The sequence below is a fragment of the Vitis riparia genome, chromosome 11 (genome assembly GCF_004353265.1).
Source record: "Vitis riparia cultivar Riparia Gloire de Montpellier isolate 1030 chromosome 11, EGFV_Vit.rip_1.0, whole genome shotgun sequence".
Classification (NCBI taxonomy): domain Eukaryota; kingdom Viridiplantae; phylum Streptophyta; class Magnoliopsida; order Vitales; family Vitaceae; genus Vitis; species Vitis riparia.
Window position 1 is genome coordinate 15868096 of NC_048441.1, and position 60948 is coordinate 15929043.

At 34.2% G+C, this 60948-nt stretch overlaps 4 protein-coding genes across 9 annotated transcripts in view; 2 read left to right on the forward strand and 2 right to left on the reverse strand.

Moving 5' to 3' along the window:
• LOC117925237 (probable inactive receptor kinase At2g26730) overlaps positions 1–2461 on the reverse strand; it is a 2985-nt gene extending 524 nt beyond the window's left edge. The window contains exons 1-2 of the mRNA XM_034844191.1: positions 1020–2461; positions 1–465 (exon numbers count right to left, since the gene is read on the reverse strand). The exon at positions 1–465 is cut by the window's left edge and continues 524 nt beyond it. Coding sequence (XP_034700082.1) covers positions 1–465; positions 1020–2316 — 1762 coding nt within the window. The 5' untranslated portion in view covers positions 2317–2461. The remainder of the gene's footprint in view (positions 466–1019) is intronic.
• Positions 2462–21463: 19002 nt separating this feature from the next.
• LOC117924799 (sodium/pyruvate cotransporter BASS2, chloroplastic) lies at positions 21464–29173 on the forward strand. Its single transcript, XM_034843510.1, has 14 exons — positions 21464–21493; positions 21578–21872; positions 22115–22229; positions 23205–23328; positions 23483–23524; positions 23610–23723; positions 23830–23892; positions 25202–25329; positions 26258–26339; positions 26879–26930; positions 27070–27167; positions 27293–27451; positions 28610–28699; positions 28803–29173. Exons 1-14 carry the CDS (start codon positions 21464–21466, stop codon positions 28878–28880), a joined length of 1470 nt encoding a protein of 489 aa, XP_034699401.1. The 3' UTR covers positions 28881–29173.
• Positions 29174–31286: 2113 nt separating this feature from the next.
• Positions 31287–46318, forward strand: LOC117925087 (transcriptional corepressor LEUNIG-like). 6 transcript variants are annotated; one of them, XR_004652940.1, is made up of 19 exons: positions 31287–31435; positions 32667–32764; positions 33147–33256; positions 34144–34479; positions 34558–34643; positions 34747–34831; positions 34930–35005; positions 36301–36350; positions 37952–38251; positions 38383–38565; positions 39012–39257; positions 40042–40159; positions 40243–40352; positions 40493–40642; positions 43432–43587; positions 43713–43829; positions 45256–45462; positions 45804–45997; positions 46068–46318. XR_004652940.1 is itself a non-coding variant. In XM_034843923.1 (18 exons), exons 1-18 carry the CDS (start codon positions 31404–31406, stop codon positions 45945–45947), a joined length of 2604 nt encoding a protein of 867 aa, XP_034699814.1. In that variant the 5' UTR covers positions 31287–31403; the 3' UTR covers positions 45948–46318. The 6 variants fall into 6 exon arrangements, 5 of the variants coding, with proteins under 5 accessions (XP_034699814.1, XP_034699816.1, XP_034699815.1 ...); XM_034843923.1 differs by having other exon boundaries at positions 45804–46318; XM_034843925.1 differs by having other exon boundaries at positions 34561–34643; positions 45804–46318.
• Positions 46319–48423: 2105 nt separating this feature from the next.
• LOC117925085 (ABC transporter G family member 32) lies at positions 48424–60288 on the reverse strand. The gene is made up of 24 exons (XM_034843920.1): positions 59802–60288; positions 58793–58913; positions 58581–58669; positions 58410–58494; positions 56404–56563; positions 56243–56319; positions 56084–56137; positions 55461–55551; positions 55082–55383; positions 54725–55006; positions 54011–54327; positions 53763–53923; positions 53580–53683; positions 52876–53035; positions 52642–52764; positions 52437–52531; positions 52020–52352; positions 51656–51946; positions 51197–51280; positions 50955–51088; positions 50624–50851; positions 49664–49835; positions 49312–49566; positions 48424–48944 (listed from the first exon to the last, which is right to left on the reverse strand). The coding sequence occupies exons 1-24, from the start codon at positions 60074–60076 to the stop codon at positions 48672–48674; spliced, it is 4266 nt and encodes a 1421-aa protein (XP_034699811.1). The 5' UTR covers positions 60077–60288; the 3' UTR covers positions 48424–48671.
• Between the last annotated feature and the right edge of the window lie 660 nt (positions 60289–60948).

Genomic DNA, 60948 nt, shown 5'->3' on the forward strand with positions numbered 1-60948 from the left:
GCAGCTGCACCATCTCCTCCTCGATGTTGTGGTATCGCATCAACTCCACATCGAATACCTCAGCAGTCCATTCCTCACGGACCACCGACTGGACCCACCTTGGAAGATCAATCCCCTCCTCCCCCAACGACGCTTGATTTGGTGCCTTCCCCGTCAATAGCTCCAACAGCAACACGCCGAAACTGTATACGTCCGACTTGAACGTGACCTTTCGGGTTTCCATTACCTCGGGCGCCCGATATCCCGCGACCCGATTGGGCGGCGTGGAGTTTCCAAAGAGCGGGTTGAGCCCGAAATCGGAAACGCAAGCATCGTGGTCCGGGCGGAGCAGGATGTTGGAGGACTTGATGTTGCCATGGACCACCTTTCCCGACACGTGTAGGTGGGCTATCCCCCTTGCGGCGCTGAGCGCTATTCTCATCCGGTTGTCCCAGTCAAGTGGCGTACGGCCCGATCCTCTACTGCCTGCAAAAACAACCACCGGCTGTTGCGGTCACCTGTCCCCAATTTTCATCACAGTAAAAAGGAAAAGGTTTCTCATCCCCAAGGAAAGGGCACAGAAGGGTAAAATGGGAAAGCAAAAAACATAAGGGATTATGGTTTTATCGGTTTTGGAAACATGAAATATACTTTACAATCATTATAAAAGATGGAAGCAAAAGCATGTCGGTGGCGAATCATGGTGGTTTGTGGCCATGTTGGTGGCATTTACGTAAATACCAACAACAGTATCAAACCTTGCGCCATGATGCGCACTCTTGCCACTTGCGAACGCTGCAAGTAAGAGAGGTATACCATCTTCTGCACATCATGCGCAGGTTAGAATTTAGAATATAGAATTTTAGGACCGATTTTATGCCGCCTTTTTAAATGTCCATAATACCCTCACGATATTAATTATTAAAAAAACTAGGATTTTAAAACAAAAATAAAAATAAAAAATTTAGTGAATTTCCATAGCCGCAAGAAGTGGAGCTTCAGTCCTGGAAGAGTGAAGGAGAAGAAACTAGAAACTGTACCGTGCAGAAGGGCAGACAAACTGCCGGCAGCCATGAAGTCGTAGACTAGTAATTTCTCATCCTTGGAGAAGTAAAAAGCTCTGAGAGGAACCACATTTTCGTGCTTAATCTTCCCTAGAACGTCAATTTGCATTTCGAACTCCTTCTTCGTGACTGTAACATCTTTCAATCTCTTCACAACCACCGTAGTACCTTCCTCCAACACTGCCTTGTACGAAGTCCCTACGCTTCCTTTGCCCAACACCTCTGCTGAAGCCCTCAGCAAATCTTCCAAATCAAAGCTGTAGACGCCGCCCTCGAAGAAAACCAACTTGTTTCTGTCTGCTTCAGCTGACCCGCCGGTGATGTCGTCCTTGGAAGAGGAGGTGGCGGTCTCAGCCACTATGGATCGGCTTGTTTCGGGCTTTGGTGGCTTCGGGGGCTGCCGGCGCTGGCGCCTGCGCAGGCAGAGGAGGAGGAAGAGTAAGAGGAGACAGAGAATTAGAGCGGACCCAACTGAGATTGCGATTATAGCTGCTGTCGAGAGCTTTTTCGACTTTTTCTGAACTGGGTTAGATGGAACAATTGAGGGAGATGGTGTTGGAGAGGGGAAAAATGGGTTGCATGACGGCAACGGTCCGCCGCAGAGAGCTAGGTTTCCGGCGAATGAAGAAGACCCGAACTTGTATAATGTCTGGGGGATTGAACCATTGAGCCTGTTGTTGGAAACATTGAAATTATCCAATCCATCAGAGTTTATGCTGGGTATACTGCCAGAAAAGCCATTGTTCTGCAAGAACAGTCCAGTCAATTGGTTCAAATTGTTGAGGGAAAATGGAAGCTCTCCGGTGAAGTTGTTGGACGAAAGATCCAACCGACCCAACCGAGTTAACTGAGTAATACTCCCCGGAAACCCGCCGGAAAAACGATTATCCTGAAGGTAAAGGCTGCGCAACAACGTCAAGTTTGCAAAATCTCGGGGGATATCACCGGAGAGACGATTCGACCTAAGACTGAGCACCCGAAGCTGACTTAAACGGCCGATAGTATTCTCTGGGATCTGACCCACAAGCCCCACGCCTGGAAGACGAAGAGTGTAGACATTAGAGTGATTAGCATCACACCCCACCCCGACCCAATTGCAGGCGGAGTCTGAAGCGTTCCATTGGATGCGATTCTCATGAGGAATCTGAGAGAGAAAAGCAAGGAGGGTTTGCTTGTCCTGAGTCGGCTCGCTACTCACTCGTCCACTCAGTAACACCACCCAAGCCAACAACACAGTAAGAAAAACAAACCCAGCGTCAGAACCCACTGCCATTGTTGTTTCCTCAAACCCAAATAATAAAACCAACAATTTGTTTTTTCTATCCACCGCTCCCCAACGGCGGTTTGTGGCGGCGAGAGGTTTTCCGGCGACACCTCATGAAAGAGAGAGAAAAAAAAAAGGGGGGGGGGGGGGGGAGAGCACAGTGCGGGAATTGTGAGTCAGGGGAACGACTTGGCTTTGTAAGGTATCACGAGGTCACAAAAGTAAGAGGCCAGAAAAAAAGAAAAAGGAAAAAAAAAAAGCTGAAAACACAGAAGCAGCTTCGCTGGCACCAGTAAAAACGTTTTTTTTTTATTAATCTTACCGTAAATCAAAATTAACGTTTTTCAACACACTCCCACGCGCTCTCGATACCCCTCCGACGCATGCGATTCATTGATCATTGATTAGCCACGCGCCACCCGCTGAGTAGGCTCCGATTGAGTGTCTTTTGTGTGTACAAAAACAACTTACAAGTTACAACTTACAACTTACAACTAAAAACCTTATCCCGTGCACAGGAAAGGGACGGTGGCCCATCCTCATCCTACGGGCCAAATCACCCATACCATTCACATCGTTGAGTGAAACGCGTCGTTTTGACGAGGTCTGTATTCTGTACGGCCCAAAAACCTTACATTTGGCCAAAACAAGCACAGCTGGAAGAGTAATGTGATTTGATTTATTTATTACTAATCACTCATGGAGCCAGCAATAGAGAGAAGAATGTCTAGTTTCTATATTTAATTCTTTTTTTTATTTTGATTTATTCCATTTTATTTCCAATTTTCTGTTTTCTAAAAGCATTACTCGGGGAAATGTCAAAAGCGTATTATCCAAAACCCTGTGAAAAGTCAAAAGGAAAAGAAAACAAAAGTAGATTTTTTAAATTTAATTTTGCTTCTGTAAAGTAATAGAATTTAGTTTGAATATTATTGACAAGACCAGTAGCTACCTTCAGAGCATCCTGGCATATATACCGCCTTTTCCCTACCGTGTATAATTTTGACCAGTCCACTACCTATCATACTCGACACGTTGGCTACATGTTTTCCAATAATTTCCTGGCTGCATGTACCTATCAAATTTATAATTTTGATAAAAATATATATATATATAGGAGGTAATATAGATAGTTAAAGGGTATAAATAATAAAATTAAAATATAAAAAATGGGATTATGTATAAAAAGAAAGATTAAGATATAAAATAATGAGATAAAAATCTAATTATGTACATGATTGATCATATTTTTTTATATATAGATTTATTTGATGTGATTGATCATATATTTTTATATATAGATTTATTTGATATGATATTTTATATCGAGATAAGAAAAAATTTCTTTTACCTTATATATGTATAAGTTCCTTTTAAATTTATAATTTTATTTTAATACCATAATAATCAAGGTTTAGAGTGCAAGTGAAAGGGTATGTTTGAGTTTGTAATAGGATGATAATAAGGCATGTTATGGACAATTTGCCCCTATTCTAATTTTACCTTTTTTTATTCAAAATAATTATCATTTTCATCCCATTAAAAAATTAAATAAGATAGGTTTGGAGCGAGATAGTTTGCTCTCATTCTAACCTTATCTCATTTATTTAAAATAATTATCAATCCATTTCTATTGCATTAAAAAAATTAACCAAAGTGGGGTCAATGTGGGTATGAGAAATTCTCGTATCCGAGGTCATTTAACTTCTTAACTTTTTTAGTTTTTTATAATTTTTTAATTATATTAGAATAAATATATTTCATAAATAATAAAAGTATTATAACTTATTTTATTAAAAAATATTTATTATTATTATTATATATTAAAAACATATATTTTAAATTAATTTAATTTTATATATAATCATGACAAAACATGATGAGATAAGACAATACTCACACCTCGAACCCATTCAACTGCCCATTTTCAAACCCACAAATATAGAAAAAATTCACCATCATCTCTGATCTCTAATCATATGAGATAGAAACACCATTTTCTATAAAAGGTTATTAAGCTCAAAGCCCTATCAAAAAAGAAAAAAGAAACTTCTATAGTTTGAAATTTTAACATGAAATAAGTTATATTTGTGAACTAAAATTCTTTCCACTTAATTTTGGGTTTTCTTTCCCTCTTGAAAACGAAGGTGCCGAAAGTGAACATGAAGACATGAGAGATGGGTAAGAGCGTGGCATTCATGGAAGTAGAACCGAGTTGAAGAGAGCCCAAAATTGGAAAAGATGAGAAAGTCGAATAGAAGGGTAATTGATTTGAGTTGCATTGGAAGGGGTGGGAACGCAGAGCAGTTGGGCGTGGATGTGGAATTTGGGCAGCATCCGTACGTGTTAGAAATGTCAATTTTTCGAAGTTTCCTTCCCTAATTTGTGTTGCATAAGCTTGTGGATGTGGGTGTACACTTTTGTTTTGCCATTGAGCATAACAGATTCGTAGTGCTTGAGCAACACGAAAACAAATTTGAAAGAGGTTTTGTTTTGTGGCAGCATGGATGGAATCTCTGAGATGACGTTTTATGGCGTGTTTGCGTGTGCCTTCAAATATGAATAGGAATGGCAACAGGCGGGTCACCCATCCTAGCCTCGTCCCGTTTATTAAAAACAATTCTCATATTTACCCGTCCGTTTAGCTTTTTTTTTTTAAAAAAAAAAAAATTACTTTTAAATTTTTTAATTACATTTAAATAAATATATTTTATAAATAATAAAATTATTATATTTTTTTAACTTATTTTATTAAAATTTTTTATTATTAACAATATATTAAAAATAATAAAATTAAATTTTAAATTAAATTAATTTTATATGTAATCGAAAGATTCGAAACGGAGCGGGATGAGGCAATACCCGAACCCGCCCCATCTCATACCCGTCCTAAACCCGTTTATTAAATTTAAACCCTATCCCATTAGGGGCGAGGTGGGTACCCGAAAAAACCCGTCTCGTTGCCATCCCTAAATATGAGTAGAAATTAGAAATTCATATTTAATTAAATTACCAAAAATATTTCCCTTCGACCACATAAAATAATGAAAATATTTGAACTCATGTCTTTTATCATTTGATCGAATAAAAAAATTAAAATATTTAACTTTTTTTTATTTAGTTAAAAGTAATTTATTGATGTCAACCAATATAACTAAGAATGCATTTGAGATTGATTATAAAAAATAAATAAAAAATTAACATTTTTAACGCTTAAATGATGAAAATTTTCAAATATTAAAAATATTAAAAACGTTTTTTAAAATCACTGTCAAACGGGTTTTAAATTAAGAGCTCATTTGGTAGTGATTATAGAAAACGTTTTTAATATTTCTAATATTTGAAAAAATTTATCATTTAAGTGTTAAAAATATTAAAAATGTTTTTTAAAATCACTCCTAAATGCGTTATAAATTTATTAATGACAAGTTTATTTTAGTTATATTGATTAATATTAATAAATTACTTTTAATAAATAAAAAAAATTAAATATTTTAACTTTTTCTATTTACCTAAAAACTAAATACCACCTAATACGTGTAGAACTAACTCATCATGCAACTAAGTAATTAGTATCTTTCTTTTATTCCCTTTCTTTCAACTTTTTACTATTACAAGTGGGTAAAAGATATAAAAATGAGATAAACATCATGTATTAATGATAACAAATATATGAATAATTGCAAGTTGATTGATGGGAAAAAAAATTTCAAGTACAAGGTAAAGACATTGATAATTTGATATACAAATTTAATAATAATAATAATAATAATAATAATAATGTTTGAAATAAAAGGAATACAAGCATCTATTTTTAAATTACAATATCAACAAATGAAATTTATGTAAATAATAATACAATTCATGACCAATTTCATATTCATTTCATAATACACGTTTACATCTCTAAAATATCGTATCATATTTAAAATATATTTAACAGTGATTTTAGAAAGTATTTCTAATATTTTCAATACTTAAAAAATAAAATTTTAAAGAATTAAATATATTTTCTAAAATTACTACTAAACACATTTTTAGTGTAATTAAAAACTACTCATAAATAGAAAGTAAAAAATAGCGAAATTTTTTGACAAAACTAATAAAAGAAATTAAAATAACATCATTATAAACACTAATAAAAATAAGGAATACGCAAAGGCTTCATAACCCATTGAAGCTTAAAATTTTGAAGGAGCGAGAAGGACTAGTCCGTCTTATAAGGATCGTTCATAATAATAGAGGATGCGTTAACATAATTGTAGTTTACTTGACTTATTAATTGTAGTTTTTTTATATAAGTAAGCCATATCGTGCATAATATGTTATTAATGCATGCCTTATAATCCAACTTAATTGAAACCTATAAATGTATTGTTAATGCTTGCTTTATAAGTATAGTCCAAGAAACTATACATTTTCTGGAAATTCCTCCAATAGTTGGATTATAGGGCATGCATTATTGAAAAATGAGGTGAAAACCAATATGTTTTGTTAAAAACATTATTAAAATTCTAACCATTCTTTCGTATTTCTTGATTTTATAAAATCAACCGATAGCTACTACATGTATTCTCCCCTACTACAAAAACTTCCTCAAGCTTGGCCAACCAATTCTTTTGTATTTCTTGATTTTATAAAATCCTCATTTTTTAGCTCAAGAATATGAGGGGAAAACGACTAAACAAATGCCTTGAAATTATATAAAAAAAAAAAATTATTACACAAAAAAATTGCACTAGTTTTCTCATCATCCAATTTTTGAATATATTAAGTTAATTTAAAGAATAAGTTAATTTCACTCATCTTCCTTCAAGATTTGGTTAAATACACTTAACTTTTATTAGTTTAAAATTTTATCAAATAAAAGTGAAGATAATTGAAAATAACAAATAAAAATAATAAAAAAGATATTTGATGAAATTTCAAACCTATAAGAGCTGGATGTAATTGATTGATGGACGAGTTTGATGAAATTAACATTTTAAATAATTGATTGATGGATGAGTTTTAATTGGTCTTTGAATTGTTAGGTGCCTTAGAAAATGTTTTCATACATACCAAACATAGTGCACCTCAACCTCACAGTTTTGAGATCCTAAAGTCAATCTCAAAGAAATCCTTCTTTTGATGTCCTCTTTAGCTCATATCTTTGAGTTGCATAACTTTTTTCTTGAATTATCCAAGATGATCTTCTTTCATATCATACTTTAAATTAAATGTTAAAGCAAAACTTTATTTTATCATCATCAAAACTTAGGTTTAGTTAAATTGTAGACTAACATTATCTCTTTTTTTTTTTTTTTTTGGTTGTTGTGATGATAAAACCAAGATTGTTAAAATAGTTCAGTAATCATCTTAGAAAGGGATTGAATAGGATGATGATTACTTTTTGTAAATTTTAAATTTAGAGAATCCAAATAACAATTATATGCAGTTATATAACAAATATATGGAAAAGTAATTTGTGTATAAACATAAGCTTTTAAGTTAAAGAGTTCTTGAAACATATGCTTTTTTTTTAGTCTTTTTTTTTTAAACTTTGACATGATAGATCAAGTGACTTATATCATCCTTATCAACTTTTTTTTTTCTTTTTTCATATTAACTTTTTCTCATATTCTCTTATAAAACATTTTTATTTTTATTTTTTTTCACTCTTTTATCTTTTCATAGGTATTCATTTTAATTATTTATGAAAAAATTAAACACAAAATAATAATATATCATAAATCATTAATGGAAACAAATTTAATATAAACATAAATTCATAATAAACAAATTTAGAAATTTAGGATATAATATTTTTTATATTCATATTAAATAAAATATTTATTTATTTATAAATCTTATCACATATAGATTGAATAAAAATATCTTTGTTATGTTATTTTATAGTTTATATTATTTTAAATTTTTATGTGAAAAATAGAGTCAATCATCATAATTTTAGTTTTTTGTTTATGGTTCTAATTTTTTGCTTAATTAAAATGTTTAATTTATTTTATTTATATAAAAATATTTTTTTAGAAAAAAATTATATTTTATATTTTATATTTTATATTAATTTTTTCTTATATTTATTAGAAATTATAATTTTTGCAAACTGAAGTTATGCACCTTTCTAGTGCACAAAACAAAAATAGTGCACCCTCCTGGAATATTAAGTTGATGCATCTCAAAGTAATGTGTAACTTAAGTTGCACATCTAAGAACTCTTGATTGCTCACCTTAGAAGTTGTGCACTTCTAATATCATTTATTACATGCTTAACATCAATTATAATAAAGAAATAACGTAAAATGCATGAGTATTATTGTATTTAATCTAACCCTTGGAAATAAGGTACGTTCCACTTTTATTTAAGAAAATATTACTGATATATAGGAAAAGTATTGCCGATATCGATAAGATGTACCGCATGTAATGAAGTATATACCACCCTTCTTTGGGTTATGGATGAGGTTAATATTGTCCATTACATGCTCATGAACATTGACCATAAAAGTGAAAATAACATGAAATATGTGAATATTATTGTATTTAAACATCATCTGTCTAACCCTTGGAAATAAGGTATCACTTTTGTTTAAGAAAGCATCACTATACAAATAAAGTATCATTGATATCTACATGATGTACCACATGCAATAAAGATGTGTTACCCTTTTTTAGGTTAGGGATAAGGTTAGTGTCGTCCATTATGTGCTCAACATCAACCTTAATAAAGAAATAAAGTGACATGCATAAGCATTATTAAGTTTAAACATTGTGCATATAACCCTTACAAATGAGGTATCACTTTTATTTTAGAAAATATCATTAATGTATAGAGGAAGTATCATTAATGTCTACAAAATATACGATATGCAAAGAAAAATGTACTATCATTCTTTGGGTTAGGGATGTGATTAGTACCGTCCATTATATGCTCAATGTCAACCGTAATAAAAAAAAAAACATGAAATGCATAAGTATTATTGTATTTAAATACTATGCATCTTATACTTACAAATGGAGTACTAGTTTTATAAAAGACGTACTACATGTGATGAAGGATGTATTGTCCTTATTGGGACATGAGTGATATTAAGCTTGATTTATGTCCCAATATGGGTGGTACATCATTCATTACATATGGTACATCTCATAATGATACTACTAGATCTTTAGTTAAAACCGATATTTATTTGGATATGGGTTATTTTTATTGAAGGTGTGCTTCTTTGGTTGGAACAGGATGACAATTTAAGTGAACTTAGAGTTGCACAACTAAAGTAAGGGATGCATAATTTGATGCTCAATTTGAATAATGCACAACTAAGAGTCCTTGAGTGCACAATTTAAGTTATACATTGCTTTGAAGTATGCCAACTTAGTGATTTAGGAGGATGCATTATTTTTACCTAATGTTCTTGAAAGATGCACAACTTAAATTTATAAAAATTTTAATTCTTGATAAAATTAGAAGAAAATTAATATAAAATATTAAGTACATTTTTGTATGAACAAATATATTTTATAGTTTATATAAATAAAAAATTAAAAGTTTTAACCAAGCAAAAAATTAGAATCATGATCACTGACTCTTTTTTCTACATGAAAATTTAATATTTTAAAATAAAATAAATAATAAAATAACATGATAAAGATATTTTACATATTTAATCTATATGTAATAAGATTTATAAAATAAATAAACATTTTATTTAACATGAATATAGAAAATCTTATATCTTAAACCTATAAATTTGATCATTATATATTCATGTTTGTTTTCAATAATTATTTATTATATTTTATTATTTTGTGTTTAAAATATTCATAAATAACTAAAATTGATAAATATGAAAAGATTGAAAAAAAATAAAATTTAAAAAGTTTCATAAGAAAACATGTAGTTGACATATTTTAAATTTTTTTTTATATATAAAAAAAGGAGGGGGTTTACTACCCCCAACTTGAAAAAAAAATTATAGATAATATTAAAAAAAAAAAAAAAAAAAAAAAAAAAACAGTAATATGTGGTCACCTCATGTATATTCTTATTTTTTTCCTATCTTCTCTCTTTAATTAGTTGGACGACTGGTACACTGTTGAAAAATCTTACAACCCCATCTCTTTCCAACTAGTCAGACCTCCTTCATTTGTTCTAAAAAAAAAAAGAAAGTGACATTAAGTGGGCCTTTTTTTTTTTTTTTTTTTCATTTTTTTCTCCTGAAAACTTCTTCTACGGGGCTTCAGAAGCCCCTTTCCGAGCCTGACTTGCCAATCGCCCTCCAAACATTAAATTCTACGTCGGCCGTTACTTGGAGATAACACGGAGAAAAAGGAAAAAAAAAAGTTAGACATGCATAATACGAGCCACTAGTTATGTTATATTTGGGGTGGTTGATTGGTCGATGTTAGGTGAGAAAATTTATGTCGTAGTCTTCAAATTGTCGTTAGATTACGTTCGAGTTCATACGAAGAAACTTTTTCTCCAACTTGTGCTTCTTAAAACTCATGAGTTAAAAGTTACAATTTTTATTTTTATTTTTTATTTTTAATGGTATGTGATTGCATATTTTCCCTCCTGTTTTTCCTAAACAAATGCCGTACAAGTTCGATTTTCATCCATAGGATCAAAAAGAAGAAAGTAATACAACTGAAGGAGAAACACTATAAAAATGGTGTGCCGGCGGCCCATACCATATCTGGACGGAGTCTGAGGAATTATAACCGGCAGCTCTATGCTTCCCATCATGTCTCCACTCTCTCTACAGACTCTAGCCACATGCCCGTCTATGATGTGCTTCGCTTTTCCTTTTGGCCCCACCCTTCACATTTTTTTCTTCCCATTTTACCCCAACAAAAAAAATAATAATAATAATTAACTGCTAATTTCTTCGTAAATCTGTATACCAATTTTTAAAACATGACAAAATATAATTGAAGAGGTCCCCGCTCAATCATTCATCAGACTCATAGATGAACACATGATGCTGATGGAGTACAACACGCTCCAGAATTGGGTATAATTGTCTGGCATCACCAGCCCTATCTTCTTAATTTTTCTTTTCTATAATTACAATGGTGTGCCTTTTGGGCTTGATTATTTTATGTGGGCCCAGTTGCATAGCTTTGGTTGCCCACGCCTACACGGCGAATGTGATGTGCTTGCGAGGTCAATGTAGTGTTTATTTTTTAATTGAATTTTTTTATTTAATTAAAAATAACTTATATCAATCAACGTAGTTAAATCAAATATATTGATAATAATTTATTTTAATTATGTTAATTAATGTCAACAGATCACTAATTTGGGTCTGATATTAAAAAATAAAATTCTTTGATGAAAAAAATATAATTTTTTTTTTAAATAAAAAACCTACTTTGAACAATATAACTTATTTTATGTGTAAAATTAGTCAATTTGACCCAAATTTCTAGCTAGAGGCCTGCAATGAATTTAATTTAAGGGGAAGAATTGGAAGGTCATGTCAGTCAACTTACAAAATTTGTTGGGTCTTGGTGGGCATGCTAATTTTTGTCTTCATCCCCCAAGTTAGGAAAATGGATTGTTTTTATGTTGAAATATTTGATGGAGTTTTACCAGAAATCAAATGGCTGTTCATCTACATCTAATAATTTATTGAAACAGTTGAAAGAAGGTTTATCATTCGGCTTCTTCTTCCAACCATTAATCAAATGACTTGTTCAATAAATTGGGGCAACATATTACCATATAATATTCTCGTGAAATCCAACATGCATGTTAAAAAAAAATAACGAGTTAAAAATGCTTTAAAATTTTATTCTTTTTGTTAACAAAAACTTTAATACAAATAAAGTTAATTCAAGAATATAAAGATAAAACAATCATAGAAAATACATAAAGTTTTAATGTGATTCGATCAATCATGTCTATATCTATAATAAAAGATAAACTTTTGGAATATTATACAAGATAAAACCAGATATAACTATTAAATTCTTAAAACATCTCATATTTCCTCATTTGTTATATTCATACTTTATCATGAATTTATGATTCCATCGGATCTCGTTCTCCCTCACATCTTTATTCGTTTTATATAATTTCTAACACATCTTTATCTTAGACTTTTTCTCTTATAATTTATAAATGTTTTTAATTATTTTTCTTATTTTGTAAGAAAATATAATATTACAGTATATAATATTTTTTTTTAAAAAAAAAATCTTTACTAGTAAGGAATTTAATCCACTTCCCAACATTTTTTTTCCTATCTGTCAGTCTCTTGCTGATCCATAGTGGAGAGGTCCACCAACCAGAATGCTTAGCTCCCTCCATGTGCCGGTCCACGTAGAGCCCAAACAAAGGTGCAGGTGCATCTAGCTGTCAAGCAAGCCTATATTCCAATGGTAGCTTTTATATATACACTATTTGCCACGTACTTTGATCGCTTCCACCATCAATGGCCTGCAACAAAAAAAAAAAAAATGAAAAATAAGAGTGAAGGTCAAGGAAGATAATCAGCTAGCGAATATCTGTAGAAGCATGGTGATAGCAGCAGAATAATTTTTCCAAGTTCTGGCTGGTTGACTTTGGATTGACGCTGAGACTTGGAGTTGACTTACGGTGCCCCAGACAAACAGTATTGCAGAGTCCGCTGATCATTAATGAGTTTCAGATTTAGGACTGGAATTGCATGGGAAACCTTGATTCAGTAGTGTATGGTATTTCATGGATGAATACGAAGACTGGACCTGCCAACTACCTTTCAGCAATGATTAGGCAGAAATCATTGTTTAGCAATAAGTGAAGGAAACTCACCCTTAATAAGTGATTATCCTCCAGCTAAAAAGGTAATAATAGGGAAATGGCACTTTCTCCGACCAAACTCCCCCAGTCTGTTGGTGAAGGAGAGTCTTATGCTTTCTTTTCTGTCATGGGCCTTCTATGGCCATTCTCCAATGAAAGAAGCAAGATTTTCTTCTTCTTTTTTTATATATATCTTTTTCAATCTTCTGTCGCAAACTACCAAAAGTGGGAGATTTCTTTTGAGCATTAGGCAGGAGACAAGGTTAGCTCTACAGGTCTTTTATTGGGGAGGACCTTACTTACAAGTGCGGTGAATTTTGGCATCTTCAGTACCCCTTAGCCATGATCTCTTTCAAGAGTCTAGAGCTTATTTTTCTGATTCGGGTTACGGACCCATAATGGCCTTGCGAGTGGTTTTTGCATTGACAGGCGGTAGTTCACTGATTGCAATTTTTTACTTCTAAGACAATTGTGACAATGTTTCTCATGTCCTAAGGGTCAGATTGTGCCACATGGCGGTAATCAACTTCCTCCCAATAGAAAACACGTCTTTTTAATTTGGTTTAATTATGCTTTTTTCTCTCCTAGATTTTGCCTTAATGTCTTTCTGTAGAGGACTGATGAATTTTTTTATCTTTTATTTATTTCCTCCAATTAATTTTTCTACCTCCTCTTATACCTTTAATTTCTTCTTTTGTGATGACAAAGAAATGGAAAAGGATTAAAATTTCTAATTTGTTACGCATTGAGTATTCTTCATGAGTGGTACTTGTGATCTTGCTTGGGTATGGGCGGTTTTATTACCAATGCACCTTTGACTAATAAGGATCTCTACCATGGCATTGTCATCATGTTAGGCAAGTGTCAAGCTTTAAGGTCTTTTGAGCATTCCTAGGCTTCACGAAGCACAAGGTTCTTTTCCTTTTCCTGGACATTGACGTTCTTGAGATTGAAGACTCTTATCAAGAGAAAATCTCATATTAGTTCAAGATTGACAGTATTCTTTGTAACCAAAAGATCTTGTTGAAGCCCTCATAGCTGTATGCCACGTTCATTTCTCTAGGCTTGATATTGTCAACTCCTTGCCTTTCTTTTATCAAGTTTGAAGGGTGACTACCTTTGGATAAGTTCTCATTGCCCCCTTTGAATGGGAAATCTTAGAATATTGGTTCAGTTATAGGTGGTTTCATCGATCAAGTCCCTCATTTTTTAGTGTATTCATAGTATGGTCCACTTAAGTAGTAAGGCGACTAGATCTTCTTCTGGGGTATATTTAAAAGTAAGTGGATGTCATCCTTGTCCCTGATTAATCTCATTGAAGGTTTTGCGGTTCTAAAAAAGGGTTTTGCCAAGTTTGAGACCCCTGAATCGACAACTAATCAAGTTAAGGTTACCATTGCAGGTGACCATCCCTACCTAGAAAAGTCCCTAATTAGGTTGCCTTCACTTTTCAATATGGGCATGGAGAAGGGGAAGGTTATAATGGCAAAGGTTGTTGCCATGAGTAAGGATTTTTTACCTAGTATTGAAGTTACGAGACAATCATCCCTTCAAACAAACTCTAAATTTATCTCTAATTTTTGCAACACTAAGATGACGGAAAAATCCATCAAATTATGAAAATAAACATAATTCAACCTATCTTTAGAGATAAGCCAAAACAAAGTAGTTTAGAAGAATCACATAACATTTCAAAATTTAGGTACCAACTAAAATGAGGAGAAGGAAGAGGTACCAATACTAGTTGAAAAAAGTAAACCAATAATGGTATATTGTGATAAGTACTACTAGGGATGACAATGGGACGGGTCGCTCCCATCCCAACCCCGCCCCGTTTATTTAAAATAATTCTCATCTTCATCCCATTTAAAAAATTAAACGGGACGGGGTGGGATGGGTATAATAAATTCTCATACCCATCCTGTCCCATCTCGTTTAACTTTTTTTTTTAATTTAATTTTTTTAAAAAAAAAAATTACTTGGATATTCGGCGAATGTTTTTTCACTTTCCTCTGTTTTCCATATGAAATTCAAATATGCCGAATTGATCCCTTCTCCTTCGTCCCCACAACAGCTCGCCGCTGTTGCTTTTGCTTTGTCACTGATCCATGTCCTGATGTCCATCAAAGCTTCTAATTCCCAAACTGGCCCTTTGTTTGAAGCTAATGTTCGGATTCTGTCATGGGTAGAAATTGAATTTTTGGGGGCAAGATTGGGGCTCAGTTCGGTTTCTTCATCATCGTCATCACTGAAATTGAAGTAGTCGATGATCGATCTCGGGGATGCTTCTGTGATTTAATTGGGGGATGAAGATGATATAAATGGGTGTTGCAGCAATTGATCGCAGCTCCACCTTTCAATGGGCTCTCTCCTCAAACATTTCTCAATAAAATTGCGGTCCAAGTTCGATAACTGAGATGGGAACTTCGGCAGCTTGTTGAAGAACCCAATTCAAAAGAGTATCAGCGCCGTAATCTTCCCACGCTGGTTTTCCGAAGACCATCTCGATGACTGTGCATCCTAGAGACCAAATCAACCATCTCGATTATTATCCTTATGAGGATATGAATGGATATGGGAGATGGGAGATGTGTCAGTGGGAATATATATTATATGTTATATTTTTATATATTTATAAACAGGACGAGGAGGGGCATATCCGAACCCGTCTCAAGTTTTAAAAAAAAAATTCAAACCCGTTTATTAAAATTGAACCACGTCGACCCATTGGGGGCAAAGCGGAGCGAGTACCTAAAAAAATCTGTCCCATTGCCATCTTTAAGTACTACCTAAAAAAGATAACCCAAATAAAATGTGATAAGTTAAACCGTAGAAAGACTAGTCAAACTTTAATCTACGTTGATAAAGAAACTTAAAACAAGTAAAGGATAAGTTAGATCACAAGAACCACTTTAAAAGATACCATAAAAGTCAAAAGTGTATATCCAAAAATAGCGTACGACATGTTATTATGAGCAGTATGACTTGAAAGGCCGAAAATCAATCATTAATCACACATAACACCTATTACAAAATAAACTATAGATGCCCAAGGAATGAACAGAGAGGGGACCTATCCTTTTTTATTTCTCGCTAATCTTTACAAAAGAAAATTTTTTCCCCTTCAACTGCAGAGACATTCAGAAAAAGTAGCATTATTCAGAGTGATACGTCAATGATCATAGCAGTGAACTCTCCGTAGACCTAACGCTAGCTGTTGATTGAATGTCCGGATAGCACGAGGCAATGAAATTTTGCTAGAGCAGCAAAAATATAATTTTCAGTACCTACCAATCTGCATGCTGGACTTACATTCCTTCTAAACTATTCCAGCATGGATGTTCTGCAAAAAAGAAATCTCTGGAAAAGCATCACCATCATTCATTGATGATGTCTGTTCTAAACAAATCCTTTTGGGATTAGCTGCAAAAAGTTTTTTTTTCCACCATTCTGCTAAAATCCAGCAGGCTCATACTTACGGCTCATATCTTCTACTAAATCGCAGGGCATTATGGAAAAATCCCCCAGCACAAGGTTCAATGCTCCTTTCTCCAGGCTTGGGACGGATTCTGTGAGGAAGAAAAGGCCTTAACCCCACATAGAGTTAAGCCAACTAAATGAAGAATAAGTCAAGCTCTGTGAGCAACTATAACCACACAAGAAGATAAAGGCACAAGTTCTTCTGCACGCTTGAAACAAAAAAAAGGGTCCAAGAACCATAATTATGAAGCTGAATACAAATATTATGGCCAGCTAATAAGTAATAACAACTAATCCAACTCAAAGGGGTCTCCCCATCTACTTTTTTGCAGTGGACCCACCCCTATCAAAGACTAACATTAACCTCCAAACATCTCAACTTCAAGGTACAAATAAAGAGGCATGCTGGTCATTTCACTGCAAATAAAGAATAAAAACAGCATACAAAGGCACTGTTGTCCATGGCCCAGGCTTATAATGGAGACAACTCCATTGTAGAGGACCCCCAACCCATCAAGCAAAATAAACTAAACTGGAAACTTTAGCTATCAATTGATCGATTATCAACTCAAGCATCAGTTTCAAAAGCAGTTAAGAGTATGTGGACCATTATAGAAAATTCTTGACTAGCAGCCAGACTCTCTAGTCCACAAGAGTGGTCACAGACTCGCAGCCAAGGAAGAGGTCGAACTATATAAAGTCCATTACTTGGAAGTTAGCATTCAACGGGATAGGGACATGTAAGGGGATTCCCATTTAATTGAAAGGAGTAAGAGACAGCACAGAATGTCCAAAAACAAAGGAAAAAAGCTTCAACCAATAGGATATAGAAGGAGATGGAACACAGCTTTAAAAAGGCATAGATGAAAATGGTGGCTCAGGGGAAAGACAAATAAATAATTGAAGGTGGAACCACAGAGCATCACAGCCATAGCATGCTTGCGAGAATGAGATATGAAGGATACACAACGGTTTGATCATTCAGTAGCCTCAATTTCTAGGCCATGCATCCAGTAAAGTGACAACACCCCAACACAACTTAAGCTTGACAATGTGCAGACACCTTCACTGAAATAATGGGAAAGACAATATTTCCAAAGCTGGTTTGATCTCTTACATATATTCTTTCACATAAAATGTCTTATTATTTGCTTGAAATAGTCGTGAAAGCAACCAAATATCGCTAACAATAAAGCTGTTCTTATACTTTTCGTAAAGTATACTTGGGTCTGCTGGCCACAATATATTGAACTCCATACCACAGAGTTCTGGTGTGGAGCCCTGCAATCTTGCCTCCAACCCAATGTTTAGATCCCCAGTTCCCCACAACGTGCTAAACCCAACCTGAAGCACATGATCATAAAGCTATTGAGCAGCTCCTTTTGGCAAAATTTCATCTGGCAGATCATGTTCAGTATGGGACAGTTCTAATTGCAATACAGCTCCCTTAAGCATTCCCTATACATTCTCGTTAGGAAGGGAAAATGCAAATAGAAAGAAAAAAATAAAAAATAAATCTTAACTTAATAAATAATTTTTATATGATATTTTAAATTCATTTCATATATTTTAATTCAATTAAATAATTTAAAACTATATAAGTGTCTAACTAATTTAAAATATATATATTTTATTTTCTATAATACAACTAATATAAGAAAATTAATTTTCTTAATGATGATAATGTTAATCCGACGATATAACTAAGTGGAAATTCAATGGAAAGCGAGCATAAATATAGGATGAAGTGCTGTGAATTTTGCCTAGACTTTTATATAAAAATTAAATAATATAAGTTCTTAATTAAATAATTTAGTTTACTATAAAAAAATTAAATATAATTAAATTAATTAGAAATTATAATTTTTAAATTATTTAATCTTTATATAAAAAAAATAATAATAATAATAAATTTGAAAAAAAAAAGTATGAAAAAATAATTTATTCATTTTAAATCTTTTTTTTTCTCTCAGTTTTTACGAGGTAGTTTATTCTAAGATCTTTTTTTCGTCAACTTCATCACTAGGTGAAAAGTAACAGGACTTGAGTTCATAGCAATAGCAACTGCACTACCAATAAAACAAGGCAAGTTAGGCTCTTCTGGCCTTATTCTGGCTTGTAAAATTATTTCCTATCCTGACCTCATTCCTTGTTTGGTTGTTTTAGACTTGACAAGATAAGGATAGGGAATCCTTATTGGTAGAATAAATTCTCTGTCCTCAATGATGAATCCTTTTATTTTTAAATTTTTAAATATATATATATATAAATATCTATTCTCTCAGATTTTAAATATAGTCGGGTCAGTCCGCACCATTAGGGTGGATCCACTATTGGTTTTTTTTTATCTCTTTCTAAGGTTATGTTAGATTCTTAGAAAGTTTTAAGAAAATAAAAAATGTTTTAAAAAAAATATTTTATTATATTTAGTTATTTTATGAAAAATATAAAAAAAACAAATATAATTAAGAATCATTAATTCAAAAAATGGATTTTGACTCGTTAATTTGAAAAAAATATAAAAAAAAAATCCTTAAATTTTTTAAATCAATATTATTTTCATCAATTTAAAAATTATTTAAAACCTACATACTTTTTTATGAGTCAAATAATTATTCACTTAAATAACTTTTTACTTTCCTTTTCTTTCGGATCTCTTTATTATTATTATTATTAAAAATTTTCTTCACAAACAAGCATGAAAAGTTAAGATTTTATTTTTTCTATAAACAAACATTAATAATAATAATACTAATAAGTAAGAATTTTGTTGTTAATTAGTTTTATTGATATGATAAGTTGAACCGGTGATTTTAGAGAATAATTATCTGACTCATATTTTAAATTATTTTTAAATTAATGAAAATATTATTAACTTAAAATTTTGTAAATTTAGGATTCTTTTTTTCATATTTTTTAAAATTAGAGAGTTAAAACCTGTTTTTCCCTTAATTAAAATTTTATAAATTTTAAAATTATTTAATATTTATATTGAAAAGTTAAAATAAGTTAAATGAATTTAAAATAATTTATTAATTTTAAATTTATTTTTCATTTACATTTTCTTTGTTACCCAAACATAGCTCAAGTAAAAGTGGGAAGAACGGCTTTGGTGGAGAAGCCGCACCCCTTTGCTAATATTCAAGACAGCTGCCAAAGGGCCATGCCAATGTCTGACAATATGGCCATGGGCAATTCACTATTTCTTGGCCCAAAGCTAAGCCTTGACCTCAGATTCCAAAGTAGCCCATGTGACACACATACTAGGGATGATTTTGGGCATGTGCTCTAGTCCACTCAGGTGAGCCTTATTTCCTTGGACCATACACTGGGACTGGGGAGTTTCAAATTTGGCCCAATATCATAATGTAGCAATTATAATGTAACAACAATCGAGCAACATTGAAGACCAATTTGGAATAAATGTTCATCTCTAATTTATATTATATAGTATGATTAAGTTGATACCACCAATTTTCCTCATTTATTGGTGTCAAATTTGTAATATTACTTTTCTTTTGCATATTATATGGTTTCTTATACTTTTTTGAAAATTAAATGTAGGCTTAATGCACATTAATTCCACAGTCATATCATAGCTTCGAATTAAAATCTCAAGTACGACAAAAGTACGATCAAACTAAAATCTCAAGTACGACAAAAGTACAAAAAGGTTCAACCAAAGGACCATGCACAAAATTTTTTACCACCTCATGCTTATCATTAAGCCACGTAGGCAACTATTTTTTAATTTTTGAGAATAAAAAAACACATGTTTTAAAACCAAAAAAAATTATTGTTGCACAATATATTTTATTTATTTTTAATTATGTTTTTAAGGATTATTGTGAAAAAATAATTAAAAATTAAAATATAGAAAACAAATTAAAAATATTATAAGTTTTTAAACAAACTTTTTATCCTCAATTTTGTTATTATCAAATTTTAGATTTAATTATGTGGACATAATTTTCACCTTTCATGATTATTTTTATTTGAAAAAATTAAAAAAAAAATTGTTGATCTAGTGAGACTTGAAGGTTGTTATTATCTACAAATTATTTTTATTTTTATTTTTGACTTTCATGATTAAAATTAAACATTTTAATTTTTATTCTTCTTAAAGTTTCAAGTAGAAATTAAAAGAAAACTTTTAAGCACTTTAAAAACAAACAAATAAATAGAGATTTGCGAGTAAAACCAAAACTTTTTGGAAGAATTAAAGAAATTAGATTTTAATTAGAACAATTCTAAGTAATCAATTTGGTAGTTATATAAATAAATGAAATCAAAATATAAAATAATAAAAATAAAATAAAAATAAATTAATTAATATATAATGGATCATATCAATTACAAAATAATGACTTCTTATGACATATATATGAATGAAATTTAGATATAAAAAGTATAAAAAAAGTACAAAGTGTTATTGTATTAAAATCCCTTAATTATAAAGCCTAGTTATAGTATCAATTTATACTCTCTTTTTATTTGTAAGTACCAAAAACTAATCATTAATTAAAAGTAGTGTTACATATATATTTTGAAGTCTTGTTATTTATATCGTAATATTATTTATTTATACATTATTATACCATAATGTCATTTGTTTGTATTTTTATTGGGTCCGTATACATTCGATGATACAAATATGAAGTTGGATAGGGACCATATAATAACTTAGTATTTTCCTTAATTATATTAGAATTATTTGCTTCTTAATTACACTTCCCATATAATAATAATAAGTAAATAAATAAATAAAAAGGGAAAAGCAAGGGTAAAATCCCAATTCTCAATCAACCCGCAAAGACCTAAACGACGACGTTTCTTTCCTTTTATATTTCTTTCTTTCCCCGTTGTTGGGTAACAGTTAGAGCTGACGAGATGAGTGAGCTCCATACCTATGGATTCAAGGTTGCGAAAAGGACAAGAAAGGAGACTTTATTTATAGAATTCACCAGGAATTGGTTACAAACAGCCATCAAATTTGGATATTAGCAATTAAGCATTGTGTTTGTGTGTGTGTGTTTCATCGGGTTCCACGACTCCCTTATATATCCACTGCTGCTGTCTTGGGACCCTGCCCTCTCTCCCTTTCTCAGCCTTCGCTTTTCAATTGTCAATATCAAACTCAACCCATTACTCCTCTTTGATCCTCTTCTTCTGGGTTCATTGGTTTTTTCATTGGCGTCCATGTCTAGATTTGTGCTCAAAGACTGCAAATTGCAGGCATTTGATGCTCTTTATGGACCAAGTTCATGTTCTCTTGCAAGGAGGATTCACACCCGTGTGGGTATGTTTGATTTCTGCTTCTTTACTATTTTCTGCTTTCTGGGTGCTTGTTGTATGATTATTGGAGAAATGGGTCGTTTCTATATGTGTTTCCTATCTGCGGTTTCTGGTGTTTCAAGGACTTTTTTATTTGTTGAGAGTATTTGATTTCATTTTAGGTTGTTTCTAATCGTTGCTGTGAGTAGCCACTTATCTATTACTAATTCTTTTTCTTTTTTCTATTTTTAATTTGTTTATCTGTAGAAGTAAGGGGTGGATGTTCATTACCTGAAAAGGGTAGAAATTTGGCAATCCAAAACAAGCAGCACAGTTCAATTGTTGCTCTTTCGGGCCCTTCCTCGATTATTCAAGCTTCAAGGTATAGTTTGAAAGCCTTCAGGGTTTTGTGTGTGTGTTATTAGATTTAACTTCATTTTCATTTGCCAATTGAGAATACACGTTTTTAGTGAATTTACCATTCTATCAATATTATTGCATCAAAGCAGCATAGAGACATTTTTTACTTGTATGATGATTTAATTATATATATATATATATATATATATATATATATATATATATATATATGCATTCACTTGAATGTTGGAGGCAGGAATTTACTATATCCACATATGTTTTTTGTGTAGTTCTAAAGGAAGAGCAATGAGCATGTATTGATACTGCTCACAGGAAGGGCAATAGTTAGCTAGTTTATAATATTTGAATTATTTGATTAAAAGGGATGGAATGATCAAATCTAACCCCTCCTACTTGTGACATAAATGCCTTTCAACATTTCGATTATATTCATGTAAATTTTAAAAGAGAAGGTTACTTTTATTTATATAAAAAAAAAGGTCATTTTATATGCTGAAAAATGTAGAGGATTAGATTTACAAATTTGGGATTATTTCATCCCTTTTAATCAAACAACCCTTTATATTTTCAGAACAAGTCCCTAGGTATTCTAATGGTATTGCATGATTGCATGATCTTTTGTAGTCATCATTCGGTGATATTGGTCCATGGTATTATTTGTTTCACTTTCATAGACAGGTAGGTGAACTCTTGTTATTACTATTTTTTCCCATGTATAGCTAAATTCTCTCTGACAATTTAGGACTCCCATTTTTCCTTTTTTGGGTCCTCAAAGGGAAGTACCTGCCAGTGGCACTATTTGCTAGTATAGCATCCTCATTTCCTGTCAAGGGTCACTGAAGCAGATCACTCTTGTAGATATGTTTTGTTTTATATTTCAGATGTGTTCATCTAAAAGAGTTCTGCACATCAATGTCCGTTTTTTACATTTTTGAGATCCAGTGTATTAATTTATTTGGTTGACTGCTACCTTTAGGAACTCCCATATTTTGTGCAAGGCAGCAGCAAATGTGTCTGGAGATGTCCCTGGTAACACTCCTGCTGGAATGAGCCAATATGAGAGAATAATTGAAACATTAACAACTCTTTTTCCTGTGTGGGTATGCTTTTCATTCATCATATCATTCAAATGTAGTTCTTGTTCATTTCTTTTCTTTTTTATAAACAATGTCTGTGTAAAATGCTCGAGTTTGCCTTAAGAATATGTTCTTGTCAAGGTCAAGTTTCATATTTTGAATCTAATTGCATTGGCAGGTCATATTAGGCACCGTTATTGGCATCTACAAGCCTGCTGCGGTAATTTCATCAGTCAGATTCTACTTCTTTGATAGATGAGAATTCCTCTTTGCTTAACTGATTCACTTTTGGGGTCTTCCTACAGGTAACTTGGCTAGAAACAGACCTTTTCACAATTTGCTTGGGCTTTCTAATGCTCTCAATGGGATTGACATTGACATTCGAGGATTTTAGACGATGTCTGCGGAACCCATGGACTGTAAGAACTAACCCTCACACACCTAAACTTAAAAGTACTACTGATTGAGACAATATGATTTCCTATTTGTTTTACATATTGAAGTTGTTAACTTTCATTTTTGTAGGTGGGTGTAGGATTTCTTGCTCAATACTTAATCAAACCCATGTTAGGCTTCTTTATTGTGATGGTATGTTTTCATCAATATCTGTAGCACTTTTGTTTGATTTCCTAGTTGCTGAGTCTATTTATGCTTGAAATGTATGCCTTACTGATTGAGTATAGGATTGTGCTATTTTTGGAAGATGCTATATCAGATATGTGCCATCTTTTTGACATCTTGAAAGAAATTAATTTCTTACTTGACCTTTTGTCCAGGAGTGTCCACTGGGGGAAGTCCAATAGATTTTGCTTTACATTTAGTTAAAGGGTGGTTTTGTACTGATTTTGGGGATCTATCAATGACAATTGCTCAGTTCCAACCCAACGACTTGCAGTCTGCTGCATACTCATGTTTCACTCTCAGTATTAGTGTTCTTATATGTTGACAGGACACGACCCTTCCTTGGCCATTCAAGGGACTATTAATACGACTGCCAGAGTTAAATGTTGGAGATTAGTAGCAGTGGAGTTCCTTTTTTTTTTTTTTTTCAACATAAAAAAGAACAGAAATAGAACCAGGGAGATTCATTTTAAATTCCATGTAGTATATCATTATTGATTTGGGAGCTTGGGCTCTGTCAACCTGATATCAAGAGTTACCTCCATTGGCATATCATAATAGCTACCTTAATTTCCTTTCCATTGCTTGGTTGATACACTAATTCTGATGATTTCATTTGGAAGGTATCCATCTAACGTGACTGATCAAATGATTCAGGCTTCTTTGCTAATATACCGTTCTATCATTGCATTGTCTTAGAATGATTCAATGGAATTCTATTCCTTTTGGGATCCCCATGAATCATGGCATTGAAGTTTGCCTAAAACATACAATTCTATCTCCTGCTCCAAATATTATTAAATGACCCATCCTAATCTATATCTCATTTGACCATCTACTATAAGCATGGTATATTTATCTACACTTAATTATACCTATATGTATATATATACACTTAATTATGGGGCATTTCTTTGAATTATGGTCAGAGTTGGTTAGAATATGGATCCTTATGACAAGAGATGAGAAAGCTGAAGGATGCTGCATATCACTAAATACTATGGAACTTGTTATATCACTAACTACAAGCAGAAGGAGGGCAATTCCTGTTTACATTTGCTATTGTACTATGAATATTACTCTTTTGGTCCTGGAGCTCTCTAAATTACAAACTGGGGATAAGAATTTTTTTACTTCTAAATTTCTAAATTGAGCTTTTGAAATGATAACCATGTATTGGATAATATGATTAATGATACAAATTTCCTGCATTTTGTGCTTTATGGCAACTGTGGTTGAACCTATAATTGCTAATTCTTATCTCTATGATTTTCAGACTCTAAAACTGTCTGCGCCTCTTGCAACTGGTCTTATTTTGGTCTCATGCTGCCCTGGAGGCCAGGCATCCAATGTTGCAACCTATATATCTAAGGGGAATGTAGCACTCTCTGTTCTCATGACAACGTAAGATCAATTTATTGTGACCTTTGCTGCAGATTGATATTTTGCACTCTAACTTTGTTTTACCTTGACTTGGTTGGGCTGCTGATCCTTCTCTTATATCTAGAATGTTTTATTTAGGAAGAGAAGTTTTAAGATCCTTGCATGTGAAACTAATCTGCCTACATTTTCTACTTCATTTTTCAATGTAGAAAATACATTTTGTGTAGAAATACATTTTATGGAAGTCTTTATGTAGAAATACATTTTGTGTAAGTTGGGCCTTGATTTGCAAGATCCATATGATGTATCAAGTAATCTGTAATGCATGAACTTGAGTACTGTTTTCGGTGGTTGGTGTGTGCCTATGTGCTAGACTCATTCAATTCCCTGATCCTAGGATGAATGTTATACCTAAGTAACCCAATTTCCATTTAATGGCAAATTGAGGAGTAACATAGGATATGTGGCATAGGTACTTCACTAATATCCATGCAACAAAGAAACAGATTATGAGAGTCTTAAGGTAACTTACAATGAACGAGGAAGTAAAATTTTCCTTTTCTTCATTTGACACACCTGTTGTTTCATATCTGACTAATAGGTATGTTTGACTTTGTATTTCACATGCTATGGAGTGATGTACCAATTAATAAATTTCTGGGAAAGGTTAGATGCATTATCAGTCTTTTATTTGGAGATTTCAATTTTCATTTCTGCACTACATTCAAACCCACCAAGTTTACACTCTTTTCTTGGAATTTGTACTAATAAACTAATTACAGTAATTTGCAGTGTAAATTCCTATGTACTGTGGAGACTGCAATATGTCAGTGTATATAATTTACAAATGTTAATTAACAAAACATTCTGTATGCACTTTGGTGTTATACATGTGAAGTATGAAGATATAACTTTCAAGGCTCCATAATTTTTCTGTTGAATTTTCTAGTTGTTCAACTATTGGAGCTATTGTTATGACACCACTCCTTACAAAGCTTCTTGCTGGTCAGCTTGTACCAGTTGATGCAGCGGTAAGTACACACATGCTTAATACTAATCACTTCCTAAATAATTATTGATTTGAGTCAAACGAAACATAATACTTAAGAAACCAATGTACTTTTTCCCTAGGTTACATGAAGTGCAGGTTGGATGGTATACCAGTTCTAGTGTTGTACATGGCAGAAGTGTGCAATCCACAGATTCCCAACAAGTATAGATATTTGTTGAGTAGGCTAAGGCACCCAACCAACTTGTACATGATCTTATATGTTGCTTAGGCAGTTAGTGGGTTCACTTTGGAGTTTTCCATCCCTAAAATAGATGATCAAATGGGTTGGTGTCCAATTATTCAGGTACACTGGGAAAAAAAGTGGTGTAGGATTTATGCAGAAAAAAAACACACACACACACAAAATGATTCACAATAACCCTAATCAGCTCAACTTTAGTGTCAGAAATTTATGAGTTGAAATTATTTAAAGGCTGTATGTAGGGGTCAAAGATTTCTTAATAATATCTTGTTTGCTTAATTTGATTTTTGTATTCATTTTTTGTGTTCCCTTTCCAGGGCCTGGCGATCAGCACTTTCCAGGTTGTTTTAGTGCCAACCGTTATTGGAGGTGATAATTTCTTTATAAAATAATTTTCCATTAGAGTCGGTGCAGAAATTTGATATTTTCTCTGGTACAGATCATAGCTTATCATAAAGGGTCATGTATCCTGACTTATATGTTTGACTCTAAGTTGCTTTTTGTGCAGTGTTGTCAAATGAGTTCTTCCCCAAATTCACATCAAAAATAGTCACTGTAACACCTTTAGTTGGAGTTATTCTTACTACTCTACTTTGTGCAAGCCCTGTAAGTTATCAAGATTCTCAGTGAAGTATATCTCATGTTAGTAGCTGCAGAAGTCCATTTAAATGTTTTCGTAACAGTTGTTCCACAGAGAAAGAGCTGATCTTAGTAATTTATGTCTCTTTAAGATTGGACTAGTTTCAGATGTCTTGAAAACTCAAGGGGCACAACTAATTTTGCCTGTGGCCATCCTACATGCTGCTGCATTTGCACTTGGTTATTGGGTTTCAAAAATATCATTTGGGGAATCCACTTCACGTACCATTTCCATCGAATGTGGGATGCAGGTAATTATCTTCTTCACAAGTACCCTTTATTGTGAAATTGTTTGACAAGGTTTAATAGGTGCAAAAACTTTCATATCATTTGAATCAGACCATTCTATTCACAATCACAAGGTATTTTGTCATACCTAAAATGATATCTATTTTAAACACTAAGCAGGCATTTTGCTCTAGATTCCTATTATTTTCTCTATGTTTTGGTGTTTGAACTTTCAATAGTAAAGAGACCCCTAGGCCTGGCTCAGGTGGCATGGGTTTGGGTGACCATGGGGATGAGGTTCTATTTTTCAATTACATGTAACACCAAAAAATAAAGGGAAATGGAAAAAAGATACCTATTAAAAATATTAAATAGTAAAGAAATATGGAATTAAGACAAAGGAACATATAATTTGATTCTTTTAGATGCTTACCATGATTTGGTGGACTGGAATCGGTACAATAGCACCATGACAGGCGTGAGCTGAGATGGTGGTTATAAGATACTAAGCTATACAGATTATGTAGGTTTAGTACATAACCTCAATGTTTAACTTGGTCTTCCTTTGATGGTCTCACTATCTTTGTAAGTCATAACAATGTGCCTTGAGACTGTCAATACATGTAAATTTATTAGTTCAATTGTAGTGCATAGCCAAGTCCCCAAGAAACAGTTGGCATGGTAGAACCTTGGGTTTTGATGTCTAATACCTAACATTTTCCTTGATCGATCCTGTTCTTTCTGTAATGCCTAGAGGGTTCTTGGATCATCCTAGCAATGGAAGTACAATGAGGATATCTCCTGGCCCAAAAACAAACCTAAAGGAATGGCCTCAACTTTCTATTAAATGGCTTGTTCTTTTCTTTCCTTTTATCCTTAAATAATAAACAGAAAGAACGCAGAGAGAAAGGCTTAGAATGGTCCCTTTCTTTGGAGACTGAATGTTTACCTAACCATGAAGTTGCCGGTTCATGTAGGTTATTGCAATGAAGTTGGTGATTTAACTTAAGTGAAAGCCTGAATTCATGTTCATCAAAACAAGAGTCCAGAAAAACAAAGACAATCAGCAATTTGTAACCCCAAATTTGCATTTTTTGATAGATAATTAGTGTGGTCAATTCTTTTATCATTCATCTGTTGCCTATAAAAAAAATAAAAAATTCATTCATCTATATCTGCAGAGTTCTGCGCTTGGATTTCTACTTGCCCAGAAACATTTCACAAATCCTCTTGTGGCCGTTCCTTCTGCTGTAAGCGTAGTCTGCATGGCGGTAGGATTGCTTCTGCATTGACATTCATGAATTTTCTATCCAACAGTACTTTCTGTTCAGGGACCTTATACTCACAATCTTCCTCTCATTGTCTCTGTTACAGCTTGGTGGCAGTGCTCTAGCCGTCTTCTGGAGGAACCAGCCAATTCCTGTCGATGACAAAGATGACTTCAAAGAATGAATGTTTTACCCCTTCTTTTCTTTTGTCAATTGTCTTCTCTGAGCTGCTGTTAGTTCCTGGTTTAGCTTAGTATCTCAGTTTGCTCTACATCAACTAGAATTTGCCATCCCCTTATCTTTTGAGTTAAGTTTTCAGGGAACCAAAAAAAAGGAGAGTTTTGGTTTCAGGCAGTTGTGTAGTATTAGGGTCATAAATATTAGAACTGAAAATGTAACTCTTGAATTTCTCAGTTTTGAAATTGAAAGGAAAAGAATAAAAGGACTGATGAGTAATAAACCCAATGTTTGGTTTGATGCCCTGTTCCATTTGGAAGCTTTTCGAGGGAAGAAGGGAATGAGAATTAAAGGGTTGTAACACCTACCTGTGTAATTGTAGGCTAAAGTCAGTGCAGGAACAATGAGGGGAAACGTGATCCGGATACCTTCAAGTATGACCCAACATCTCTCCAATTATGAATTGAAGGAAAAATGCGTCTCCTCCACCTCCAATGATCCCTCTCTCACATGTTCCACATTTCTACCCCATTGAAAAAGAGTAAATGCCCCTAACTCACCACAGTGCTTCCTTCCCATATGTGGCATACGAAACTGGCGCCTGTTTGGGACCCTGACTGTATGAACGAATGGATTTACTATCAAAATTAGTAACATGTACACTGTTGAACCCACAGGGATGAAGTGACATATTCACACCCTTCCTATTACATCGTTGACAACATTCCCTTCACCGTTCTAGTAGTTCACACAACGTTTTACACAAGTAGTTGATTTGGAAGTCATTTCTGGATTATTAAAAGAAATCCTTTTTCGTCTACAAGAAGGAAACTTGATTCCCTTGCAAATAATGCGAGTAAAAAACAAACAGTTTGTTGTGGGATAATTTCTGAATAAGAATATTGGAAGACATTAATGTTAAAAGAATCGAAGTGGTCAAAACATGATGGAAGCCATTGCCGGCTGCACATCCATGTTAAGGTTTGAAACATGTGTTTTGACCCATTCAACTACGAACATTACTTGATCTGTAAAGTGGAATGATTGAGCTCAAGTTTTCTAGACATTGATTTTCCTTACCAAATTACTCAGATCACGTGAATGGGTGGGTGAACATGCTTCAATTTGCTTTAGAAAAAAAACCATATTACAAAAGTTCTACCGACTTTGTATTTTTTAATAAATAATGAAAAAGTATCTTCTAGATGATGGTATTTTGGGTATTTTTTTTTCATATTTAAACTCTTGTTCAATGATCAAAATATTTTCCTACATATTTAACGATCTAGATTTTAACTTTGATACATGTTATTACAGTATCTTAATATTCTATCTTGTAAAAGTATTGAATTATTGCACAACTTTTTATCCAAGATGCTTCTCTTGTATTCTTTTACAAATTATTTATTATTATTAAGAAAATAATCTTATTTTAACTTATAATTCATTTTAGGGATAGTTTTCTTCTTTTATTTTTTATTTGGTTTATTTACAATAAAGGATACCATTAAAATAAAAGCCCGTTGAAGGTGATATTTATTTTATATTATGTACATTTATGCATTAATAGATAAGTGAAATAATAAAATAAAATAATGTAAATATGCACTATTTACAAAATATGAATGAAAATGAATCACAAAAAAGTCATATTCATGTAGAAAGTATTTTGAAAAAAATAATTCTCATTTTATGCACTCAAACAATGTCTACCTCACATTACTCGAAAAATGTCCTTATACACATTCATGGGTTGTCACCCATACTAACCCAATTCATATGAAAATAACACATTATTCAACTAACAAAGATATTTTAAGTTTAAAATAGTGTTACTTTAATACTGAAACATATGTAAAGATATTTTAAAATAAGGTGAGGTAGATGCTATTTTAGTATATAAAATGAGAATTATTTTTCTTAAAATACAATTTTCGTGAAAATGACCTTTTTAGATTTTCTTTTCCTCCATATTTTATAAATATTGCATGTTAATATAATTTCTCCTAAAGAAATAAATATGTAACTTACCATTATGGTATTATTTATTATTGTTAATTAAATGCATTGTTTTGTAAGTAAAAAATAATAAAGAAAATGGAAGGAAAATTCATTGATAGAATTTCAATCATGCATAAAAGGATTAATTAAATAAAAAAATATAATTTTCCAAATTTGTTTAAAATATAATTTTACAAATAAAGGTGGGAGAAATGAATTATGAAATATTAGATGATTTGAGGGGAAAGGGATGCAAGGGAACTAGAAGGAAAAAGGTGGAGCCTATCTAGAACATTGCGTGGAAAAATGGAATTAAATAAGGAAGAAAGACTGAGAATATTTATTTATCTATTTATTTTAATTTAGGAATTAATAAATAGGACAGGTTCTCATCTTCAAAAGGCGTGAAAAGAAGAGAATATAATAGTACTTTTCTCAAAGCTCCGGAGTCATGTTCTCAGTATCTCACTGAACAACTTTTCAGACAAATTTCTCCGCAGTTTTCTTCGACATTCCGGAGTTTTTTATCATGTCCCAAACCAACTGGGAAGCCGATAAAATGTGGGTACAATGAAATTTTCGAAATTTGTTTATTTGATTTCGTTTTTTGGCTCGTTATTTGTGGGATTTGCTTAGGGTTTTTTTTTTTTTTTTGGTGGCTAACTTATGGGACTAGGGTTTTGATTTTGATTGTGGTTCCTTGATGGGTTTTACTGATTTTTGTTGTTTTTTAATGGGTATATCCCAATTTATTGAAAGGTTTAAGTTCTTTGCATGTTTTCACGTTTGGGTTTGGCGCGGTTTTTGTTGTTTTTGACGGAATTATCCTGTTTTAGTTCTACCCACCGTTTGGTTTCTGTGAAAACGGCGGGGTTGGATTGGGTTGGGCAAAGTTTGTTTTCTCTGGTCCGGAATTATGAAAAGTCTATCCAAGGTTCAAGACTTCAGATTTTTTTTTTTCCTTCAACCTTCCCCTTTTGCCATACAATGTCCTCAAGCATGCCGAGGGCGAGGGGTTTTCTTTTTCTTATTTTAGATGTTCAATATCTGGGACTTGGGGTTTAAATTTTTTTCCCCTCTTTCACTGCTAGTTTTCTTGTATTTTACTAGATTTTCCCCATTGTTTACTTATAACCTGTTTGTCCTCTTGAGTTTTTTTTTTCTTTTTCTTTTTGGTTCTGTCTCGGTTGGTATCCTAAATATGGAAAAAACTGGACTTAACTAAGCCATCTTATTTGTATTAGATTCTGTTGATTGGAGTTTTTTGTTTCCTCTTAAGTCCCCAAAAATGAAAGTTATTTTTCTTGATGATTGATTTGGACTTTATGCTTTCCATTCTTAAACTTGCTCATCACTGTTGTTTTTCAATTTATGCTTAAAAATTAAGCTTTCCACTTTCCAAATTTGATGTTTTTTGTGATTTTGCTTTTCTTTTGTCTATTTAGAATCCTTGAATCGGAAAAAACAATTTGATTCATTAAACTCTCTATTTTCAGCTCACTTGGTTTAACTATTTGTTTTCATTTGCTAAGAAAAGAATGAAAACAAAAACATCGAAAATTTATGTCAAAGCATTTAACAGAAATACCTATAAGTTGAAGATTCTATTTTCGTTGATTTTCCTTGGTATTCTTGAAAACTAAATGGAGGTTATGGATTTTTTTTGGGGTTCTAGGCATTGGATTGGGTTTTCTATTTATTTTGTGACTAGTTTATCTTATTGCCTTCAATAAAGCTCAAAGAATTTGCAAATTTTTAACTAGTAGTATCTTGTTATTTTGTTGGATGACAGGTTGGATGTGTACATACATGATTATTTTCTGAAGAGGAAATTACATGCTTCTGCAAAGGCCTTTCAAGCGGAAGCTAAAGTATCCACTGAACCTGTAGGTAAGATTATTGGGAGAATGCAGAGGAAAACATATTCAATGAACTGTGTGAATTTTTTTGTGTAGCTTTCTAGAGCTTGTTAGGGCCACATGGTAAAAATCCAGTGTCCTCATTTTGTTTTACATTGCACTGAAAGAGGGAACCACATCTCGAAAGAATGGGGTGATTTCAGATTGTCTTGAAATGACAACGTATCAAACTTTCACCATTATCCTAATATGGGTGTATGGGTGCCATTTTCTTTAACATCCCCCATTAAGATGACAGATTCTTGAATACCATGCAAAAGAATGTATCGAGGAATCATTAAATTTTCATGAGATGTCCAAATGAGCTCTTATCATTTGATTGGTATTGATTTTATGTCTGAATTGAATTTCAGCCATCGATGCACCTGGTGGCTTTCTCTTTGAATGGTGGTCTGTTTTTTGGGATATATTTATAGCTAGGACAAATGAGAAACACTCGGAGGCTGCTGCATCTTACATTGAGGTGGGTTTCTGTTTAAAGCTTTGAATTGTTATTTTCTTGTGTAGTCAACTTCTTAGAGAATTCTATTTGTTTCCTGTCTGGATCTTACAGATTTTTCTTTTAAAATACTACTTTTGGCTTAAGTGTTGTGTTTTCAATTGCTTCCACCTCCATATTGTAACAGCTAAACCTTCATGTTATAGAAGCTGTATTGGAGCAAGAGAAATTTAGTTCTTTTTTCTGCAATTCAGGAAAAACATCTCTCTATTGATGCTATTTCGTTGGCTATCTGTTGTTCACCCTAGTTTGCATTAAGGGTATGCTAAGCTTATGAACTTTTTGGAGGGTTGTGATATTGTATTGATATAGTTTTTTAAACTTTGGGGCTTGTGATTTAATTAATATTTTTGCCTTGGGGTTTTGGAGTTTCTCAATTGCTGGTTTTCTGAAATGTGTGAGGTTCCTGGTCATGTACAATATTAGGTTTTCTATTGGAATTGGGGACTTCTTGCCAGGAAGCATCCCCAGTGACTGTGTTGGTCTGAGAGCCTAGACATTGAAACTTAGTTTTCTCAAGAGCAGACAGTGATTTTCATTTAGGCTTTGAATTTATTGGTTTTTTTTCTTCCTTTTGGTATGATTCAAACATACATTGCTTAGCCTTGTTTCATTTTCTACTAAAGTTTATATCCATAAAAAGTATTGTTGTGCAATTGATTAATAAAACAGTATCATGTGTAATAAGTTTTAACAAATATACATGTAATGTGGCTGAGTTTCAATGAAAGTGGAAACCTTCTAAGCTTCCAGCCATTATATTTAAATAGTTTTGATGCCTTTTGCTGTAATAGCTATTTTTGGAGAAATTTTTTAATAATCTTACTGTTAAAAGCATGTTGAAATGTCAGACTCAATTAATCAAGGCACGGGAACTGCAGCAGCAGCAGCAACAACAACAACAACAGCAGCAGCAGCAGCATCAGAAACCTCAGCAACAGCAGCAGCAGCAGATGCAAATGCAGCAGCTTTTATTGCAGAGGCATGTTCAGCAACAACAACAGCAGCAGCAACAGCGGAGAGATGGGACCCAGATTCTAAATGGCTCTGGCAATGGGCTTGTTAGCAATGATGCTCTTATGAGGCAGAACCCTGCAACTGCAAATACCTTGGCAACAAAGATGTATGAGGAAAGATTAAAGCTTCCACTTCAGAGGGATCCCTTGGACGATGCAGCTATGAAGGTGGTAAGTATTATATTTTATTTGAAGACAAGCTCTTTTACCTTCTTATATTCTCTAATATGTCTTGAGAAATTTATACAGCAGAGGTTTGGTGACAATATGGGCCAGCTTCTTGATCCAAACCATGCCTCACTGTTGAAATCAGCTGCAGTCAGTGGCCAACCAGGGTACGCTTTGTGATCTGACCTTCATTGCTATGTTCCAGTCCTTTTATTTTTTAGAGTCCATCTTGGTTAGCAATGTGATAGCATATGAATCCTTGTATTACAGGCAGACACTGCATGGTGCACCTGGAGGCATTTCTGGGAATCTTCAGCAAGTTCAAAGTCGGAATCAACAACTTCAAGTTTCCTCGGCATGTGTCTCTTTCTATTGTTTATTATGTATATATGGTGAATGTTACAGTTTTATATTTCTTATTTTAGTTTCTGCATGCCTTGTGTGCTGAAACAGGACATAAAGAGTGAGATGAATCCAATGATGAATCCCAGGGCTGCTGGTCCAGAAGGATCATTGATTGGAGTTCATGGTATTGGTTGCGAACTTCCTTATATTTTTGCAAGAAAATTATTAATTCTCTATTCTTGTTTTCATTTCAATATTAGGATTTAGGCCTGACAATTGAGCACTGGAATAGAAACTTTTCTTAAATTGAATTGGGCTTGTAAATAGGTTTGGAGTTTATAGTTGGTGGGTTATTTTTGACAAAATTAAACCTGGACAAAACTAAACCAGTGGGTTATTTTTCCCTTTATGTTGCATTTAATTTTTCCAGTTATAGTTGTCAAAATCAAACGGAAATTTATGATCCAATCAAATCACAGGTAAAATCTAGCATTGTGCACATTCATTGCTATGAATCAAATGGAAAAGCCACTTCCAACCTTTTCTTTTGATAGGCAAATGGAGCATAACCCATTTCCAACTTTAGAATGATGAAAACTTGGCATATAATTTTCATTTATTTTTGTCACTAGTTGCAAGAAAATCTTTTGTGTTGGACATAGGAAACATAAATAATAATATCAAGTTCAATTATATTTTGTAAACAAAATAAAATTTGATTTTCTTACTCGAGGAATTGTTGTTGAAAGAATCTTGAAATTTGTTGTACATAGGAGACATGAATGCTATCAAGTAATGTTATGTATTATTAACAAAATAAAATTTGATTTAGCTTGCAGAGGTTTGACTGATGACTGAGCCAAATTTTTAATATTGCTTGTGTTGGGATGGTTTCTTTTGTTGGATCCCTCAAGCAACTACCCATGTGACAGTTATGTTAACAAAATGAGTAGCCAATCAGTTGATATCTTTTGTAGGGGATTTTCTACTCCCCTAAGGTTTTAAGTTCATATTTATAACTTTTAGTTGTACACTTCCATTGATACCTATAATAGATATCAGAGTTATATGGTGGTTATGTTTGGGGGAAGGATTTCTGATCCTTCTTTGTATCTACTTCTTTCACAATAATAAAATGTTTGTTTCTGATAGTAAATAAATTAATAAAATTTGATTTTCTTACATTAGTATTTCTTGAAGGAAATCTCAAAATTTCCAAATCCCTTGAAAGAACTATTACGAGCACAGAAACTACCCTTATTAATTATTTATATGCAAAAAATCTAACTTAATTTTCAAATCTCATGTGAATTGCATTAGTTATTGTAAAATCTGCAGTTTAATTGGATCATAATTTTGGATTGTGATTTGGACCATGTCGGATTTAAATACAGGGCCATAAGTCAGAAGCTTTGGAATTTGACATGAGTTGCAGGAAATTTTATCATAGGATTTAACAACTATCTTATGTTGTTTCAGGATCAAATCAAGGTGGTAACAATCTAACTCTGAAAGGATGGCCACTAACCGTAAGTCCTCTACAAATGCTTGATTTACTATTGGTGTTCCCTTCATGTTCGCAATAATGAACCTTTTTCCATATTGATATTCTTTGATATATTTCAATTGGTTAATATGTAATTCAGCATCCACATGCTAAATGAGCTACAGAGTGAAAAGAGTAATGGATTGTTTAACTGGTCAAGTATTGAGAGGGTACTAATATTTTAGTAAAGAAGTTTATTCCCATTTGGGCAGACCTTAGGTTTTTTATCACTACACTAGTTTGTACAGTTTTTTTTTTGATAGATAAACAACGATATATAAAAAGGGCCAAAAAGCCACAAAGTATACAAGGGGCATACACAGAAGCCTAAGACGAGAAACAAAAAGAAAGCGAGCAACCTCACCAACCCTTAAGTGGTTGCGAGCCACTCCAAAAAGCCTAAGAGTGAAGAGGACTCCTCTCCGATGTACACTAGTTTGTACAGTTGATCTCATATTTCAGAAGGGCATACACATTTAGCCCCTCATTCATCCCTACCCTTTTCAGAGCCACTCTAGTTGGTTATTTTCACTTTCACAAGTCATGTTCATTTGTCACAGGTTAATCTTAAGTGTGGAAAAGTTAAATGTATTAGAAAAAATGTACTGTTAACAATCTAATATGTGTATTTGACATTGATCGTCTTTTAATGTTTGTCTGGACACCTCCTCTCCACCACCCCCATTCCTTCTCTCTCTACCAGGTGCACATTGCTCTTTTTAAAGATCAGTCTTTCTTTTATTAGATATGGATTATTTTCCGGGTGCTGAGATGATGCCATCTTATTTTTAGGACTGTTTGACGTTGATACAGGTGCCATAACACAATTTTATTGGTTGTTGAATCATATTGGATATGGTAGCGCCATAGATAATCTAGGCTTAGACTTGATTTGTTAAATGAGATCTATCATATGGTAGGTTTGGATCCTATTGATGCTGATATGGCATAATCATTTTTCCTGCTAATGTACGATTTTATTGGTTATTTCTGGTAATGCTGACATGGCATGATTTTGATTATTGAACTTTTTTGGTCTGACAAGCCACACTTGCTCAAAGAACCAGCCTGATAGGTATTAGGATGTGTTAGAGAGGATCCAAACTCAATAGGTACTGGCTTGTTGTTGCATATGTAGATTGAACACTGAACAAAGTCTTGTCTTCATTCATATGTGATGTATGTCCTGTGGCTCAAGTGCTCACCATTTGCCATGAAATGACTCAGGTGTCAAATTCATTATATTTGTTTAACCAATTTCTTTTGCATATTGTGGTATATGAGAATTACTATTTCCATTTAGATGGATTTTTTTATTTTTGATCTTTAACTAATCATTTATGCACGCACCTCTTTCCCTTCTCTCACTCATGCATGCAAACACATTAACCAATATTGAAGGTTGCTAATGTACAACTTAATTAGTATTTAGTTTTCTGTCATAAGCTATTTTTGGTCATATGCTAGAATGATGATTGCTAGAGAGCAAATGCTTGGTTCTCTAGGGTCCAAAATTACTGCTTGTGTGCATGCAATACTGGCCTGGGATGTTTCTCATTTTACTGATTGCATCTTTCACCTTAGGGACTGGACCAGCTTCGATCTGGGATTCTTCAGCAGCACAAGTCTTTGATACAGCCTTCTCAGCCCTTTCATCAACTTCAACTACAGCAACAACTTCTTCTTCAAGCACAGCAAAACTTGGCATCCCCATCTGCCAGTGATTTGGAATGCAGAAAATTGAGAATGCTTCTTAATAGTCGGAATTCACTTGGGAAGGATGGCCAATTAAATACTGTTGGTGATGTAGTTGCAAATGTTGGATCACCAATGCAAGTCGGTTGCCCTGTTTTGCCTCGTGGAGACACAGATATGCTGATCAAGGTGTCATTTTCTTTTCCCCAATTAGATCTATCGCGTCTTATCATTGTCTTGTGCCTGTTCTTTCTACTAGATTTTAATCTCTTCTGGCTTCCTGGGAATGCTTGTTTACATAGAGATTAAATGTTTCTCAGTTACAGCAGCAACAACTGCAAAACAGCAATCAACAGCAGCAACAATATCTGCAGCATCCACTTTCTAGTCAGCAGTCTCAGAGTTCAAATCATCACCTCCTCCATCAGCAAGATAAAATGATTGGTTCTGGAAGCATTGGGTTGGATGGTAGCATGTCAAATACGTTCCGAGGAAATGATCAGGTGTGTACTTTAGGTGGCTGCATGATTATATGATATCCAAGTCATCAATTTCTCTGTTCTAAAGTTTTTATACCAGCAATTCTTCAATTTTTAAATATAATGAAATTTCCATACACGCATTTCCGATAGTATCTGACCAAAAATTTTATGTAAGTGACAAATTCACTCATATACCAACAGTTTTTAGTCATTCCAAAATTCCTTGTACTTTGCTTCTGAACCACCATAATTTCCTAAGCTACTATTTAATTTAGGGTGGATTGCTTATGATTTCATTTATAGTATGCATTGCTTTTCCTTTCTTCTACTTCATCCTTGTATTCTTTAAATCCTATATTTCAATTTATGCCTTGCATCTGATTGTTTCCCAACCCTGAATTTGACACTTCAACTTGATAACATCTTACACTTGTGGTTTCGTTTATGTTCTCCTTTGTTTATGTAAGACTTCAAAAGGTCAAATTGGGCGAAAGAGAAAGCAGCCAGTGTCATCTTCAGGTCCTGCCAATAGCTCAGGAACTGGAAACACAGCTGGACCATCCCCAAGTTCAGCACCATCAACACCTTCAACTCACACACCAGGAGATGTAATCTCAATGCCAACTTTGTCGCATAATGGTGGTTCCTCTAAGTCTTTACTTATGTATGGATCTGATGGTATGGGCACACATACCTCAGCACCAAATCAACTGGTGAGGAACCTTTTTTTTTAATATGCTTTTCATTTTGGGGTGGCCTATCAATATATATAAAATTTTAGCGATCTGTGAGGGGGATTCTCTTTTTGTTCAAGGAAAGAAATGAAGGGAAATAGGGAAGGGTTTGTCTCTTAACATCCTAACAAGTTGCATGTGGAGATGTTGGTACCATGCATAGAGAATGATGCTAAATGAAAACTTTTTCCACCCCAATATATGAATGGATAGGTAGCCAATATGGTTGAATCAGATGATCTTCCTAATTTGAACTCCTAGGTTGCCTAGGGGGTCCCATTACCCCACCCCCTTTTCTCTCAAAAAGAAACATAGTAGGTTAAAGAAGTCAAGGGTGGAGATGTTTATCTCCTCTAAGGTGAAAGACACATGTGAAACAAAATTAAAAGGATATAAAGGTTGATCAGGAAGGAGATCCCGAAATAAGTTAGGAAGGGTATAGCTAATCCACTTCCAAGTTGAGTAATAATAGAATTAATGAATTAGAATCCATAGAAGATGACAAATGTAAAATCCCCATTATCATGTGTGTTTATCTCATGGATCATTAGACTTACCATTAGGCCATCTACTCCAACAATCCAACAATCCAACAATTTCCTCCATAATAAAATCTGTAATAACTATTTGAATCATCGATAGTTTTTATTTATCTTTTACTTGATTTTTCATAAGAAGAAATTCTACAAAATATTTGTTTGCTTGTAATATTTCTCATTAGCATTCCGTAGGGAAGTGGAATAATAGATATAATAACTTGCAGGCTGATGTGGATCGATTTGTTGATGATGGATCTCTTGATGATAATGTTGAGTCATTTTTAGCTCATGATGATGGAGACCCTAGAGATACGGTTGGTCGAAGTGTGGATGGCAGCAAAGGTACAATTAGTATCTGTTTCTTATTTTGGCATGAACATCAAGAGAAATTGAGCCCAGGTTTTAAAGTTTTAATTGTGATATAGGTTTTTCATTTTCGGAAGTCCGGTGTATTACTGCAAGTACAAGTAAAGTTGAATGTTGTCACTTCTCTTCAGATGGAAAACTGCTTGCCACTGGTGGGCAGGATAAAAAGGTGAGGATGGATAGACCAAAAAAGTTTTGTGATATTGATTCAGGAGACAAGCTTTTGCCACTTGAATTGAATAACATTGTTTTTGGGACATTTCATGAAAGATAACATCAATCTCTTTGCTTCTTGATTTTATAATGCAGGCTGTATTATGGTGCACAGAGTCTTTTACGGCTAAGTCTAGACTTGAAGAACATTCTCAAATGATTACGGATATCCGTTTCAGTCCAAGCATGCCGCGACTTGCAACATCTTCAGCTGACAAAACTGTCAGGGTTTGGGATGTTGATAAAGTTAGTAAACATGCTGCCTTTTTCATGGTTCAACTTGATATTGTTTTCACTAGTACTCATTTCTTTAAATTAGTCAATGGATTGGATCATGCACTGGGTCTGACCTAGTTATTCATATGCGTGTTGATATTTGTATGATCTTATTTTGTATATGCATGCTTGAAGATGTTTTTAGTGAATGAACTCCTCTTCATTTTTGTGCTGTTGACTGGATTGTCCTATATCAGATGCATGATTATGTACTTGATTTGTTTGAATAGAGCAATTTTTAAACTTTCAAATGATTTGGATTCCAATTGCCCATTGGAATGATTTGAGATTTGCCTACCTTTTAGAGTGATTTGGATTCTGGTTGTCTATTGAAGTAGTTTGAGATTTGCCTATCTCTGGCATGAATGTATTCCAGTCAGACTTATTAAATTACTGACCTTTGAATGAGCAGTGACTCTACTTGCTTTTGAGCCTTTTTTTCTTCTAAAGATTCTGTATGCTACAAACCCATAACAAATGTGCTTCCTGTTGATCTTAGAAAAAATGTACATGATTCTACCTGCTCTTTTAATCAAATTAGTGGAAATTGAGCTTGTAGCTATTGGCTGCTGGTTGAGCAGAATGGCCAAGGACGTTTTCTGCTGATTTCCTTAATCAAAAGACAAGGCTTTCTTTTCCCCTATCCCCTTATCTTTTTGTTTTAGGAATGGAGGCTTTGTCTAGCCTCATTAATAGGGCAGTTAGAGGGGGTTATCTTACAGGCTGCTGGGTTAGGGGAAGGGAAGGAGCAGGAATTCAAGTCTCACACCTGCTGTTCGTTGATGATACGCTGGTCTTCTGCGAGGATTCCCAAGAGCAAATGGCTTTTTTAAGTTGGTTACTCTTGTGGTTTGAAGCCACTTCTGGACTACGCATTAATCTGAATAAAAGTGAAATTTTGCCGGTGGGTAGAGTGGAGAACGCGGATTTACTAGCTGCTGAACTGGGCTGCAAGGTGGGATCTCTCCCTTCTACCTATTTGGGGCTCCCTTTGGGTGCTCCGCATAAGTCGGTGACGGTTTGGGACGGAATGGAAGAGAGGATGCGCAAGAGACTTGCCTTATGGAAGAGGCAATTCATTTCCAAGGGTGGAAGAATCACTCTCATTCGGAGCACTTTGGCGAGTATGCCAACCTACCTCATGTCCTTCTTGCGTATACCAAGAGTGGTTAAATTAAGACTTGAGAAGATTCAAAGGGATTTCCTTTGGGGAGGGGGAACGATGGAGAAGAAGATCCACCTAATAAAATGGGGTATTGTTTGTTCTCATAAAAAGAAGGGTGGGTTGGGGATTAGAGACCTCTCTACTCTTAATAGGGCCCTTCTGTGCAAATGGAGTTGGCGGTTTGCGGTTGAAAGGGATTCCTATTGGAAGCTTATAATTGGCACGAAGTTTGGGGTTGATAGAGGAGGTTGGAGCACTTGCGGGAGTAGGGAGGGATTTGGGGTGGGGCTCTGGAAAGAAATCAGCAAGGAAGGGTTGTTGATGCTTAATAATGTTTCTTTTTCAGTGGGGAATGGTAAAAGGGTGAGGTTTTGGAAAGATTCTTGGTGCGGGAACACTCCTCTTTGTGAGGCCTATCCCTCTTTGTTTGATTTAGTGGTTTCTAAAGACGTGAGGGTTGCGGACTGTTGGGATTCAATGGGGGAAGTGGGTGGGTGGAACCCCCGCTTCCTTAGACCCTTCAATGATTGGGAGGTGGAGGAGGTGGAGAGACTCCTTCTGATCATTCAAGGAAAGAGGCTGAATGCTGGTTTGGAGGATAGGATGGTGTGGAATGAGACGAAAGATGGGATTTTCTCTGTAAAATCCTGTTTCAATTTTCTGGACCATAGCAGTGCAGTCCCGTTTCCATGGAGAATTATTTGGAGTACGTTTGTTCCTTCCAAGGTGGGCTTCTTTGCTTGGGAAGCTTCTTGGGGGAAGGTGCTCACTCAAGACCAACTAAAGAGGAGGGGCTGGAATTTAGCTAACAGGTGCTCCTTGTGTTGTGATGAAGAAGAGACGATAAATCACATCCTTATTCACTGTTCTAAGGCGAAGGTTTTGTGGGACCTCTTGTTCTCCCTATTTGGTGTTAATTGGGTCCTCCCATTATCGGTTAGAGACACTCTTTTAGGTTGGCATGTTCCCTTTAAGGATAAGAAGCATAGTAAGGTTTGGCGGGCAGCTCCTCTTTGCTTATTTTGGATGGTATGGAAGGAAAGAAATAGGATAGTTTTTGATAATGAGGTCCTATCTCTTCAAAGGTTGAAAAATTCCTTCATTTGTAATCTCTTACTTTGGGCTAATTCTTCCATAGTTGAAGGCCCCTTTTCTTTGTTTAATTTTGTGGACTGGTTGGGTTCTTGTTGAGGGCTGGTAAGGGTTTGTCTTTTTTGTTTCCGGTTTTTTGTAGGTGATGTTTGTATACTCCCTGTATACTCTGGGTTGCCTTTCTTGCCCATTTTTAATATATTTCTGTGCGTTTATCTATCAAAAAAAAAAAAAGACAAGGCTTTGCTGTACTGAGTTGCATTTGAAATTGACCTTGTAACTTAATTTTGGTATTATTTCAATGTTTGTTCTCTTTGAAGTTTGAATTGGTAATCTATGGTTGTCAGATTTATCTTAGTTGACTTTATTAAATCATGCTTTCATTCTTGAGGCTATATTCCTGTGAGAATCAATTCTGCTATATCCCGTAGGTGATGTTATTTCGATGCACCCATCTCTTTAAAACATTTTTCTTAACTGGATGTGTTGCCCCATTTTGCAGCCAGTCTACTCACTACGTACTTTTACTGGACATTCCACCAATGTTACATCGCTAGACTTCCACCCTAATAAAGATGACCTTATCTGCTCTTGTGATGGTAATGGTGAGATACGATATTGGAGTATCACCAATGGTAGTTGTACTAGGGTCTTCAAGGTATATAACAGTGGAACTATCTATTTGTTCAACTCTACAAAGAAATTTTACATTGCAGAATGCTATTTCTTTTGATCATCCAGCTTCCATTAAGTTGATGATTCTAAACTTTCTTATCTTTTCAGGGTGGAATGAACCATATGAGGTTTCAACCTCGCCATGGAAGGTATCTGGCTGCTGCTGCAGAGTGTGTGGTTTCCATACTTGATGTGGAAACCCAGGCCTGCAGACAAAAATTACAGGTTAGTTACGAGTTTTTCCTTACCCTCTTTAATTAGTCCCTGTTAGGATTTATGGTTAAGTTTCTTAAGTATGGGAAATTATTATGGTAAGCACTGCTTCCTGAGCGAATTAAGAGCTTTTGAGTTGCACTACATCCATTTTTTTTTTCCTGAGAAGGATATGAAAGGAAGTCCAAATTTTGAGTCATCACATGTTGGGGTTGGGATGGCTGTTTTGACTGTCTTTGACGCCTTTCCAACAATGAAATAGAACAAGATGGTTTTTAGCCTCCATCAGATCTGTTCCTCTCCCATTTACCCTGGGATTTATCTTCAATTGTTTCCCCTTTAATAACACCTCCCCAGACTGTTGTTGGAGCCAGCAAAGTGCTTCTGGGGGTTTGGGGTTGGGGGCAGCTGGCCCCCTCCCTCTCTTCAAAAACAAAAACAAGGAATAACCTTATTAGGGATTTGCAGAAATAATTATAAAACTCTTGTCAAATTTCAAGAGTAAAAATCTGAAGTAGGGCTTTTTTTTTCTTTATTAAAAGAAAAAACAATACCCTTCACAAAGTTCTTAACAAAGGAATCATTGGTTAAGCCTTTGATAAAACACTTCACCAAGTCTGTACTCTTTTGGAAAAGAGTGTGGTATGCTAATGCTAAAAGCACACAATAGGAACTTAAGAGCATCCATTACTTACGACATACTAGTAGTATTCAGTCATTTGAAAGAAAAACCCTGAAATTTTTTCTTATTGATTTTTCTAAACTACTAAAACATATATTTGTGACTTGACTAGAATTGTTTTTCATAAAACTTAAAGTTTCTTGATATTTTGGTTGTTTATAATTTACCCATGTACACAAACGGTAAATTCTGCATTTCTTTTTTGAAACTCTTTAACATATATTATTTTCTTAATTGATTTATTATGTTTTTCTACTTGAATTATTATTACATTTAGAAATTTTGGTTGGATGGTTGATAATGAAGTTATGATTTAACACTTTCCAGTATTTATCGTTATTTGAGGAATTTTTTCATTTATTTTATTATTGTCAAAGGTTTCTGGCCCCATGACCGAGCCCCTTATATTTCTGGCTTCACCATTGCCCCCCTTAACTAATTATTGCCTTCATGGACTAGATAAATTTGGTCTTTTGACATCTGATGGGACAAGACAGATTGCATGGACCAATGTGTTGAATAAGATCTGCTAGAGGAATTTTAGGCATGCATGTAAAAAACTGGATTTTACTTGATACATTTCCCATAGCTTGCACTATTTACTTTGGTTTATGAGTAAATGTTATGCATAATAATCGATGAATTATGCTACATGGTTGTGCTGTATGTTAGCCACAGATATCTCCTACCCGTAAGTGTTTCTTCACTGCTGATTGGTCACAGTGCTTACTTGTGTCATTTGATCTATCACTGCAGGGCCATAAAAACCATGTTTCTGTGTGTTGGGATTCTTCTGGCGGCTATCTGGCAACTGTCAGTGAGGAGTTGGTTAAAGTTTGGACAGTTGGTTCTGGGGGCAAAGCAGCGGAATGCATTCATGAGTTGCACTATAGTGGCAACAAATTCAATTCCTGTGCTTTCCATCCCACTTATACCTCTTTGTTGGTCATTGGCTGTTTCCAGGCAAGTTATAGCTGTTCCATTATTTCATGCAATTTCATTTGTTAATCAGCTACCCTGTATCGTAAGCTTTGGATTTTGGTTCGATATAATGTGTTAAGACATTTTTTTTTTTTTAAAACCCAAGGGTTTCACCTTGGTAGTGTTATGCCTGTTTAAAATTAGGTCTTAACAGCATGAAAAGGCCAATGCTTCATAATAATTGTAGGATCATTCCACACACAAATGCTGGTTCTTATTTACATTTTAGCAACACCATGCCAAGGTAGGCATTCTATTAGTTGCATGTTTTGCTGACAGACGCCTTTTTGTTTCCAATGTGGAAATTTTTTGGGGGGTTCTAGTCTCTGGAGCTTTGGAACGTGGCAGAGAACAAGACAATGACACTACCAGCGCACGACAAACTAATTTCTTCATTAGCAGTATCGAACGTCACTGGTTTAGTAGCTTCAGCTAGTCATGACAACTGTGTCAAGTTGTGGAAGTGACTTTTGACTCGATTTTCTTTTCCATTTCTCCTTGACATAGCTTGAGGCAGGTATAGCTTCTCCAACCCTATGTATCCTGGAACGAGCATTTTGCAGAGTTTTTAACATTTGGTTTTGTAGGGTTTGTTTATATTGCTTGTCAGGGAAAAGGGTTTCTAGATTTTGTTCATTATGGTTTTGGTTTTTTAGCCGGAACCCATCCCAAGTTCACCCTTTGTAGAGGAAGCGCCAACTTTGTTGAATTGCTCAGCCAGTGGGCTCATAGACTGCTTGTACAATGTATATTAAATTGCCAATTTAACTGGATCAGTCTCTGTTACATGGAAGTTGAGAAATGTATCTTGTTTCCCATGGCTCTATATGATTACCAACTACTTGTTATTTTGCTTTCTCAGTTGAATTTTAAATACAAATGAACATGATTAGGGTTTAATATTTATGTAATTTTTGGTAAATATTTACAAACAAGAACTGCGAGACCTTCTAATTCAAAAAATGCAATAAGAAATACAAAAAAAATGTATAAAAATCATACTTATATTCTTGAAACAAGATTATTTACTTATCCATGAGCAAGAAACACAACTTTCTAACTAAATGTTGTTAGAGTTATGAAGATATTAGAAGAGAATAGATGAAGGAAAAAGGAGAGGGAAATTAATACATTTTTGTGCTCAAGAGTATTTTAGAGATTTCAAATGGGGGTATTTATGTCTTAAATTTTTTTATTAAAAGGTTGAATGCAAAGAGAGTTTTGATAGATACATTTATAATTTTCCATATAGATGTGAATCGTGATTGAATGCATACATAATTTTTATTATTTGCTTTTTAATTTATTATTATGATTATTATTATTTAAAGACATTTGTGTCTTCGTAGAAAAGGCGAAATTTTTTAAATTTTATTTTAATGAAAAAAGTTATTCTTTATTTCTTTTTGCAACCTTTCTAATTTCTTTTTCTTTTTTTTTTTCACAACACTTAAACTCAATTTCTCATATAAAATGAAATAGAATTTATCGTTAAAATTTTGGATAACTTTTGTTTTAAAAATAAATTAAACTATCTTAGTTTTGTGCAATTTTAATAAGAAATGAATTTATAAATTTCCAAATTAAAAAAAAAAAAAACCACTAAAATCATAAAATTTGGATTAGAAATTGATTTATTACAAATTTTAAAAATTATATAACAAAACCAAAATAAATTATCACAATTATAATGAAAATTTTTAATTATAACTCCAGGATATAATCCATACTTATTTAAATATTTACTAGAAGCAATTGTACACATAAATATGCAAAACAATTTTTTTTTATTAAAATTAATAATTGTGGGGATACAATTTTTGTGGTAGCATTCTTTTACAAAAGAATATTTCCTTCTTATTCTTCCATCTTAATCACAATTTGAAAAAGAGAAAAAAAGTTATTTATTTATTTATTTCAAAGATCAATCGAGAGCTACAAATGACTTATTTTCGAATAAATTCATTAAAAGATGAAGATTTTGTGAAACTTTTTTTCTTTGTCAAATCTATTTTCCTCTTGTAGAGTCGTTTTGCTGATTCAATAAGTCTCCTCATTCAAGAAAGTTACCGGTGAAATTAGGGAATTAAAATTTAAAATTCCTCAAGATTTAATTGCTTAATTCGAATAATTTGATTAATTGATTTTAGCAACTCATTAAGAAAATTTGTCCATAAAAGAATATTTATATACTTAATTTTATTTTTATTTTTTAATTTCAATTGAAAGATTTGATTTTATTTACAAAACTAAATTTTGTAACCTCTCAAATTTTATCATAAATCATCTCTTATAGTGCAATTTGTTAAACACATGAATGACCTATCACTTATCAAGTCCAAATTTTTATTGAATTGAGAAGCCATAATTTTAAAACCCCATTTAATAATAATTTGATTCTCTAAAAATTTTGATTCTATAGAATAATTTTGATACCTTTTTCTAAATTGAAAATCTGAAAATTATTCTTAATAAAAAAAATATTTTTCAACCACAAATTCAAGATATAGAAATAAATGTTAACTTAGAACACTTCCTATCATTGTCTTAGTAATAAAATATAATTAAAAACATTAATTATTATCTATTAATTACATAATTAATCATTATAAAATTTTTGTTATGGTAATAAATTCTAACATTTTTGGGATATTTAAAAATATGTTAAATTGCTATTTTTAACTATCATTTTTAAAATTTAAATTAAAAATATAATAACTAATTTTATAGATTCTTTAACATGTAAATAAAAATATTTAACATTCAAACATCAATAAAAACAAATAATTTACAACTTTAAAAAAAAAACAAACACCACTACACTAAGTTTTTTTTTACAATATAGAAAAAAATCAAAATATTTTACTTTTCCTATAAAGCTAAAAGTAACTTTTTGGTCAACAGATATGAAACTAAAGTGGACTTTTTGATATCAACCATGGCTTGACAGTAATATAAACATACAACATTCTAACATGTTGAATCCTGCAGAAGAAGACAACAATGAAGTATGTAAATATAATTATTAATTCATGCACAAGAATGAGAAATTACATGAAGGTGTCATCGTCACTCTACATACAATCATGCTGGCTATACAAAGCTCAAAATTTAACATTCTCTTATGAGAAACAAACAAAATTCTTATACCCTGTAACCCTTCAATTCTAGTGGCATGCAAACCCTCCTCTTTACCTCTTTTGGAAGTTGAATGATTTTATAGCATAGGCAAAAATCACCGCGAACATCAAACAAAAACTAACCACCATGAAACCGGAGATGACCAGGAAATCATGCCTGAATCCAAACACTTCCCTGAGTAACCGGTTTATAGGCACTGTGTTAATTCCATCTGACAGCTTCACCAGGTTGTCATTGTCACCATACTGTGAAGTTAGAAGGCCATAGAGACTCCAGGCTACGGGGTTTGCCCAGTAATACCACCTCCACCATATGGGAATCCACTGAAAAAAGGGAAATTGGAATTTGAGGTACAACAGCACAAAAATGAGAAAAATTAAAGAAACCATGTATGAGAGAGGAGAGGATAAACTATAGGGAAATTGACTTAAATGAATGGATTCTTTGATGTTCATTGAAAGTTAACTAAAGTGTATGTACTCATCCTCCATAATCCCATGTTACATGTGACTAAGTGCATGGGGGAAAAGGATTGAGGATAGGATCAAAGAAACTGTAGACCCGGGTTTCAAGTTGTTTCAAAATTCTATGGAGATGTCGATTAATCAATTCCTAATTCATGTGACACAGAATGAATGTCATATCAAGCAACAATGGATTCTAAAGGACCAGAAAATGACAATTCATTACCTTGTGAGGAATCATGAAGCCACTGAAGAGGTTCCAGAGCATATAGAACGGAGCAGCGATAATGGCAGCCACATTATGGTTGGGTGTGACAGCAGTGGTCATCATTCCAAAGAAGGTGAAGTATAGCAAAGTGAAATACATAAAGAAGATGTACCAAGTAAACTTCAAAGCTGTCCACTCAAATGAAGCCAGGGAGTAAAAAATTACGCTGTAAATAAGTGTCTGTGCAAAAACATAAGGAAACTCAATTGCAACCTGCATGAGGAGAAACAAGACATCAGCTACCTCAATGGAAATCCAGGGCTTGTGAAGAAATAAATGTAAGAAACTGGAAAAGGTCAGTAGGTAAGACCTGAGCAAATGCAAATGGTAAAGCTGAATACAACCCAGCAGCTCTCTCTCGATATGAAACAAATCTTTCAACAGAAACAACAGGTTGAACCGCTGTGGCATTGGTAATTCCAATGAACAGGACTGCTGCATACATGGATCCCATGGCATTAAAGATATCCTGCTGGCGTTCCCTGTAGGATGGGGGAGAAGATAACAGTGTTATAGAGTCTGGTGATATAGACATTTGGGCTCAAAAGAAGATTTTACATGCAAGAAAACAAAAGGAAGAAACTATTGAACATCAACATTAAAACAATTTGAAACAAAAAATGGATCCAGAGTTTTTGTGCTCCACTTTTGCCCACAGTGAATTCGGCAATCATCCATCAATCTTCTCTCAGATAGGGGGAGCAGAAGAAACAAAAATAGGAGCAAATGGGACCACAAATTCTTTTCATCACTACACTCTATCCAGGACCCTTCCACTGCTGCCTACACCACTACTCATAGAACTGGTAATTGGAACCAAATAGTTGATCTTCAAGTATGTGCTACTATAGATGTAAGATGCAAAGTGAGAAAAAGCTTTTCAATAAAGATTCATCTTATGGATGAGACGGTAAACCTATGTTTCGTTATTGAAAATTTTGAGGAAAAATGTAAGAAAAAGAAAATAGAGAGGAAAAATAGAAAGAAATAAAAAGTAAAGGAAAATGAAAATAGATTTGAAGCCAATTTATTTTTAAGCGCTTCTTTAAACTCGTGTCACTTATTTTTCTTCTTTTATATAAAGATTAAATAAATTGAAAATGTATAAAATTTTAAAGTAATTTTAATTATATTTTATTTCCTTCCATATTTTTCATTGTAAACCAAACATAAGAAAATCATTTTCTTTAACTTTTTTTTTCTTAGAATTTTTTTGGAAACCAAGCATAGCATGAAGGAAAAGAAGGGTAAAAAGAGCTTTAAAACAGACCTTTTTGAACCAAATCCCCAACATATTGTCCCAAACATCAACGAGATGATAACAGTGTAGAAGAAGCGGACTGCAGTGTATTGTGGGTTTCTCCAATAAGATAGATTTTGCTTCCAAAGACAAGCGAGAAACTGGTCCAAAAATGATTGAGAATACTTTGTTGGGAAGTTTAACTCTTTTGAATCACTGCTTGGTTTGCTTAAACGTTCCACTATCAGTTTGTTACGTCTGTTAAAAGAAAGGACAAAATGGTTAAACAAAGAAAAGGATAGTTGGACTGGGACAGAAAATGTAAAATCGATCGATGGAATTCCAGGGGAACTGCACATACTGAAATAAATTTGATCTTCGGTATATGTCCGCAAAATCCACACCAAGACGGGTTTCTTCTGCTGAAGAAGCAATCTCTAGCATCCATGCAGCAGGATTGTATCCAGGCCTGATCTTGGGCACCCCTTCAACTGCCTAGAAAATGAATATATTTGGTACTAAAATAACAAGGACGAATTTAAAAACAACAAATAAGACCAGTAAATCAAACATCTAGGGATTTGTAAACGGGCACAATCAAACCTCAAAAAACTGAATGAGCTCACAAGACTTGGGGCCAAGTCGACCTGCATAAATGAGCTCTCCTCCGCGTTTCATAAATAAAAGCTGCAATGAACACATAAGAAGAAGCGAAGATCAACAAAAAAATCAGTACAAATGAATATCAATGCATATATGCTAGGAAAAATATGAGTAGTTTAGCTGTCCCTAACATTCTTCTTATGCAGAAATATGGGCATATCATCCAGAGAAAGAAAGAAGGGTGCCACCAACAAAAGCTATGGAAGTCCTAACAACAAGATCCATGGGGCACACACGCAAACATGGGGGGTGGATTATATATAGATGGATAAATGGAGAGATTAAATTGTGATTCTGTCAACCATATCATGACCATATCCTGCAACTCATAATTTTTTTTTTTCAGGAAAGAAAATTCTCTTATAGAAGCATTCTATGAAAACAAAAAGAGGGAAAGACCTCATCAAAGGATTCAAAAATGTCTATGCTGGGCTGGTGGATTGTACACACAATTGTTCTCCCAGTATTTACAATATTCCTCACAGTCCTCATCACAATGGCTGCGGCCCTTGCATCCAAACCTGATGTGGGCTCATCCATGAACACTATGGAAGGATTAGCGACCAGTTCAACAGCGATTGTTAATCTTTTCCGCTGCTCAGTGGACAAACCATCAATCCCTGGTAGACCAACCAGTGCCCCACTTAATTGAGTAAGCTCCACAAGTTCCATCACCTCCTCAACAAAGGCCTGAAATTCCAATACTCCAGATGTCATTTCTTACTTGAGTTATAATAAACGGAAAAACACTTTTAATAATTACCCTTTGAGTCTCCAAGTCAACATCTGATGGTAACCGGAGCCAAGCAGAGAATAGAAGTGATTCAAGAACAGTCAAACAAGGGGAATGAATATCACTTTGCTCACAGTAACCAGAAATCCTTGCAAAAGTTTCTTGCTTTTTGGGATAACCAGATATATGTATGCTCCCTTCTATGACCCCACCAGTTTTTCTACCAGCTAATACGTCCATGAGAGTGGTTTTACCAGCACCACTGACTCCAACCAATGCTGTAAGCACACCAGGCCTAAATGCTCCAGTAACATTAACCAACAACTGCAATCTATCTTCTACTATTCCTTGTTGCTTCAATTCCTGAAGCCATATTTCAATGAGGAAAATACGAAGTCAAATAATTCCCAAAATAAATGGCATAAAGAGAAGGAGCAAAATACACACCAGAGGCACATCGACAAAGTAATTGATATTCTTGAAACACATGGAAAGTGGTTGAAATGGAAGAACCATGCCTTTCTGCTGCTTAAATTTTTTTTCTGCCCAGAATTTAAGATGAGATATAAGCAGGAATTTTGGAATTTTGTCATTCTCTTGAAAAATAATATGATAAAATCAGAAAAGTCAATATAGAATCTATTCTACAGACCAGCTACTGAGTCTGAGTGCTGCAAGTATTGTCTCAGCTCAATGACAACAGTTTCACCATTTCTTCTCATGTCCTTGTCTTTTAGTTCTTCCTTCGAAACAACAGCTTGTCGCTTCCCCAAGGCTGAAGGATATAGAAAAACAAGAACACAATTGGTTATCATTTTTTAATTTTCATTTACATATGATTCCAGAAGTTGTGTTTTAAAAAGCATTCTACAGAGGGATGACTTACGATTAAGGTATGTTAAGAAGACAGTGAAAAGGATATTGAAGAGAACTGTATATCCGAACAAAGCACCAACTCCAATCCAATACCAGTAACTCTCTGGGAACAAACTGCGTGCTCGCAATACTTCCTCACCTAACGAAAAATTAGTATCGTTCCTAGGTCTCTACATGAACAAATGATAGAACAAAGAACCATGAGTGTCCACATAGAAGGAAGAACATTAAAATAGTCATTTGTGTCAGCTAGTGAATATAAGGAAAATGTATTGAAACATGTGAAAATGACTCTCAATACTTGAAAAAACCCTCCTGACAAAATGCTTGTTTACTAAGTTTGTGAAATGAGAAATAGATAGAAGTCAGACCACAATAACAATAATATATATATATATAGCGGAATAAATAAGGCTCCTAACTTGCTAATGCAATATTTGTACAATATAGGGTAGCTCCATTAGGTTATAGTTGATTTATGCAAAATATGTGAAGTTTCCAAACTCAATTAAGAGGATAACAAATCCACTGGAAGGTTTTTCATGCATTTCAACTCTCCTCAAGCATCATCTAACAGTACATTTGTAAATTCTCCAAATACCCCCAAAATATTTTTACTGTAATAACTCCATGCTAGATCAAGCTAAAGGAAATATATCTACTCAAAGCTGAAACTGAGAAAAGAACAGTCAGTCAATGACATAAACAAATTACCTTATCCCAAGAATGCCCAAGAAATTCATTCACAGAAGCTGCATTTTGAGCATACATTAAAGGAGAAAACCAGAAACCCCAGACCCACCAACTTGGAATACTATCTGTTTCAATGAAGAGAGAAAATGAATGAATGTTATATGTAAGTAATAATATAAATGTTGAGAGAAGTTTTAATCTTACCTCTTGAAATAATGTATCCTCCAAGAGCCATGACAACCAACATAGCAAAAGATCCAAAGGTGTTGGCAACTATCATATTTCTCCCCAAGGATCCCATCACGCGAAAAAGAGCAATTGACATTTGGTGGAGAAAGAAAAATATCAGGAACTGCTGAAAGAATCTGCAGATTTAAAAATTAAAATGAGAAGCCCCATCCCAAATTAACCATTACATTTCAAGCCAAATTCCAATTGACCATAATCTTTACCTAGTAATCGCGGGATCATATCCAACCACATAATATGTAACTGCCACCCAGAAACCAGACTCTATGAGTGAAGTCGGAATGCTCAAGACCCAAGAAGGAAGTGTATAAACCCAGCATGGGTAGAAGTGCAGGTCCCTATGCTTGTAAAGAACCGGAAGCTTGGCAACTAGCATGGAAACCTCCGTAAATCCATTAAACAGAATGATGACCATGGAAAAATACATTGCCCCAAGATATAAGCCTCCATCATCTACTGTGCGGTGGTGCATTGTTGTGCGGAAGAAAACAGTCATCGTGATTAAAGCAACAAACAGAAGCTGTAAAATAGTACACAGTAGCATGCATAAGTACAAGAATTTTGTAAGCACTTTTCTTTCAGATAATTAGCACACAACAAAAAATGGTAAGATCAGATCACATCTTTTTACATTTATTAGAAAGCTGGTCTGATGCCAAGAAATTAGTATCAATTCATTTGATGTATCTCAATACATGAGGTTCTTAATTTCAATGGAGATAAAATGTTAATGAATGATGAATGCATCTGAAAGCAAAGATAAATGATTGGCACATAACCAAAATGGTAGAGCCAAAATCATAGATTTATTTATAGTTCATTAATAACCTGGTTGGTGCCAAGAAGCTAATGTTGACTTGTTCAACATTTCAGAGAAAAGTAGCTTAGAATTTCTACACAGAGAATTGCAATGATACCTGAATGAATTTGAAAACATAGATAAATGAATTTCGTTTCATCAATAGTTTCTGCCAGTAAAAGCTGGTCTTGAGAAGTTCACTCCTCTTTACACCATAGCTGGAAGTTGACAAAGCTGCTGGATGATTATAACGTCTATCAAAAGGAACTTCAAGTTCTTCATACAAATACCTCCCGGCACGATATGAGCGAAAAGCTTCAGCAAACTTTGCTACAGGTATGTAGCGATATGGGCGATCCAAAACAGACCAATACTGCTCCTGGTCCTTCTTTGATACAACCTGTGGACAGAAATTTGAACAAAGATGTATCATGCAATAAAAAGAAATTGACATTCCAAGCCCAGTGCCACTTACTTCTTGCAAGAAGTCTGCCACATTTTTCCGTTCAGGACAACTAAATCCCATGTATGAAAAGAAATCAAGAGCAGCATCACGGGGTCCCTGGTAAACAATTTGACCCTCACACAAAAGCATAACATCATCAAACAACTCATATGTCTCTGGGGCAGGTTGAAGCAGAGAAACTATTGTGGTACCACCAAGTGCACAAGTTGAATGCCTAAGATACTTGATGATTTGGTAAGTAGTTGAACTATCAAGCCCAGTTGATATCTCATCCATGAAAAGCACTTTAGCTGGACCCACTAGCAATTCTCCTGCCACACATATCAACCACATCAGCATGCATGAATTTGTCTGCCTTTTTCATACCCAAAAGACAGAAGAATCAAACCTGTAGTTAGCCGTTTTTTTTGCCCCCCAGAGATCCCCTTAAGCATTTCATCTCCCACCAGCGTGTCCGCACATATATCTAACCCTAAAATCTTTGTCAGATAAATTTTAGTACTTAAGGAGAAGTTAAAAGACTTTTGAATCACTCTTTAAATCTTATTTTTCCAAACATTGATTTTGCTCTATACACTACTTTTATATACAAAACAATACATGCACAGGAATTATGGCAAAGGACTAGAAATATGTTATCATAAAATGGACGAATAAAGATTAGTCACAAAGGGAGTGCCAACATTTTTGCAGCATGTTCAACCAATGTCCATGCTGAAAGAAGTTCTCCACGACAAGAACTAATTGAAGAAATAAAGAAAGCTAGAGGCAGCTATAACATTCTCCATAAAGCTTTCACTTTAAAATGGAAAGGTATCACTACCATAAAGTTTCCATAGGATTGAATTTATTAGTGGAGAGAGATTATCAGATGATATGTCTTTAAACCCAACACAGTTGTTAGACCCCATAGAAGGCAAACAGAAGTTAAGAGCTGGTAGGACTGGCACAGAGAAGTTAAAATGCATCAGTACTATATGCATCCAACAGTAACCAGAATCTAGAGAATACCTTTAAAATGTACTCCACCACAAGGCTTGTCTCCTGGCCCCCAAGAGCTAATGCCTAGAGAAAATACTCATAATAGCATAAAGATGGTATCAATTCTAAAGCCTTGATGTTATCAGGCAAGGAGAGAAAAAAAAAAAAAGTTATAATGGATGCATGCACCTTGATGAATATATCAAGATCTTCATCAGGTATGATCCCAGCGGCCTTTTCTCTTCTTGCAAGTTCCAAAAGCATATCTGTCAAAATGATCAATACTCCGATATCTAAGTGAGACTTACTTCTACAAACTCAAAGCAAAACATGAGACTTCCACAGCTTACCATATTTGAATCCAACACCTTGACAACGTCCTGAGAACTCGAGAGTTTCCCTCACGGTCATCTCTGCAACATGCCAATCATATTGACTGACATAAGCAGATGTCCTTTGAGGAACAAACTCATTTAGATTGTGTCCATTATATGTAATTCTCCCTGACACCTTCAGAGCAATCAAGGTATTAAATCTAAATAGTAATAGCAAATCAATGTTAATCATTGAGGACTAGAACTTAACCATAATATCATATTTAAATCTTAATTGCCTTAGTCATCTTCATCTTATCATTATCAGTATTTTCATCATTTATGTTCTGCAGCAATGCTATGTATCATAGCTAAACACATCTACTTTTCTTCACTCCTGAAACAGGCAGCTAGCGTGGCAATACCAAAATGTGTCCATGAGCTGACTTGTCTCAGTAGTGATCAATTGTGATGTCTGGCTTGTCATAAGAAGCTGTAAGCGTATTAGTGTATTGGCAATTCCAGGTCAAAATTCCCATTGTGCCTCTCAGCTCATACTCTTCAAATCCTCCCTTGGACACTTGCCTTTTCCAAATTGTTTGTGTTTGAAAACGGCTAGAGGAGATGGTAAGTGCTTTTGAGATGTTGGATGATGGCAAACATTGATCAACCATGTTTTAAAACTCCTATCATTTTATTGAAAAATGGAGTGGTTGCTTAAGGAGTGTAAAACATAATACTTAATTCTTTGGATTGATTTTTTATTAATCAAACTTAAGGGTAACAGTCTCTGTTGTACCCAGCTTTTTTATTCTTGTCTGATCGATCAAACTGCAATCACATCTGCATTCCTTCAGCCTTTACTAAATCACTCTTGACCATTGGCCTAATACTTAAGTCTTCTTTTCGGGAGTGGAGAAGACGGTTGTGAGGGTGAGAACTGTTTTGAGCTTCAAGTTTTTTCTTACCAAATTGGGGAAGTATTTGTCTTGAGAGAAAATCACTTGGGTTTGAGTTGAAAATCAATTTTTGAGTGAGAAATTTTTGTTCCAAATGGGTTAATTCATTGTGTTATTCATCATTTTGGGGTAAAACCAAAATTTCTTCTTGTATGGATTCAAGAAGAGGTCAAGATCAAGCTTGGTGTGGATTCCAAGTGTGCTTCGAAAGAAGAAAATGGGTAACTGAAGTTTAAAGGTTCTAAGCAAGTAGTCCAAGAGAGGATTGAAGGCTTGAGCTAGTTAAATCCTTTGTATTCAATTGATTTTTTTTATAATGGATGAATTGATCGCTTGAGGTTAGTGGTTTTTTATCTCTTCGAAGGTTTTCCACATTAAAATATTGGTGTCATTTTCTCTTTATTCCATTTCATCCTTTGATTCATTATTCATTAGCTTATATGATATTTCCATTGTGATATTTTGGATGATTAATTGCAATATGAGCTGAAATTAGATCATTGAAATTTTGAAAGAATATAGTGCATTTCAGTTTTTGGTGTTGATATCAAAGACATGTAAAAATGCATTTTTGTGTTGATTCAATGTCTTACATAACATGATTGGGGAGTGTTGATTCATATGTATGTGACTTGCATTCACTAATTTGTTGAAAGTGTATTGGTGCATCCATTGTTACTTGTGATTTGCTTGTTGGTTGATACGATTGAAAAAGAAACTCAAAACATTTGAGAAAAACAGGGAATTTGTCAGCATTTGTAAGATACCATCTCAAATTGTTTTAAAAACATCTATTCACAACCCCCCCAACACCTCTCTAGGTGTTATCCATGGGTCAGATTCATCTTTAGAAGCATTTCCCAATTTTCACATGATTACCCAAGTTCATGGCAAAAATGCATTTAGAATAGCTCCTCATTCTTAGGTCAGTACCGCAATCAAGCAAACCCCTTACAATGATCTAGGAGAGGGATCATAATTTGAATGATTTCCCCAGTAGAATATTGCACACAATACCAATACCAAATAGTATAATAAGACAGATTCAATCATTACTGTATCAGACAAAATAAATCTCAGTACCTTCAAATCAGATCCAAGGCGTCCAGCAAGGGCCAACAGTAGTGTTGTCTTTCCAGAGCTTGGTGGGCCCAATAGCAGAGTCAACCTAAATCAAACCACCAAATCTTGTCAACCACAAACACTGATCAAACGTTCGCTAACTGTGTTTCGTTAATAACTCAAAAAATATACCTTGAAGGTCTAATTATCCCACTGATATCATCTAAAATTGTCAGCTTCTTTTGCATGCCTTTGTATATCCGCAATTTCCTTAACAAGGCCTTGAAGACATTTACAGTAGGTGAATTTTTTAAAAAATAAAAATTAATTCAGAAAAAATATTAAAAAAAATCAGCAAGGGAGGGAAATTGTGTTCATGAATGGTAATTAATAGCGGAAACTACCTCACTCATGTTGAAAATGAAATTGGGAATGGTTGGCAATGCCCTGCTTCCAACATGGACAAATGAGTCAACTACTAGGTGCTGAAATCGGACCTCAATCTCTGGAAATTCCAAATCTACCCTGCAATATCATAAGCAGTCGAAAGAGATGATTAAACAGCTGGCCAAAATTAGCTAAGGAACAATAAAGACAAAAGAGAACGACAGCTCCTGAGTAAATTTTCACAATTCATGCATCAAACAATCTCCTAAAATTCAGAAGTAAATAACCAATCAAGAACGTATATAAACAGAACCTGCAAGACCTATCCCTACCATTTGAGCATAGGTTTATGGAACCAGATTAGAAATTGTAAAGCTTGGATTATTTTGCAAGCACTTCTCAATTTGATATGAATCCTCCACAAACAGATGTCAAATGCCTGGGACCCTAGTTGGTGACAGAAGAGGGTCTGGCATGAACCTTGACCTTCACTCTCGACCTGACACCAGGAGTGTTACAAAACCTATCATAGTGAAAAGTGTCCACACAATTCACTTAGACTATAAGACCCATTTTGATAAAGGGAATTGCATTAATCTCTTAGATATCGGGCCACCTAACCGAGCAAAATGTGGTTCACATCATAATTAAAAGGTCCCAATAATTAAGATCACCATTCCCAACAACAACAGCAGCACAAAAATGCATGTAGGCTGTGATGAAAGGGATTTTAGAAAATGTTGCAATTTCTCCTAACAGGAAGAAGACAGCGATATTACAACCAGATTCACAATCCCAAACCCTACTTTCTCTTTCTGTTGCTGAGAAAACAGAGAAAAGAAAAAAAAATTAATTTTAATAATGTGTTTTCTAATCTGGCCAGCTTCCAAAACGAGAGAAAGCAACTCTAACTTAGCTCAACAGTGACCTTAGCAACCTAAACTAAAAATTTCAGTCCCTTGTCTTTTCCCCACCATTTTCTAAACAACCAAAACCGCCAAATCAGCATCAAACTCAGAGACTTACGCATCGAATCTCCTTCTTATCCTACCAAAGAAGCGCTCCGCGTCTTCCTCTATCGAATTCACCAACCGGTCCAAGACAACCTTCCGCTCTTCGAGCTCTAACTCATTCAAATCCACCTCCTTCTTATCTCCAACAATGTTGGTGAAAATGCCTCTCCGCACCCTATCGTAGGTTGGCAACCTCTCCAGCGCCGCCCATCTCAGAGCCTCCTCGTCGTCACCGTCCTCACGGAAGGACTCCGATCTCGCGAACACGTTCTCCACCGAGTTCCACATTGAGATCAGATCAAGAAAGCATCAAGGCCACACAAACCCCGGATGAGAGGGAAAACAGAGAGATAAGGTTTGCACTACAATGCTGGTGGTGGTAGTTGTCTGCCGCTGCGCCTGCTTTGAGGGTTTCTTCTATTATTCAACAAATGGGTGGTTGAGCTTTGCATTAATGCCGCCCTTCCTCCTTTCTCTCTCTGGACGACTCCACTGTAAATATTCTTTCGCTTTCTCTCTCTAAGCTGGTGTCCGTTGGGTGAGGTACACTTATTTGCAGAGAGATGTGCATTTAATGGCCGCGGGAAATGACAAAGATGGCGGGGAAAATTCACGGATGGATACTCGCTGGTGTGGGTTATTTTGTGTACTCGCTCTTCAAAGTCGATATCCAGTAATAGAGGGTAGTTCCGTCATTTAGTAGGCGGCTGTAGCAGTCCGATTACGGTGTGGCTGATTTTTTTCGAAAGGTGTTGGTTGAACGCAGCGAGTATCACATTTTCATATCGACGTGGCGATTGAGAGTAGCAATTACGGGGACATTTGAATTAAACGGTTGGGAACAGCGTGTCCCAAAAGTAAAACGTAGAGCTATGTTTGGGTATAGGTATATTTGGGGGAGAACGATGGATGGAAAATAAAAAGAAAAATAAAAAAATAAAAAATAGAATAAAAGTTATTTGTTATGTGAAATTTATTTTATTTATTTTAATTTATTAATATAAAGATTAAATAATTTAAATATATATTAATTTTAATTATACTTCATTTAAATAAATAAAAAATTATAAATCATGAAAAAATATGTGAATTGGAAGACTAGCCACACGTTCCGAACGGGACATTCCCCTGTTTAATTTTTGGAAGAAAATGAACAGAGG

Bases quoted from the DNA above. Each gene is read 5' to 3' on its own strand.
- LOC117924799 (XM_034843510.1), top strand. From the start codon at position 21,464: ATGAGTGAGCTCCATACCTATGGATTCAAG. The intron at 21,873-22,114 runs GTATGTTTGATT...GTTTATCTGTAG, and splicing joins GAGGATTCACACCCGTGTGG to AAGTAAGGGGTGGATGTTCA. The intron at 22,230-23,204 runs GTATAGTTTGAA...TGCTACCTTTAG, and splicing joins TCGATTATTCAAGCTTCAAG to GAACTCCCATATTTTGTGCA.
- LOC117925087 (XM_034843923.1), top strand. From the start codon at position 31,404: ATGTCCCAAACCAACTGGGAAGCCGATAAAAT. The intron at 35,006-36,300 runs GTATTGGTTGCG...ATGTTGTTTCAG, and splicing joins ATCATTGATTGGAGTTCATG to GATCAAATCAAGGTGGTAAC. The intron at 45,463-45,803 runs GCAAGTTATAGC...GGGGGGTTCTAG, and splicing joins TGGTCATTGGCTGTTTCCAG to TCTCTGGAGCTTTGGAACGT.
- LOC117925085 (XM_034843920.1), bottom strand. From the start codon at position 60,076: ATGTGGAACTCGGTGGAGAACGTGTTCGCGAGATCGGAGTCCTTCCGT. The intron at 55,007-55,081 runs GTAAGTGGCACT...TTCTGTCCACAG, and splicing joins TGGCAGACTTCTTGCAAGAA to GTTGTATCAAAGAAGGACCA. The intron at 52,353-52,436 runs GTGTGTATTTTG...ATATGGCTTCAG, and splicing joins ACTTTGTCGATGTGCCTCTG to GAATTGAAGCAACAAGGAAT.